At 35.3% G+C, this 72089-nt stretch overlaps 2 protein-coding genes and 1 long non-coding RNA gene across 3 annotated transcripts in view; 1 reads left to right on the forward strand and 2 right to left on the reverse strand.

Annotated features, from left to right (window-relative positions):
• Positions 1–2669, reverse strand: part of LOC136030994 (uncharacterized) — a 2745-nt gene extending 76 nt beyond the window's left edge. The window contains exons 1-2 of the long non-coding RNA XR_010618410.1: positions 1552–2669; positions 1–1459 (exon numbers count right to left, since the gene is read on the reverse strand). The exon at positions 1–1459 is cut by the window's left edge and continues 76 nt beyond it. This is a non-coding gene — a long non-coding RNA (uncharacterized LOC136030994). The remainder of the gene's footprint in view (positions 1460–1551) is intronic.
• A 17508-nt stretch (positions 2670–20177) lies between these two features.
• Positions 20178–54741, reverse strand: LOC136030995 (riboflavin kinase-like). The gene is made up of 4 exons (XM_065710154.1): positions 54576–54741; positions 47286–47437; positions 28438–28540; positions 20178–24395 (listed from the first exon to the last, which is right to left on the reverse strand). The coding sequence occupies exons 1-4, from the start codon at positions 54682–54684 to the stop codon at positions 24241–24243; spliced, it is 519 nt and encodes a 172-aa protein (XP_065566226.1). The 5' UTR covers positions 54685–54741; the 3' UTR covers positions 20178–24240.
• Positions 54742–63724: 8983 nt separating this feature from the next.
• Positions 63725–64156, forward strand: LOC136031566 (integumentary mucin C.1-like). The gene has a single exon (XM_065711236.1). The coding sequence runs from the start codon at positions 63725–63727 to the stop codon at positions 64154–64156; it is 432 nt and encodes a 143-aa protein (XP_065567308.1).
• Positions 64157–72089: the final 7933 nt, after the last annotated feature.

The raw sequence follows: 72089 nt of genomic DNA on the forward strand, positions 1-72089 counted from the left end.
TTTAGTTTTTTTTAGTTTTTTAGCTTTTTTACTTTTTTTTATTAGTTTTTAGTTTTTTTGTAGTTTTTGCCTTTTTTTAGTTTTTTCAGTTTTTTTTTAGTTTTTTATTGGTTTTTACCTTTATTTTAGCTTATTTTTCAGTTTTTTCCTTTTTTTTAGTTTTTTTTAGTTTTTAGTTTTTTTAGTTTTTTACCTTTTTTTAGTTTTTTTAGTTTTTTTAGTTTTTTAGCTTTTTTATTTTTTTTATTAGTTTTTAGTTTTTTTTGTAGTTTTTGCCTTTTTTTAGTTTTTTTAGTTTTTTAGCTTTTTTATTAGTTTTTAGTTTTTTTTTGTAGTTTTTGCCTTTTTTTAGTTTTTTTAGTTTTTTAGCTTTTTTATTTTTTTTATTAGTTTTTAGTTTTTTTTGTAGTTTTTGCCTTTTTTTAGTTTTTTCAGTTTTGACGTCACCTGATCTAGTTTTTTCAGGTGACGTCACCTGATCCACGATCCACAGATCCACGGACAACTTATTTTTATATATATACTAGCTGTTGGGGTGGCGCTTCGCGCCACCCCAACACCTAGTTGGTGGGGGCGCTTCGCGCCCCCCCCCCCCCAAGCCCCCCCGCGCGCGTAAGTCGTTACGCGCCATAATAGTTACGCGCCATTGTAGTTGTGTCCCTATGTCCCACCTGTGAATATAGATATATATATATATATATGGTTTTAACTACGTAAAACTTGCGAATATACAACATTCTTTGCTGTCCCATTGTCTTTGCATATAAATAGATTGTCAGGTTTACCGACTCTTGAACATGCAACATATAATGGTCCATGGGAAAACAATCTGTATTCAGATCTATACCTCATGATTCTAATGATTGCCCTTGAGCTTTGTTGATGGTGATTGCTAATCGACCATTCCCTGTCCCGGTGTCCCGGTCGTCATTTACATCCCCCTGTTTCCCCCGGTGTCCCCGTTGTAGTTGTGTCCCTGTGTCCCGGTCGTCATTTATATTCCCTGTGTCCCGGGTCCCGGTCATCATTTGTATCCCGGTGTCCCGGTCTGTGTATACATTCGTTTTTTAGTTTTGTTTTTCTCCTTTATTTTTTTCCTTTTTTTTTCTTTTTTAGCTTATTTAGATTTTTAGATTTTTTAGTTTTTTTTATTAGTTTTTAGTTTTTATTTCTTTTTAGTTTTTTTGTCCCGGTCGTCATTTATATCCCCCTGTTTCCCCCGGTGTCCCCGTTGTAGTTGTGTCCCTGTGTCCCGGTCGTTATTTATATTCCCTGTGTCCCGGTCGTCATTTGTATCCCGGTGTACCGGTCTGTATATACATTCGTTTTTTAGTTTTGTTTTTCTCCTTTATTTTTTTCCTTTTTTTTTTCTTTTTTAGTTTATTTAGATTTTTAGATTTTTTAGTTTTTTTATTAGTTTTTAGTTTTTTTTTCTTTTTAGTTTTTTTGTAGTTTTTACCTTCTTTTTAGTTTTGTTAATTTTTTTTTTTATTTTAGTTTTTTTATTAGTTTTTAGTTTTTTTTTCTTTTTAGTTTTTTTGTAGTTTTTACCTTCTTTTTAGTTTTGTTAATTTTTTTTTTTACTTGTGTCCTGGTCGTCATTTATACTCCCTGTGTCCCGGTGCTTTGTTGATTGCTAATCGAACATTCCTTTTGTCCTGGTCGCTTTCTCTTTGAGTGTCGTCATTTATTTTTTTCTTTTTTAGTTCTTTTAGTTTTTACCTTTTTTAGTTTTTTTTTTAGTTTTTAGTTTTTTTAGTTTTTTACCTTTTTTTAGTTTTTTTAGTTTTTTTAGTTTTTTAGCTTTTTTATTTTTTTTATTAGTTTTTAGTTTTTTTGTAGTTTTTGCCTTTTTTTTAGTTTTTTTAGTTTTTTAGCTTTTTTATTAGTTTTTAGTTTTTTTTGTAGTTTTTGCCTTTTTTTAGTTTTTTTAGTTTTTTAGCTTTTTTATTTTTTTTATTAGTTTTTAGTTTTTTTTGTAGTTTTTGCCTTTTTTTAGTTTTTTCAGTTTTGACGTCACCTGATCCAGTTTTTTCAGGTGACGTCACCTGATCCACGATCCACAGATCCACAGACAACTTATTTTTATATATATAGATAGTTTTTTTTTTTTACTTATGTCCTGGTCGTCATTTATACTCCCTGTGTCCCGGTGCTTTGTTGATTGCTAATCGAACATTCCTTTTGTCCTGGTCGCTTTCTCTTTGAGTGTCGTCATTTATTAGTTTTTTCCTTTTTTTCTTTTTAGTTTTTTATTGGTTTTTACCTTTATTTTAGCTTATTTTTCAGTTTTTTCCTTTTTTTAGTTTTTTTTATTTTTTATTTTTTTTAGTTTTTTACCTTTTTTTAGTTTTTTTAGTTTTTTTAGTTTTTTAGCTTTTTTACTTTTTTTATTAGTTTTTAGTTTTTTTTGTAGTTTTTGCCTTTTTTTAGTTTTTTCAGTTTTTTTTTTAGTTTTTTATTGGTTTTTACCTTTATAGTTTTTTTAGTTTTTTAGCTTTTTTATTTTTTTTATTAGTTTTTAGTTTTTTTTGTAGTTTTTGCCTTTTTTTAGTTTTTTCAGTTTTGACGTCACCTGATCCAGTTTTTTCAGGTGACGTCACCTGACACATCCATCCATCCATCCACAGACAACTTATTTTTATATATATATATATATATATATATATATATATATATATATATATATATATATATATATATATATATATATATATATATATATTGCCAAAACGTATATTCAGTTGGGAAATATTTTTTTCTGTACTATATTATGCCATTTTGTCCCAGCCAGTGATGCCAACAGTGGTACAATTGTACCGTTTTGGTATATTTCACTTCTACTGGTACACAAAATAAATTTGTACCCCCTAAAGTACGAACTAATCGTTACGCTAACTCATTTGTGGCTTTCTTCACATCATTTTTTAATGCTGAGTCGTAGTGTGTGATTTTGTTTAGATGTATAATTTAGATGTATGATTTATATATATATCTTCGTGAAAGGAAAGTGGGATCTGTATGCAAACTCTTAAATGTAAAAACAGGACCCAGTAACAGCTTTTGGGCAATATTCTGTAAGAATACAAGGTTAAAATTTGATTTTAAGCCCTGATTAATCGTCATTTGGGATAAATTTCAGGGCGGTGCTAAAAACGGTCATGAACAACAGAAAAACGATGACAATGTTTCGGCCTGTTTAAGATGTTATTGCAGTAATATGTTAGTCCGAACAATTTCTTCAAGTAGTGTCAGGAGTGTATGTACTTTATTGGAAGACAAAGAAAAACAAAGGAATGGAGAAAGAAAGTGTCTTATGCAAAACTTTTATAGATTGTAATGTACGTCGCCGAGATTATAGTGTTACACAAAGCGGAACATTCGGGAAAAGAATTTGGATATGCTACAGTTTTTTAGTGTGATTAGTGGTACCTTTTTGTTCGATAACTATTGGTCACAAAGTGACCAGCGTGTCTAGATAGAAACTTTGCTAATGATGTACAGAAGTAGAGGAAGAAAGACGAAGTCCTAAACCCAATTTCATACATTAAAAAGAGGAACGAGCTGATGCCTAGGCTAGGAACAGCTTTTCAAAAATTGTTTGAGTACCATCAATATCCTAAGGTTTCTTCAAAAACTCATGTTTGCTGAGCTAAGTTTATAAGAAATTGTTCAGTAAAGCTATGCTAAATAATATTTAATTAGTAAGAATTTGTTTACTCGATTTTATCCATTAACATTATTAATTCATATTTAATGAAAGATATAAAAAGATTTTTATAAGGTCTTTTGAGGGTTTAACCTATTAAAAGTCTTGATAAATGGCTTGTAACTAAACCCAAGTCCATAAATAAAAGAAAAGCCAGCTGATACCTAGGCTAGGAACAGATTTTCAAAAATTGTTTTAGTGCGATTGAGGTCTTAAGATTCTTCAAATTGCTATCTTCTTGTTTGTTTTTTTTTTTGGGGGGGGGGGGGAACTCCAATCCGGTAGGCTATCCTTTGATGTGGCCTTTCTTTCAATGGCCGTTTTGGGTTACTTAAGTTTGTTTATGACTTGGGGAACGTCTAAGAAAACAAGAAATCTTAATATTCTATAATTCTGGTACAAAAATAATGTTTGTTGTAATTTTAATGACATACGAATAAAAATTGTTTTTGTTTGTCAATAAGCAGCATTTTCAAAAAAAATTTCAAAATTAAAATTCTTAAGAATACATTTACAGCCAAAATAACTCACAAGGATGTTTGTGCACAAATTTGATTTGATTGACTCTCAAATCGGGCTGGCCACATTCCAATGGGGATAATAAAAATGGCACATTTTGGACTAAAACCTAATTTGACTATTTAAAAAGCACGTCCTTCCTGGAAAAATCAAATAAATTCCTTGTGGTCACTTAATTAAAGTAAAAAGTACCAGAATATGGGGGCTAGACGCCGTATTCGCCATCTTTGTATACTTACAATGCTCTCCTTAATAAAATTCAATTTTTTTGGTGCAATTTAAGTCAACCTTAGAAATCTATGTTGTTGTTTTTTTTTATCTTAGAAGCTTGGTCCAACACACCCACTGGTTCAATATTTCATTCTCGACGTAATTTTAGCACAGGATAATAAGCCACACCCAATTTAAGTGGCAACTATACTTTGCTATGGACGTCATAAAACTTGTTGGTAATTGAAATTCACGGTAATATAACATGTAACATGTTACATGTTGTTACATAACATGTTACATTTACAGCCAAAATGACTCACAAGGATGTTTGTGCACAAATTTGATTTATGATGTTTTATTAATATAACATTTTATAAATTTAGAAAAAATATGATTGGCAGAGATTCCTATTGTCTTAAACTAAGAGAATAGAAATTATTTTTTAATGATATTGAGTCTTGTTTTTATAAGACATTCACAAAAAAAACTAAGTGTGAAAGAACGGAGCCCATATAAATATTTAGAACCCTTACTTTGGAAAAAATTCTTTTACTTAAGATAAAGCCTAAATGCTCGAAAAATCCCCGAACAGCACTATATTGTAAAAAGTCATATTTTGTTTTACCAAAATATATATTCAACTGTTTTGTTGTTGGTCTTAAATCTACAAAATATATCTCTTTTTTGCCCTTTTAAGTCCTAAGTTTCTAAAATGTGTTATTTTTTCCCCTTTTATATTATTGGATCTTGGTACAAGGGAATTTGTCCTTTTGACAAAAAGCGTGTCCACTTGGCATTCCTTATAGCTCATTCATGTATGCTAAGGTATCTATGTATTTACGTGAACCGAATTTAATGTATGAATTATTGAGAAGTAGAAGTATATTAAAACCCAAAAATAATGTTTTAAGATTTATTAAGTCTTTGGCAAATCGCCATACAATCTTTGGTTCAGTAATATGCCATTTGCTTGTAAAACCTCAATTTTAATCTGCGCTAATTAGTCTTTTTTAATGCCATCCAACGATCGTTCATTAAAGGCAGGCCTGATACGCGTTTCACTACTTTTAGTTTTACTTTTGAGCACCAAGTTTTAAAATAAAGCAAAGTAAAAAATTACATGATTTCGAACTTTGTGACAGCGGAGTGGTTAAAGTCTCGCCTGGGAACCACCGGTGTCGAGGTTCAAATTTCAACGCCCGGTTAGCTCAGTCGGTAGAGCGTGGGACCTTTTATCCTAAGGTCAAGGGTTCAAGTCCCTTATCAGGCGAATCTTTTTGTCCTGTGGTGGCGCAGTGGATTTGACCTTAGCTAATACGGGACCCAGAGATCGAATCACGCTGCAGGAATGCACTGCAGGGCCGACGCAGGGACCTGAGTAGTCAATTAGCGTCGTTAATTCTTAAATAATAATAAATACATGATTTCGAAATGATCAATATTTGACATCTTTTTTAATTGTGCTATTCCAACGTTCTTTGACTTCATCTGGTGACTTAAATTTGATAATTGGCTAAATGCGCTCATTATTAAGCAAGTAATTGGAATAACGACGCTTCCTAACTACTAGCGTCCCTGCGTCGGCCCTGCAGTGTGTTGCTGCACCTGGGTTCCATCTCTTGGTCCTATATTACCTGGCTATGGTCAAATCACTGCGGCATCACAGGACACGAGCTTATTATTAATCCACTCGCATAAATAGACTTCAAATATTAAAAAAAATTAATGGTAAATGGTAATTTATAAAGAATTCAGATAAATTATTTAAAATTTTGCAAATTTCTTCTGTATCCTCCACCTTGGACAAAAAAACCGGACTCTTGTTATAAAATTTTCAGTTCCTGATATAACTTTAAAGTTGGAGATTCTTCACAGAAAACTCTACAGTACAGCTTCTGCCCGCCTAACCCCTCAACACCGTCATATCTGCTTTTCGTTGATTTTGTGTGTGTATTTGTTTTTCTCTTTGTGTTTTTTTCATATTTATTCTAACTCTACCATATTTACTTTATGTATCGTGTTGTGAAAAATAAAATAAATAAAAATATACACTTATCTCTGCTATTCTCTTGAACTTTAAGATGCAACTAGAATATAATGAAACAAACAGGTTCCTCTACCTTATTGAAATCTAATAAAAAGTTTATTGTGTCGTATTGAGTTCAGAGTAGCCCAAATTGCAAGTTTCGTTACTTTCACAAATTGATATTGTCATATATCTTTTTGCTATTTAGCCCTCATATTAAAAATTTTCTGGGGGCGCCCCATGGATGCCTTAAGAGAAAGGCCGAGGGTAGTTCTCACTTCCCCTTACTTGGAAAAAGGATAAAAAAAGTTCCCATATATAGACAAAGACAAAACACCCCCCTTGTCTAACCGTCTATTATAAACCAAGTCATTTTCATTTTTATGAAGTTGTTATAATCTAAAACGCATTAATTTATCAGTACAAAAATACTAAATTTTACCACATTATGCCATACTTTTGTAAAGTGAACCAAGTTTTGTGTTATTATACTCAATTTTACCAGTAGAAGTGAAATGCACCAAAATGGTACAATTGTACCACTGTTGACATCGCTGGAAATGTTTTTCCAAAAAAAATTTTCCACAGAAATTTGTTATTACATGGTCAATTCTCTTTAAATTTCTTGGGAGGGTCATTTTCATTTTAATGAAATTGTTATAATTTAAAATGCATTAATTTATAATTATAATTATAATATTTATAATTAATTTAATTTATATAATTTAAAATTTTACCACATTATACCATACTTTTGTAAAGTGAACCAAGTTTTGTGTGATTGTACTAAATTTTACCAGTAGAAGTGAAATGTACCAAAATGGTACAATTGTACCACTGTTGACATCGTTGGCCAGGATACAATCGCATACTTTGACAAAAAAGCAATGCATTTTATAAATCTAGAACAGAAAAAAAAAATTTCCCAACTGAATATACATTTTGGCAAAAAAAAACGTTTTCACCCCAGTCTTACTTTTTACGGTATATTTTTTTGAGGAGCCAGATTTTGCCAGAGTTGTCTTGAGTAAATGGTTTTCTCCAAAGCAAGAATAATATGTTTTAATGAGTATTGGGGTTTCATACCAAGTCATTTTGAATGGGTCTATTTAGTTTTTATTATATTTGATGTAAATTGGTGAGTTTGAAGAGGTTTACAAAACGTCTTTCTGTGAATAGTGATTTTAGTTACTAGTGATTATCGCAGGAATAAATAAGCTGCTAGTACTTCTGCAGATCATGACCGAGAATTAACCTTAAATAAGATTGAGTCATTAGCTATTCTGTAGAAAATGTTCTTGTAGAAAATTCTGAGCAGAACCTTCAACACTGAGTGAAAGAATAACTCTTTCAGCTCATAGTTCTTAATTAAAGAGATCTACAAATGCCCTAAGTGAGGCTTTCAAGGTGGTGACAGAACTCTCTGAGCCATCTACCAATTCTCCCAAAAACATTGCCGAGGTTTTACTTTATGTTTGAGAAGAAAACTAAAGCACTATTTGTGGACTTTCCTATAACTGTCTTTTTAACGAGCATTTTCAAATCTTCATCCATCTTATCATGGATGAAGAGATGACAAGTTTTAATCTTACCACGAGAAAAGACTCCAACAACGTAACTTTAAGAGATTTTGGCATTTTTTGAAGTTTGTAAAACATGGACACAAATAATAGTCTGTAAAAATGTACTTATGCAAAAAAAAGAAGTAAGTACATAACTAATGTTTACAGGAGACACCAATAAAACTTTGACTCCCCCACCAGCATTTTTCTCCCCTCCAAACCTGTAATTAGTAAAAATATCGACCTCTGGGTTGTTTGAAAAAGTTGATTCTTTTTTACCCAACTCATTCAGAACGACTCCTAAAAAACAATAACCGTTTAGTTAGAATTTGAAGCTTTTTAAAAACACTAAAAAACTAGCTTTATGTGTTTGGGAGGGACTATAAGTTTCCCATGTGTTTGGGAGGGACTATAAGTTTCAATGCAGCTCCTTACTTTCAGTTGAAAAACTTGCGTTTTTTAATACTATTAAGATTAACCAAATGAACTGCTACCATTCCTAATGTAACTTTTCTTTCTCCCTAGGGCTAAAGAGTTTTATTTAGAAAGCGTCTCTGAAGTATCCATTGCTACGGGCCGTGGTTTGCTCTTTACTAGGTTAGAAACATCTCTGCAACAATGATCTTCTTTTCTTATTTTTGTGTTTATAGAAAACAAAGAACACTCTCCAAGGATTTTGCCAAAATTACGAAGATTAATAATAGCATGCACAAGTTTGATATATTGTGAAAAAGCATACTTCCCAGCCGAAACGTTTCCCAGCCGAAAATATATATTTGGGTAAAAAAAAGATATGACTTCTTACAAAATAGTATTTTTTGGGGGATTTTTTGAGCATCCAGATTCTATCTTAAATGAAAGAATTTTTTCCAAAGTAAATGATCTAAATGTTTATATGGGCTTCGATCTTTCACAAATAGTTTTTTTTTCGTCTTATTAAAACAAGACTCAATTTCACTAAAAAATAATTTTTATTATCTTAGTTTAAGATGATAGCCAATCATTTTTTTTTAATTTAAAAATGTTAGATTAATAAAACATCTTAAATCAAATTTAACTGAAATCACTTCATTAGCCTACTTGAGTATTTGGTGGAAGACGAATTGATATAATTTCTACCATTTGGGCAATTTGTGACTCAGAGACCAATTTTTTTTTTAATTTAATAAATATTTAAGGCTGCAAGCAAAAAATGTTCTTCTTTGTGTGAAGAAAATATATAGATTTAATAATTGAGAAAAAAGAATAATCAAACACCATAGATTCAATTCGAATAACTGGTACATGACTGACACTATCTTGATGCAATGTTTCCTTGGGAAACGCTTCCTAAAAACTGGCTGGGAAAAGGTTGCAGTCATTGCCTGACCTAACATTTTCTTGTCTGTTGTGTACAGACAGACAAGAAAACCCAGGCTATTCCTCAAAACATGGCATTTAGATGCAGTTAATTTTCAGTTATATAGTGATAGTTAATAAAATTTATTCGGCGTCACTCAGTTTTCAAATTTTTCAGCCCTAAATAAAAGAATGCGCCATTTATCAAGGCTGTTAATAGGTTGAACCCTCAAAAGACCTTATAAAAATCTTTTATTTAATATGAATTAATAATGTTAATACATAAAATCGAGTAAACAAATTCTTACTAATTAAATATTATTTAGCATAGCTTTACTGAACAATTTCTTATTAAGTTAGTTCAGCAAACATTGGAATTTGAAGAAACTCTTGAATGTATTGATTGTCTTAAACAATTTTTGAAAAGCTGTTCCTAGCCTAGGTATCAGCTCGCTCCTCCTTTTTATTAAATAAAAAAGAACTATTGTTTTTTTAACTGAAAGTAAGGAGGGACATTAAAACTTAAACAAACAGAAATTACTCCATATATGAAATGGGTTGTCCCCTCCGCAATCCCTCGCTCTTTACGCTAAATTTGTAATTGTTTTAAAAAGTAGAATTGTGGTAAAGAGTCAAACTTTAGCGCGAAAAGCGAGGGATTGCGGAGGGAACAACCCATTTCGTATATGGAGTAATTTTTGTTCCTTTTAAGTTTTAATGTCGGTCCTTACTTTCAGTTAAAAAAACTAGTTTTTTTTATTTTATTTCTGAAGGTTTTTGAATTAATGCATGTTCATTTTGGCTCTCCGTACATAAATTATTAGAATGAAATTTGCATATTAATTCTTTTTTTTGGCTAAATGGCTTTCTCTTAGTTTTGATCAGACGATTTTGAGAAATAAGGGATCGGGAAGGAGGCCTAGTTGCCCTCCAATTTTTCGGTTACTTAAAAAGGCAACTAGAACTTTTAATTATTAATGAACGTTTTTTATTAGTAAAAAATATACGTAACTTAAGAATTAACTTACGTAACAAACTTTTATATTCTTATATTTTTGATTATATATATGAGAAGGTTTGTACCCTCGTTAATACCCCGCTCTTCACACTAAATCTTAAGTTTTGTCCCAATTCTTTAAGAAAGACTCCCGAATCAGAAAGGCCGTAGAATAAATAGTTGAAATTACTAAAAATACTTTAGCATAAAGAGCGAAGTATTTATCTCCTCCTAAATACCTCGCTCTTTATGCTAAAGTATTTTTAGAACCCCTCATATGCGTAATAATCTCTTTTCGTTTTAAGTTTTAATGCTACTCCTTACTTTCAATTGTAAAAACTTTTTCATGTTCCCCAATGAAATATTCCTCCAAGGAAAGATCCTCCCAAATAGCCCCCTCCCCTCAACCCCACACCCAAACCAAAAAAAAAATCCCCCTGAAAACGTTGGTACACTTCCCAATAACCATTACTGTATGTAAACATTGGTCAAAGTTTGTAACTTGCAGCTCCTCCCCCAGGGACTGTGGGGGAGTAAGTCATCTCCAAAGACATAGTTATTATGGTTTTTGACTATGTGGAACAAAATGGTGATCCGTTGACTTTGGGAAAAAATGAACGTGGGAGGGGGCCTAGGTACCCGCCAATTTTTTTGGTCACTAAAAAAGGAAACTAGAACTTTTCATTTCCGTTAGAATGAGCCCTCTTACAACACTCTAGGACCACTTGGTCGATACAATGACCCCTAGGAAAAACAAAAAACAAACAAACAAACAAATAAACATGCACCCGTGATCTGTCTTCTGGCAAAAAATACGAAATTCCACATTTTTGTAGATTGGACCTTGAAATTTTTTCTATAGGGTTCTCTAATACGCTGAATGCGATGGTGTGGTTTTTTTTAAGATCCTGTGACTTTTAGGGGGCGTTTCGCCCTATTTTCCAAAATAAGGCAAATTTTCTCAGGCTCGTAACTTTTGATGACAAAGATTAAATTTGATGAAACTTATATATTTAAAATCGCATAAAAATTCGATTCTTTTGATATATCTTTTAGCATCGAAGTTCCTTTTTTTAGAGTTTCGTTTACTATTGAGCGAGGTCGCTCCTTACTACAGTTCGTTACCACGAACTGTTTGATTATGGACTTGGGTTTAGGGATTCGTCTTTCGTACTCTACAATAGTACATTATTAGCAAAGTTTCTACCTAGACACGCTGGTCACTTTGGGACCAATAGTTATCCAACAAAAAGGCAGCACTAATCACACTAAAAAAACTGTACCATGTCCAAATTCTTTTCCCGCATGTTCGCTTTGTGTAACACTATGATCGTCGACGACGTACATTACAATCTATAAAAGTTTTGCATAAGACACTTTCTTTCTCCATTCCTTTGTTTTTCTTTGTCTTCCAAGAAAGTACAAACACTACTTGAAGAAATATTTCGACTAACATATTACTGCAATAACATCTTAAACAGGCCGAAACATTGTTATTGTTTTTCCGCTGTTTATGACCGTTTTCAGCACCGTCCTGAAATTTATCCCAAATGACGATTTTAATGCAAATCAGGGTTTAAAATCAAATTTTAACATTGCATTCTTACAGAATATTGCCCAAAAGCTGTAGCTGGGACCTGTTTTTACATTTAAGAGTTTGTATACAGATCCCTCTTTATATCCTATTTTTTCTGTTTATCTCCTATTTTCAGCAAAGGAACAAAGTTTTGTTAAACTAGCATTCGATTACCTCCGTAATCACATGCTCAATACTACAGAGAATAGAAATCAAACCAATATCAATAAACATATGTGGAAAAAAGAAGTGAATAAATATAATTTAGCTGAGAGTCTGCATTCATACTGACCACAAAATTTACATTTTGAGACAAAATTGATAAAACTATGGAACTGAAATATCATTACGAAGCGCCTAATTTCGTCATCAAATGTAATCATGTTATTGGCATTGTTTAAGTAAAACTTATTTTTACCTTTATTAGCCTTATAAATTACTTATTTGTTTTCCTTTCCATTCGGAAGAGTTACATCGGATGCTCTTTGGAGGAGCTACAGCGCGTTCTGCAGAAGCCTTTGTTTTTATATGGGAACTCATTTTTTTTTTTATCAGTGATCCAAGTAAGGTTAAGGGACATTGTTCTAATGAGAGACGCAACCTAAGACACCCACTTAAACGCAGACCTGTGCATACAGATTGAAGAGGGACAGTGAACCCCCTCCCCCTTGAAAATCCCTCTCTAAATCTCTGTGAATTGCTGCCACTACTTTGTGAGCATAACTGAGACAGTAATCAAGCTACTTCAGACCACAAAGGCTTGATTACATATTTTTTCAATTTTGTTAAGTATGGTTTTTCGTAGTATATTACGCTTGTACATGCTATTACTAACCATCGTAATTTTGGAGGAATTCTTGGAGTGGGTTCCCTGTTTTCTGTAGGAACAAAAATTAGAAAAAAAGATCATGGTTGCAGATATGTTTCTAACCTAGTAAAGAGCAAACTACGGCCCGTAGCAATGGACACTTCAGAGACGCTTTCTAAAAAAACTCTTTAGCCCTTTTTTTTAAACTCTTTAGCATGCCGTACAAAGTACGACTGTGGTGAAAACTTTATTTTATTTTGCAAAAATGTATATTCAGTTGAGAACTATTGTTTTTTCTGTGCTATATTTATAAAATGTATCGCTTTTTTGTAATGTTATGCCATTTTGTCCAAGCCAGTGATACAAACAGTGGTACAATTGTACCATTTTGGTACATTTCACTTCTACTGGTACAATTTAGTACAATCACACAAAACTTTGTTCAGTTTATTAAAGTATGATACCATGTGGTAAAATTTAGTATTTTTCTACTGATCTTTGTTCGCCACAGTCAATCTAAGAGACAGAAACGCAGTCACGCTTTTTTCGGCTTTACATTAACACTCATTCCTGGCTTCCAAAGTCATACAAAAACATCTAACTATGCGACAAGTCTTACCACTCTAAATGAAAAGGACAAAGAAGCCCGAAGAGACAAATTCAACTAAGCAGAAACTTAATACAAGGTAATCTAGAGAATCTAGAGAATCAAGGTAATCTTAATACAAGGTAATCAAGGAATCTAGCTAACCCAAATTTATACACGAGATTATAAATATATATATATATATATATATATATATATATATATATATATATATATATATATATATATATATATATATATATATATATATATATATATATATATATATATATATATATATAAGGGAAAGAGGGATCTATATACAAACTCTTAAATGTAAAAGCAGGTCCCAGCTACAGCCTTCGGGCAATTTTTAGTACGAATGCAAGGTTAAAATTTGATTTTAAACCCTACATTTTCCGAAATTGTGCTTTTTGTGTCATCTCAGATTCCATAATGTGTCACAAAATGTGTCATATTTTTTTGCCACAAGTGGTATCATATTTAATTGTCAAATCTTAATTTAAAGTTTTGAATATATAATATTTTCCAAATCAGTTCAAAAAGGAGTAAACTTAACCTTATCCTATTATCTTGGGATCATGACCTTTTTATGACGTCATTGAAGAAATAGAAACATTCGATTAAATTAATGTTACACACAATGTACGAGGAAAATGACAATTCACTAATAAGGAGTTATTCAAATATAACGTATTGCAAAACACTTTTAAAGCAATTTTTAGAACAGAACGCCATTTGTTAAACAGTGAAGTGAAATGCAATATAATAAAAAAAAAGGATATTCTAGTTGAAGAAAGAATGATGCAAGGCAAAAACGAAAGCAGCTAACATCGATGAATTTGGTTACTTTGAAAATAACTATGCTACGAAGAGAAATTTTTCTTCCAAAAACCTTTAAGTTCTTTATTTTTGAGCAGCTGAATACTTTTAAATAAAGTTGGCATTGAATAGCATCTTCTTATGGTAAAACCCCAAATACCTTTTGTTAGCCTTTATGGTTTATGTTCCCAAGCAAGTTTGGAATGTTTATTTTCTGTCCATGATTTAGTCTATCAGTTTTGTTTTGATGTCATTTGATACCAGAAATTCAGCTTCATCCATAAAATGAGCTGTATTTTGAAATTTACGTTGCCTGTTTTAGAATCAAAAACATTTGGAACAAGCATCAGAAAAATTCCGAAATAGCTGGCTTTGATATAGGATTTTAAGCTTATATTTTCTAGACAACGCAAAATTTCATGAATCAGAAGCAACATAAGCGGATATATTTAAGGTCGAATACTCCCTCAATTTAAATTCAGGGAAATCTTTAATATTTTTAACATATTTAACCAGTTACGTGTATGTGAGGGGAAATTTTTCCGAAATCCAGTCATCCCGAATTCCCAAGTTTTCCCAAATTTTTGGTTACTTCTTATTCAAAGTAGCAAGTAATTTTTATTATAACCCCCCCCCCCCCCCCAGTAAAATTCTTGTGAATGCTCCTGACTTTGACCACGCTTTCGAAAATTAATTAATTCTTTTTAGATATTCTTTTGGATACAGCAACAAATATGTTGTAGTTTGATCTTCCTATGCTCGTAAGCTTTTTTTTAATAAACTAGTTTAATGTTCCTTCTAGTTCAAATTTAAGTCCTTGCCTAAAATAGTAGACTCAGTGAAGTAAAAATGACCAAGCCAAATTGCTGCTATATTGCCACACTAGAGCTGCTATTAGCAATTGAAACCGAAACCAAAATTTATACTACTTCTAAGGAAGATGTTCTAGTTGCTTTTGCTGATGAGACCAATCTTGGGATCCTTGGGAAGACGGAATGTGGCATCAAGTCTAACCTAGTGGCAATATTCGAGAGAGTTATTTCTGTTTGATGCGAATTACTTGGCCTTGAATGTTGGTAAGTCACATTTTCTTATCTTTCTCGAATTGGTATAGCTTTCCCTCAGCTTACACACCTTCAGGTGTCACAGGGCTCTTTGTTTAGACCAGAAAATCGGTTGGTACGGTGTATTGGTATCCTGCTTGATGCGAACCTTTCATTTAGAAACCATATAGCCATGATTAGGGTTAAGGTCTCACGGAGTTTGGGTATCATTCGAAAACTTAGACACACATTTCCTGGATCTAATCTGAAGCTTCTTATTTCTTTCTTGTCCAGTCATATGTTTCTTGTTGCCCCATTGTATGGATGTCTACTTTTCCATCTACACTGCGGTCACTTTCTGTCATGCATGATAAAGCACGACGTCTCGTTATGGATACCAACCGTTCCTCACCAACACCACTCTCAAGTCTACAGTCTATTTGCATTATTTCTTGTGCTTCTTTTGTCTTTCATCAGCTTCACGGCAATCTTCCAAAATCTCTTTAAAAAAATCCTGTGTAAATTTCTGATTCAGCTTCATATAGCTTTCGTTCTTCACATAATATCTGTATTCCGCCTACCCATACTATTCGATCAGACTTCAATCCCCTCATTGTTTGTCAACAGGTCTGGAATTCACTACCTTCTTCAGGACAGAGATTCCACTCGTTTGGGACTTTTAAAAGGATTCTTAAGGATCATTTAGTAAAGAATCGAACAGAATACAATTTTGTTTTTGTTTATTTTTTGTTTGTTCTATTTTATTTTTTTCCTTTTCATCTGAGGAGTTGGTGTCCCCTGGTTGTCTGTTCATGGTGTATGGTTGTCTTATCTGCTCTGCACTTTGACTCTTAAGCCTCAGATACGTTCTCTTTTTCATCTTATATGTTATTTGGCTATTATTCTCTTTTTTGGTTGTTGCTTATATTGTATTTTTTTTTGTATCCCCCTTGTATCCCTGGCCACGAAGCCTTTCGAGGGGGAATAAGAGTATTGTGTTTCCATTTCGTATTTATTGGTTAATAAAACTCTGAACTCTTAACACTGAAATCGGAGGTTTTCTAGAAATTTCTAGAAAAAATTACCCTTTGATTGCCAATTTTGGAAATGATACGAAAAATCTTGTAAATTTCGTTGCCTATTCTTAAATAGGAAGTTGTACTTATTTTTAAAAACAATAATTTTCTCAGAGTTGAAAATATGTTTTAAAACTGGTTTCATAATAAATCAACTTTGCCAAAATGATGAAAAGTTTTGAGCGATAGTCTATCATCCATCTTGGGGTAGAACTAAGGTAGATAGACATAGAATACTCAGCCCACCACACCCCAAAAACAATTGTTCACAGAGTTATAACTGGCCATTTCCAAAGGACTTGCAGGCAATTGGGCAACTGAGACCGTCTATATTGCATGAGCTTTACCTACTGGAAAAACCCACTGGAATTGCAATGGGGAAGACCAACATTTTTGGGTTGAGTCATAACGGACGATATCTTCTAAACTTAAAAGCCAAACAAGACACTCAATTTGCCTGATATTACAGTCAAAATACGGTTAGACCTTGAACAAATTGCAACAAAAATGATTTTAATACAATCTAAAAGAGACAATCTAAAGGAAATGGGTTATGTTTGCCCTTCAAGTACGGAGGAGGAGGCAAAAACTAAAAAGCTTATTGATAATACATATATAGCGATGTCTTCTAAGGGGATATTGAGGTGATAGAAAACGAAAATAAAGGTAAAATAGGTCCATTAGCAGTATTACAGGAATATTTTTGCAGATTCACCTTAGAATTTGAAGTAAAGTAAGTAAGTAAGACGGCACTAGACCCTTAAGGTCCGAACCGGCTGTGCTGATCTCCGTTTCATGGCCCTTCAGCCAGGAAGTGCAATGGGGGGCTGGGGGCCAACCATTCTGTGCTTTCACACACCCTTCCTGCTTACCTTCCCCACATTTCTCCAGGTACCCATTTTGAGCTGTGTTGACTATGGCTGATCTTTCAGAGTCACGCCACTGATCCCCGTCCCAAACTAAATAACTGGTCACAACTAGGGTTGAACCCATGCCCCTTGAACACAGAATCCCCACGCCAGCGTGCCCACCACTCAGCCTGAGTGGTTAGAATTTGAAGTGAGATGAGTTAATTTCGAAAACTAACAAAATGCTCTATTTTAGAGAAGAGAAAATCTTTTCTTGGGTAGTCTTGGTCGTAGATACCGAAAAAGGGAAAGAAAAAGCATTTAGCTTTCAAAACACTTGCACTTGCAATATCACGGAATATAAATTAAAAATGTCTAGTGTAGAATCGGCTACCACAGGCTGAAACCTCGAGTAGAGAAAAGCCTTTACTAAAATTGAATAGACGGATGTAATGCGTAGAAAAAACTCAATCGTTTACCACGCTCATACCCTGCTCAAAATCGATCCATATAAAGATTAAGAAATGAAGTAGATAGCTTTAGTTTCAGTTATTTTCATTTTGTCAAATATAAAAAGAGAAAACTTACATAAATCATTGTTATTAAAAGCGTGATTTGCAATCTATAGAGTAATATAGGTCAAGACCTAACTTACCGCATAGCATTCTTGGTGTGTGCATTATCTCGCAGTAATAAGAAGAAACTACTCAGGAGTAGGCAAGGGCATTACGATGAAAGCTTTAGGGAATGTCAGAGATATTTTAGCTTACCGGAGTACGTCACAACCTCAAGAAGCGGCAATGGAGGCCGCAAAGAGGGTCGAGAATGTTATTTTTACTCTCAATCTGAACCCGAGGAAAAACATACAGCGAGCAAAACTTCACTGGTGCTTGTGTGGGAGGCAAGTCTTGAGGATGCACTAATTTTGAGGGTTTGGAGACGTTCTTTTGGAAGATACGGAAGCAAGCAGAGTTTAGGTCTTCTTTACTCTTGTGTTCAAAGATGGACAGTAAAGCACATTTGCAGCATTAATTTTCTCCTCCTTTCTCTTCGTCCTCAGAAAAACTTGAGAACTTCTTCGAGACGCCTTATTTTCCTTAAATATACCCATAGCTTTTTCTTTTCCAGCACCATGTAGATGGAATTTGGTGTCGTAGCCAAGTAGTGCATTGCCTTTCTTTTCCAGCACCATGTAGATGGAATTTGGTGTCGTAGCCAAGTAGTGCATTGCCAAAAAGTGTGGCAATGCTGCATTCCAAAACTAGTTTTACTCCCCACACAACACTTACACCGCACCGCCTTCTTTCGCTTCTAGAGAATAATATGTCTTACTAGAATTGCAATTGACACGAAACAATTAAAGAACGAATAAGTCAGTATCATCACCAGCCAGCAAGGTAAGAAAATTCAAGACTTTTCAACAACAGTTTTAACGATCTTCAAATCCGTGTCGCCATCCCCGTGAACAACTTTGATCCCCTTTTACATAATCTTTCACTGAGCAGGCGGATGATCCTCATCTTACTTTTTTTGTTTGATAGAAATTTGTCCTTGAGCAATTGAAGACATGCGTCTGCAGTAAACGGCCCCCTCTCTTCTATTAAATTTTCCTACGTCTACTTTGGATCTGGTCTTTTATTGCATGACCGAATCCGATATCTTTGGGGGAGTCGGGTAATTAATGAGTTGGGCAAAATAAGTAATTATTTTATTTTTTAGAGTTTAAATATTTGTTTATCTCCTATTTTCAGCAAAGGAGAAAAATTTTGTTAAACTAGTATTCGACTATCTCCGTAATCACATGCTCAATACTACAGACAATAAAAGTCAAAACAATATCAAAAAATATATGTGTAAAAAGGAAGTGAATAAATATAATTTAGCTGCGAGTCTGCATTCTCGCCAACCAATTAATTTACTTTTTAGAAAAAATTGATATAACTATGGAACTGAAATATCAATGCGAAGCGCCTAACTTCGTTATCAAATGTAATCATGTTATGGCTTTGTTTAGATAAAACTTATTTTTACCTTGATTTGCCTTGTAAATTCATTCTTTGTTTTCCTTTCATTTGGAGCAGTTACATCAGATTTTCTCCGGAGGAGGTACATCGCGTTCCGGCTTCGTCTAACGATTGACTCGATTCGTCTAACTATCATCGTAGTGTCAAGATATCTGTACTGTGGTGTAAGCTAAGTGAAAGAATGTTGAACATGCCCCCATGAGTAGAGTGTATTGAGCAAAATTTCTCCTAATGTGGGCTGGACTGCCTCCCCCCTCGATTCATATCAAATATAAATTAAAAATATAGGCTTAAAAAGTTCTTTTCATGTTTTTGTTCCAATGAAAGAGACATTTTACGACACCCACTTAAACGTAGACCTGTGCATCAGGCTTGAAGAGGGAGAGTGAACCCTCCCCCACTGAAAGCCCCCCTCTACATCACTGTGAATTGCTGCCACTACTTTGTGTGCATAGATGAGACATTAATCAAGCTAGGTCAGACCACAAAGGCTTAAATGCATATTTTGTCAATTTTGTTAAGTATGCTTTTTCGTAATATATCACACTTGTGCATGCTATTATTAGCCTCTGTAATTTTGGGAAGATTCTTTGAGTATTTTCTCTGTTTTCTGTAGACACACAAATAAGAAAAAAAGATCATGGTTGCAGAGATGTTTCTAACCTAGTAAAGCACGAACCACGGCCCATAGTAACGGAAACTTCAGAGACGCTTTCTAAAAAAACTCTTTCGCCCTAGGAAGAAAGAAAATATACATTAGGAATGGTAGCTGTTAATTTGGTTAATCTTAATATTAAAACAAAAACACAAGTTTTATAACTGAAAATAAGGAGCTACATTCAAACTTGTAAGAAACAGTAATTATTCCTTTTTCAGTTTTCACTGTTATTTTCCCTTGCTTTGGGTAAAGTGGCTCCACCTCGCCCCCTCCCTCCCCAGGATTTTGAGAAAATTACGCCACTGAATCAATCCTTATGTAAGTATTCTAAATACAAAATATGGCATACAATCATCCGATACACCTTTATTTGTCATAGATATAAAAATACCAACAGAAAAAGGTAATCGCAACAGACGCACTCCTCGGAATATTCAGCATATATAAAGTAAACTATAATATAGTTGCTGGACTTTCCTGGCAAGCCTTTAATACCTGAGAGGTACCCTAGTTAACAAAGCTAGATTTAAAACATTTAAAAAGATTGTATTTGTTACAGTTAGATCTAAAACAGTAAATGAAATTAGCAGAAACAGTAATGAAATAACTTGTTCCACAAGTACTAAATGCGTTCATGAAAAGATTTATTCAATACGACAATTTTTGGCAGATCTACCGATGTGGGGGGCATTATGTCCTCTAAACTCCAATTAGCATCACTCATTTAACAAATAGAAAAAGAATAATATGAAGTCTTTTTCACCTGAATGACCGTTCTAGGTGAAAACACGCATAAATCGACAGTGGGATAACTAAAAAGGTAAAGGATACGGCATTAGACTTTACAGTCCCTACCGGCGGTGCTGATCTCCGTTTCATGGCCCTTCAGTCAGGAAGTGCAATGGGGGGTTGGGGGCCAGCCATCCTGTGCTTTCGCACACCCTTCCTGTTTACCTTCCCCAGATTTCTCCAGGTACCCATTTAGAGCTGGGTCGACTCTGGCTAAGCTTACAGAGTCACGCCACTGACCCCCGTCCCAACTGAAGAATTGGGTACACTGGGATTCGAACCCTCGTCCTCTCAGACAAAGGATCCCGAATCCAGCGCACCAACCAACTAAATATAACTAAAGTCTTTTCGAAAATAGGTTATTGCACTTCTTACGTTTATTTCATTATTTGTCGGGTAATAACAAGTCGATTGCACCAAAATGATCACTCCTAGTCAAAATCTAAATAGATTAGCTGCATACCAACTAAAGATCGTATGTAGCTTTTTTTCAAAAGTTACTGCCCTTCTAAGATTTTTCCTCAACGCTTTATGCACTACTCAATGTTACTTGAGATGTTTACATCAAAGTAGACGAAGACAACCAACCACCATAAGGACACCGGTGTTTGAGTAGTTTTATTCTACAACATGAAAAATCATTGTATTATTACCATTTTTAATAACCAAGGCCTTAGAAAAAGTCATAAGATCATACATATGTGGAATACCTGTACCAAAGTTTATCAACCATTAGCGTCAACTCATTAAATTTAGGGGTGGGGGTGGTGGAAGGCAAAACATATTTTTTCAAAATTTAAGGGGGGAGGCAACTTCCGCTAAAAAAGGACACAGGTCAATAAAATTTCTCATAAACGGTAATTTCCGAAATTGGGGAGGGGGAATAAAATCAAGGGGGAGAGAAAATCCCCTTCGATTGAACGTCACTGGTATCAAACAGGCATGAATAGATACTGAAGCTTGTCTTTGATAACAAAAACAAGACAAGCAACGTTATCTACTACTCAGAAAAAAATTAGTTAAGGACAAAATTAAACAAACTACAACTGTTTGTTGTCTCCCTTTAACTACTTTTACTTGCACGTTTTAGTTGCACTAAAGCAAAAATAAATAATCCCCTTTGACTGAAAGGGCACATTTGTGTACAAACGTTATTTTTTATTTTATTTTTACAAATTTCTACCCTGAGCACATTCTCATTTTTTAAAGATGGCATTAGCGAGATCTGTCCAAAGAATTTCAAACGGTGACACATGTGCAAGCAAGTACTGTATTCAGTTCTTTATATCAGTGGATGTGTGTTCTCTGTCGTGTAAACATGTTTATTTTATTGGTTCTAGAAATGTCTACTTTTGATGCTATTTCATTAAATAAAAAAACCTGCAGCCAGAAGAAACAGAATGCTTGTTTACAATCACAGCAACAATGCTCTGTCAGGCTGGGTAGCAGCATGGGTATGTATTAATATAAAGAATGCAAGCTAATTTATTTTGCAGCTATTTTTATCAGTAACTCTATAGTTTTTGCAGTGACAACATTCCAAAGCTATTTTGAAAATACGGTAAAGGCATTTTTACAAAATATAAGTAGGGGGTAGTTGCCTCTTCCATTTTTAGTATAAAAAGTATTAAAAAATATTATTATTTTAATTTATTACTTATTTAAAGTGCTTCCAGTATAAATGAAATAGGATATTACAACTTGGACAATATGTTCCAGAGAAGAGATTTTAATTCATTTAATTTAAAATATATTTATCAATGCACACACGGTAGCTCAAAGCTCTATAATAGCATGATATTTTAAGAAAAAAATTTTAAAACCGTAACAAGTATAGGTACCAATTCCAAAAATCCCCTTTGTGTATCTCATTTGTAAAACTAAATTTAACTATGTTGAGTTTAGGGGCATTTTTATTTGCCCCGGAGCAAGGAACAAGGGGCCTGACGACTAAATAAGAATGCTATAAGGGTAAGCAATGACTTTCTAGTCAAGCTTTCTTTTTTAATATTATAAGAGTATTCCAAAAATCCCCTTTGTGTATCTCATTTGTAAAACTAAATTTAACTATGTTGAGTTTAGGGGCATTTTTATTTGCCCCGGAGCAAGGAACAAGGGGCCTGACGACTAAATAAGAATGCTATAAGGGTAAGCAATGACTTTCTAGTCAAGCTTTCTTTTTTAATATTATAAGAGTATTCCAAAAATCCCCTTTGTGTATCTCATTTGTAAAACTAAATTTAACTATGTTGAGTTTAGGGGCATTTTTATTTGCCCCGGAGCAAGGAACAAGGGGCCTGACGACTAAATAAGAATGCTATAAGGGTAAGCAATGACTTTCTAGTCAAGCTTTCTTTTTTAATATTATAAGAGTATTCCAAAAATCCCCTTTGTGTATCTCATTTGTAAAACTAAATTTAACTATGTTGAGTTTAGGGGCATTTTTATTTGCCCCGGAGCAAGGAACAAGAGGCCTGACGACTAAATAAGAATGCTATAAGGGTAAGCAATGACTTTCTAGTCAAGCTTTCTTTTTTAATATTATAAGAGTATAACAATCGCTATGATCACTATTATACAGTACGATTTAATCTATTTACGATTTTAATTTATTTTATGGTCATAGTTTTTACGATTTAAGAATTTATTTTACTGTATAGTTTATTTTTATTTTATAAAAACATGATAAGGGTAAATAGTCACCTTCCGTACAAGCTTTATTTAACACTTTGAAGCAAATCACACAGTCAATTGAATGAAACTATCAGCTCAAATTTTAAATTAAAAAAAAACTCTGAGTTTCATTTACTTAGTTGAGCTACGTTTTTAAAGATATGAAACAAAGTTTTTCAGGAATATGTTTATTTATCATATTCCTATGCATCTGCATGTAAAACTACACTTTCAAAAATGTAGATCAAATCACTCCTTCCCCTCCCCCGGAAGGGAGGGGGAGATTTGGTCCTGACTGAGAAAGAGTACGACCAAAAAATGACCATAACTATACACACATAATTGAAACTCCCTGAGATTATAAATTTTTCAAAGGGGAGGGAGGAGGCAAACATTGGAAAGAGCTAGTCAAGACTTGGCAAATAACAGGAATTTATGAACATGCAAATAAGGTAACCAACTGAGTTGATGCAACTCAAAGGTGGGTATTTAAAATAACGAAGGGGGGAGGTAGCAGGAAGCTTAAAAAATTATTTTTTGCTTCGAAAATTCTGGTAATTGATTCCATTTTTTTCCTTAAAAATATTTAAAGGGGCATTTTTGGGGCGGATTTTCCTTATCAGCACTCCCCTGTCTGTAGTTATAATGCAGTTGGTATAGAAATAAAGCTAAAAGTCTGGTGAAATCTTATTGGTTGTCTTCATTTTTCTTATAATAAAGTTGAATATTAGGAGGGCTGCCAAAACCTACATCAATAAACTAACTGATCAGTCTTTCAAACCAAAAAATCTTAAATTCAGTTAAAAAAAATAAAACATATGACAAAATAATAATAATAATCCTACAAGCCAGAACACTGGTTTGAAATGTTCAAAAATGAAACAGAAATCCATCTAAAACAAAAACAAAATTTTCACTAAAAGCTCTGAAAAAAGAGCGGGAAAGCGAATTTTCACAGCTTGTGGTTGTTGATACTGTCTATAGATGGTGCTGTTTTATCAGGAGCTGCATTGAAAAATGGATCTGATTTGTACTTCAACATCTCTGGTTGTTCAAGTTCTTCTCCAGCTACTTTTATGTCATTGTGGATTGCGGCTATTAGCTCTTCTAAAATTGGAAAAGATGACTTATAGACTATGTTGAGCAACTGACTTATTGACATTAAATGATACATTTAAAACGATGACATATTGAACAATGGTATTTTATACCATTGTAACTGCAACTAGTTGGAATCATTTGAAATTGGAACAACGAATTGACGACGTTGAACAATTGACATACAGACAATGAATGAGACTGATGACTCGTCTACAATGTTTTCATATTCAACAATGACATATTATGTCATTTGGCTGCACTCAGTTTACCAAAAATTTGAGAAATTGACATATTGACAACGTTGAATAATTGGCAATGAACGTCGTAAATATTACAAAGATAATTTATACTTCTGTAAAGGCTATCAATTCATCCAAAATTGGAACAAAATTCAGACATGTTTTGAAAAGGTACCCCAAGCCTGAGCACCAAATTATCCCTTAGCCTCTAAAATTCACGTTAACTCAAAGAAAAATAACATATTTTTCTTAATCATAACAGATTTTTGACTTCATCCATAAGTCTGGAACATACACTATTTTCAAAATCCAAGTGTGAAAAGATTCCGAGTATAATTTTCACCATGATGTAGGCACATATATTTTCGACCCTAGGATTTTTTTTTCAAGGCCCGGTGGGAGGCAGGGATATGCCCAGGGAGGGCCTCCTGGCCCGCCCTCTGAAAACCCTAAATATATTGTGGGTATATATTGTTCTGCTTATTTAAAATTGTTATTTTTCCTCCGATAAAATACTTATGTATGTATGTCGGAGAGGGGGGGGGGGCCAAAAAATTAATTCAAGGTCTTTTTTAAGAGTTCTTTTGGCAATCTCTCCATCCACGGTCTGTCTGAGAAGGTTTGTCACGTCTGAAAACTATATACGTACATAAAAAATTATTTATTCAAACTGCTATGAAGTTATGAGCTGAACAGGGAGTCTTGTGTCCGTAAATACAGGTGTTCTAGACCTGGTGTTACTGGTTCTTTAGTTTGGGCCAATGGTGTGACTCTGCAAGCTCAGTCAGAGTCGAATCAGCTCCAAATGGGTACCTAGAGAAACCTATGATGGAATACCAGACGCGTCAGATGATTTACCCTCAATCACCATAGCTCTCCAAGTCCAAGGCAGGGATCCAGGAGATCGACGACTCCTGTACCCAATACCGATTTTCTTTTAAGCTATAAAGCTACAGCCTAATGTTTGCTTTTCCAGGTCCGCGTTTACTAATATACTAATGTGAACTCACCATTATTTTCAGAAGGTTTATGCGGTCAACACAAAACAACAACTCGATAAAATTTACACTAAGTAAAGTAATCCAGAAATGAGAATATCCATACTTTACTGTCTTAGGTTAAAAATCGGCTATTCAGATCTTATGGACGGCAGAAATTATTGGATGGCTTTCTACCGAATAGTATGACTTTTATAAATAATCTGAAAGACTACACTGTCTTTCCATTTCAAACATAGATACAATTCGAAAATCTCGGGATGTTTTATTTAAACACCAAACCAAACAAGCTTACACAAAAAGCCGCTTGTTTCCGTAACTGCTTCCAGGACCTTTTCTCAATGATAGCCCACAATCAATAAATACATAAAAGTAAAGGAAAGAAGCAAAAAGCTTTTTACTATTTATATATATATATATATATATATATATATATATATATATATATATATATATATATATATCTTAACCATTGATATGTACACAGGGCATAAACATATATGCATTGAAATATATCGAAAGTTTTGCACGTCCGACACCTTCAACATCTGGACGACATTTACACGAAACTCAACACATGCTGTCTGTAGTTTATTATAATCTGGCACGTACGCAGTAGGGGGGCCTTCGGGCCCCCCGAAATTTTGTGAAATATTTAATTTCCCCATGGTTTCTTGGGATTTCTGGCAAAAGTAGAATATTTATTAAGAATCTAGATACATGTGTGAACCTTTTTTTGGGATTTTATAGCATGCAATTATCCGGGTCAAGTCACTGCCCAATTACTAACCCACTTTCTGTTAACTTTTTACCCTCTTTGAAGTAATTAGTGAATGTATTGTTATTTTTTTTCTCTTTACACTAAAGCTTAAATTTTGTCCCAATTTCTTAAGAATGACCCCTGAATCACAAAAGCCGTAGAATAAATAGTTGAAATTACTAAAAAATACTTTAGCGTAAAGAGCGGGGTATTAGGAGGAGGTGAGCCCATCATATGCGTAATAATTCCTGTTCGTTTAAGTTTTAATGCTTCTCCTTACTTTCAGTTGAAAAAACCTTTTCATATTTATTTTTTCATTGTTTTATTTTTAAATAATGCTAGAAAATCCTGCACTTCCTTCATGAAAATTTTCTTCCCCCTTGACAAATTCCTCCAAGGAAAGTTCCCCCAACATATCCCCCTCTTTTCAACCCCCCCAACCTAAAAATCCCCCTGAAAACGTCTGTACACTTCCCAATAAGTATTACTAATGTAAGCACTGGTCAAAGTTTGTAACTTGTAGCCCCTCCCACGGGGACTGTGGGGGATTAAGTCGTCCCAAAAGACATAGTTATAAGGTTTTTCGACTACGCTGAATAAAATCCCTATCTCAGAATTTTGATCCGGTGACTTTGGGAAAATAATTAGCGTGGGAGGGGGCCTAGGTGCCCTCCAATTTTTTGGTCACTTAAAAAGGGCACTAGAACTTTTCATTTCAGTTAGAATGATCCCTCTCGCAAGATTCTAAGACCACTGGGTCGATACGATCACCCCTGGGAAAAACAAAAAAAAAACAAAAAAAAACGAACAAACAAAAAACAAACAAACAAATAAACAGGCATCCGTGATCTGCCTTCTGGCAAAAAATACAAAATTCCACATTTTTGTAGATAGGAGCTTGAAACTTATACAATAGGGTTCTCTGATACGCTGAACCTTATGGTGTGATTTTCGTTAGGACTCTATAGCTTTTAGGGGTTGTTTCCCCCTATTTTATAAAATAAGGCAAATTTCCTCAGGATCGTAACTTTTGATAGGTAAGACTAAACTTGATGAAACTTATAAATTTAAGCATTAAAAGCGATTCTTTTGATGTAGCTATTGGTGTAAAAATTCCATTTTTTTTTAGTTTTGGTTACTATTGAGCCGGGTCGCTCCTTACTACAGTTCGTTACCACGAACTGTTTGATATTTGCAGCAAATAACTGAAAGCCAGCAGAGCCATCAGTACATAAGCCCGCCGGTGGTCGCTAACAATATCCCATGAATGATTCAAAGAGAGAGCTAACCATATCAGCACGTCCAATAGCCTTTTCAACACCTATTGAGGAGGGTTTCTCACCTTGCACCACTATTTGGCAAGGTAACAAGACGAACACGTAGGCAAAGAATCCATTCTGACTCACTGAAACAGAACGGAACTTGAAAAGAGCACGTGAAGAACTATTTTCCCCAGTACTGCAAGTCTATCCTGAACCAACTCTTAGAGGGTGCTACCCTAGCAAAGCTATCTGTTAATTCATTTTAAGCGTCAGTTGACATATGGAAAGCTTCATGTGCTTAGCACTGTGAGGTTTGAAAAAAAAAACAGAGATCTTACAGCCCATTGTTGCAGCCATTTACCTTCATTAGCCAAAGAGGCTCAATGTAGCTGAATAAAACTGTGAAGTCTAATTTAATTTGCTCGTTTTAAACTGATGGGACAAGAACCTAAAGCTAGCAACAGTGGATACTTTTTTGTTATAACAGACTTTAAATATGACTTTTTTTGTTAAATGAAACTGCTTTATCAATATTCTGCAGCTGCTCGTTTGTCCTTAATAACAATAAAAAAAATTTTTTTTTTACTTAGCTACTGCAAGAATAGTTTTATTTTTGTTTATTTCGTCTAAAATACGCCCCAATAATTTCCTACACATTCCATTCATAAAGTTTAAAAACAATTGAATAACATTTTGTACGATATTATGTATGCAGTACAGTCAAAATAAACTAGATGTCAGGAGTTTTTTCAAGTAAACATCAGGTAAAAATTTGAAAGCATTGCTTACCTAGTGAATTATAGGTTTGTTCTGGTCGGATATAGCCTGTTATAGCAACCTTCAGCCAGGAGCCGTAAAAGTCTTCATCAAATACATGCAAGATGTGAGTTTCCTGAAAGGATAAATCCAAAGTTAAGGATTGACAAATTCACAAACCATCTTGGGGAATGCAAGTGAGGGGGTAGTATGTGGGAACAAGGAAAGAAAGTTTAAATCTAGGGTAAATAATGGCTTTCGAGACAAACTCTCCTTAGGATTTAGATATTTATACTAGAACTATGTCAATAAAACTTCCACAAATTTCAGGATTTAATATTTAAGATGATTTATCTTACTATCATGCCGCTGACTGCATAGTCCAGATCCTCAGCAATTTCATTCATAACTACCATTTCACATCTAATTCAGTAGTGATTTTAGGCTTCATAATATGGGGGGGGGGTACCATAGGAGCGTGAAAATGTAAAATAAAAAGAATTTAATGAAATATGACTGAAACAACTGGGCCTAGAACTACCTTCTCAACTCCTCTCATAACGTTCTTATACAAAAGCCTTCTGCCCAACTTCAAGCTTGTTTCTGCTTTAAATAGCTGCTTCTGTAAATTTCCTTTTCAGGTGACAATCTAAAATATTGTCTGTGACTATTTTGTCAGATTGTTTCATCCATCCCCAAATCATCAGATTCTAAGCACTCCAATGTCAAATCCATCTGTTCCTCAAACATTCTACATGTATCATTTGGTGCAGACACTTACCGTTTCAAAAGTTCAGCGTTTTATTAATCCTTGATACAACTAGATGATGATCCTTATTTTAACAATAAACTCTTATAGACCTGAGTGCCCTGCATCGATCCAGCCAGTCTTCAAGTTTACGATAGCGTAATAAATAAGGTTAATGTTAATTATTACAGCATATGACCATTTAAAGTCTACCCCTGGCTCTTTATTGCTAAACTTCTTTTTCTTAGTTTGGTTCTTTTAGCATCTTAAGTCCCAGCTTCTTTTAAACCTGGTCTAGTACCCACGGTTCTGAAGCATTGAAAAGATAAGTATGAAACTTGTGACTGTTTCCGGCCTATTGCTTAAGGTTCTCAATTAAATTAGTTGCTGGAGCTCAGTGGAAAATCTGGATGTATTTCACTTGAGTTTGACCAGCTGGGTTTCCCTGGAGATACAAGTTTTGATCATGCGCATACAGGCTTTCCTCAGATTATAACTTCCTAGATAAAGGAAGAGATGTTGTATTATTTTTTATGAACATAAAAGGGTGTTCGATAATAACATGCTTATGCCTTGCTTAGTTTGTTAAAATACAGTTTACCATACAGCCAAATTAAAAATGTTTATTCTTGGCATCCTGACCTTAAAATTAGTATTGCTTCAGGATCTCGGATTTCTTCAGATGAAGTATCAGTTAAGAAAGAGGTTAGACAAGGAGGCATATTATCACCTCGAATTTTTAAGTTATGTCAAAAGATTGTTTTGCTACTTTAAAACCTCACTTCTCTATTTAGCAGTTAAAAATAGGTGTTATTATTATTATTGAAAACCCGTCTTCATACAAAAAGAAGATGAATAGAGCACAACAAAGAGAAAAAAACAAAACAAAAGTAAAATATCACTATACAACTATGACGACGCAACTAGAGTTGAAGAAGTCGGCTCCAAGCATGTCTTGAAATCTTTTGATTGCGTTTTTGATTTCAAAAGCTTAGCAACGGCTATAGTAGGATCTGCTCTTTTACAGACTATTGATGAGCTTTGAATTGCGTGTCGAAATCGGATATCTCAGTAGGTATTTTGCGAAACTCAGGAAAGTGGAGCAGATTTTCAATTTATCAGTATTATTAAGAATGTTCCAGAAGGGTACAATATAGAGGATGTGGGGGACAGGAACAGTATCGTATAGCGCTGCAAGATAACGGCGGAAATGAGGCTTAGCAGAGACAATGGAAGTATTTGAAGCTGATATAGTGCGTTTGATGCCTTCTGTTAGGAGATGACAAGTGTGAGATGGCATATATTGATGACTTTAATTTATTTAACCGGTCTAATGCGCTGTTAATTGATGACTTAACAGTGATTTCAATGAATGAATTAAAACCTGAAAATTAACGGTATAAAATGCCAATATTTTGCAATAAACGATACCCTTGGGGGATCGACTTAATGGGGGGGGGGTCTTGATTTCGGAAATGATTAAATTTTCAATTCTTCAGATTCGACGTTGTACCTTTGTGTTCCATATTCTTCTAGAAGAGTTTCACCACATTGAATAATAAGTCATTTAGAGGCTAATATACGAAAGACTTTTGGTTCTCTCATTCGTCTGTATGGCTGTATGGGAAGAGACATATTATGTAGACTTTACCAGTCGATGCTTCTCCCTTTGGTGAGCTTCCCAACAGCAATTTTAACAAGTTTTTAGCCCTCTTCTCTTTTTCAAATTAAAGTGGCATATTTTATATATCTTAAATTTTGACTTGGTTTCCCTCTAGACACCCGTAATACATCCTTGAAAAGTAGTATAATGGTTTCAGCATCCACCACAACGCAGCAAAGAACGAATTCTAGCCCATAGTAACCGAAAATCTAAAAACTAGCGTTGAAAAAACAACAACTGTCGAGTGAGGGAGAATTGCCATTTGAAGCGGATTCAAGAATGTAACTATTATTTTCACTTAATAAAGTTTACTACAAAAATAGATTTAAATACCAGCTTGAGGTAGTAAAGAATTAGTGTGATCTCCTAGCACGGCCATATCCAGGGGAGGGGGTTTCAGAGTTTGAAACTCCCCCTGCAATTTTCGTCTGACTCGTAAATATCTAATAACAATGCCTTAAACAAATTTTTGGTCCGTTTTTTGAGGTTTTTTTTTTAACCCCTCTCTGGGAAATAAAATCCTAGACACGCCCTTCTCTCCTAGCAAGAAAAAAAGGTGAAAATTATGCGACAGTTATTTATTCCCTCTATTTGAAATAAAAAGCTACAGAAACGTACAATGCATCATTTTTCTTATTTATATGTGACGTGATGTCTCGCATCTACAATTTTGAATCGGTTATTTTAAGTTGATATGATTAGAATTTATGTATTAATTTTTTCTCAATTTTTGTACTTATAAAGGAAATAAAAGTATAATAATAATCATAATGCATGCCGACCAAAGGCCAGAGCTTCCGCCTGAGTGAAGCGGGGGTCGAAAGCCCAAGTAAATTAAAATTAATGAAACAATTAAAAGATTTGCCTTACTCTCTCCGTCTATAGCAAGTACATAAATATGCAGTATGCACAATATATGTTAGGCGTGAAGCCCAGGTGATCGATAGAGGTGTAGCACAGACTATCATATAAACTGGTAATGTAATGTCTTAAAGAAAAACATATTTGCATAGCATGGATATTTTCAGGTATTGAAGCTAATCTAAAAACTAACCCTGCATAAATATTTGTATGTATTTTAGTTTGAGGAATACAATTGAGACCTCAGCGTTACGAAGGCCATACACGAGGCAAGAAGGCAAGAGCGACGAGAACATGCCAGAATCCTCGCAAAAAGCGATATGGACCAATCACTAATTCAATATTTCAGTCTTATATACATCACAGGTATTCCACAGTATAGCATAGCCATTTCATATGGAAGAACAATTACATCAAGCTTTGTACGGAAATACAAATACCTGACAGCAATTACGTTTCGTGCCAATATTTTGAACAAATTGCTGGCTAATGACCTTTGAAATTTTAACCATATTAACATTCAGATTAGATCGTACACACTCGGCCTAAATAGCATGTCTAGCATTTTTTTAAAGATCTTGCTCGGAAAGAGAGAGGGTATGTCTTTACTAAAACCATTATTTCCCACATTTCTCTTCTGTTCAAGGATGATAGTTTCAAGTTCGAAACATTGTGTTACAAAATTAGAGATAAGGCATTGCTATCAAATACAAACTACTATTTCCACCACTAACAACTCACTGCGAAACCAAACCACTTGAGGCCAACAAAGCTACGCATCTACTCAAAGCCTCCCTCTTTACACTCTCCAAGAAGTTATAATTTCCCTTAAATCCTTCTTTACGACCTCCTCCCGTCCAGCTCAGGGACAACCTGCTTTTCGTTTGGCCAATAAGTACGATTATTGGCAATCTGTCGTCCTTTATCCACAGAACGTTTTCTCGCCATCTCAACCCTTCTCTCACTATAGCCCTAGAAAGCGGGATTGAACCACATTTTCCAAAGAGCTTACTATTTTAAATACGGTCAGTCCGATGGTACCCAAAAGGATCTGCGCAACAATTCTAATCTTGGTTCGCAGACTTATCTTCCTATTCTTCCAGACTTTTTTCGACTGGGAAAAGAAAACACCCTGGGCTTTGGTGATTCTAATTTTAATATATTCACAGCATTCACCGTCTATACTAATAATACTACCCAGGTAAGTGAAACCATCTACTTGATCGATCTTCTCGCTACCCAAAATCCCCTTTTCACCTTCACTTATTCCCAGCGTTAGCAACTTAGTCTTCTTAAAATTAATTTTCAAATCTATTATGGCACCCTGAACTCAAGAATTATAAAAATACATTAAGTTTGCTAATATTAGATTCCATGCTCTCACATAGCCTTATCCGTGTTCCTCAGAATATAGTTCATCAAAATGATCCATATAAATGGAAAAAGAACGCAACGCAATTCTGCTTGACTCTTGGCTCAATACGAAACCACTTACTAACTTCATTTCCTACCTTAGCGACAGCAATATTATTCTTCTACATAACACTAATAACTTAAATATATTTGTCTAGTATACCGTACAAAGATAAAACTTTCAGTAAGGCTCTTTCTAACAACACAGTCGAACCGCTGCACATAATCCATAAAACCAAGGACTAAAGGGGTCTGATAACTCAGTCCTTCTATATTATTAGCCTAAGAGTGAATTTGGTCGACACATCCTCTACCCTTCCTAAAACCCCGCTTATCTTCTCTTAAAACTTTACCTACAGCATCTCAAAGTCTCAAAAGTAGCATCCCACTAAGTAATTTAATTCCTACCGAAAGTAAGCTAATGCCTAGATAATACCACACACACTTTTATCATCTTTCTTATGGAGCGGTTTTAATTTTTTCTAAAAACCCTAGGTTCTTTCCCTTTTCCAAAAGATCCTATTCATAATTTTAAGTGATTTATCTAAGCTTTTCATAAGTTATCTCTAACTTCATAACCACCATATTTAAACAACTCATTTATCACACTATAAGCACAAGGGACCTTATTCGATTTTAATTCTTTTTGTACTATTTCTAATTTTTACTCGCATAAAATAAAAATTCTTCACTTCACAAGCGACATTAATGTTATCATTCTTTTCTATCTATAATTTCTTGTAACTTTATCATGGTTTATATTCTCAAAATGTTTAGCCCACCCAACCCTAACTCTTTCCTCGTCACTAACTGTGGCCCCGTACTAGTCAAAGAGTTCGTGGTAAACGAACTAACAGAGCAACCCGGCTCAATAGTAACCAAAACTCTAGAAAACGGAATTTTGATACCAATAGACATATCAAAAGAATTAACTTTTTATGCTGACTTCAAATATATAGGTTTCATTAAGTTTAGTTTTACCCATCAAAGGTTACGAGCCTGAGAATTTTTTTCTGATTTTCGAAAAAAGGATAAAACACCGCCCGAAAGTCAAGTGATCTTAATGAAAATCACTCCGTCAGATTCAGCGCATCAGAGAACCCTACTATATAGGTTTCAAGCTCCTATCAGCAAAAATGTGGAATTTTGTATTTTTTTTTTGCCAGAAGAAAGATCACGGATGCGTGTTTCTTTGTTTTATTTTTTATTTGTTTTCCCCAGGGGTGATCGTATTGACCCAGTGGTTCTAGAATATCGGGAGAGAGCTCATTCGAACAAAAATTAAAAGTTCTAGTACTCTTTTTTAGTGATCACAAAAATTGGAGGGCAACTAGGCCTCCTCCCCCGCTCCTTTTTGCCAACATCGTCCGATCAAAATTTTGAAATAGCCATTTTATTCACCAGCGTTGAAAGAACCAATAACTCTGCCTTTGGGCATAACAAGACCCCTCCCTCCTCCACAGTCTCGGGGGGAAGGTCTTTAAGTTAAAAAATGTGCCCATTGTTTGAACATAGTATTTGTTATTTGGATGTATGCATACATTTTCGGGTAGGGGGAGGGGAAATTTTCTGCTAGGTGTTTTCCATGGGGAGGACAGTTTCCAGGGAGTAAACTTGTCAGGAGAAATTATACACCGGGGGAATTTGCCAGAATTCATTTACAAAACTCTTTTTCTCTTTTCCGTCTCAATTTTACCCGCGGAGTGGTTAAGAGTAAGTGTCCGGGGTAAATTTTCACCGAAATTGAATTGTCCAGAGGATATTTCCGTGGAGAGTGGGTTTCTACATCGAGGTGGGGCCAGATTTCCTGGCATTATTAAAAAAAGATCAAAAATCAAATAAAAAAACACACTTTACGCTAAAGTGTGAGTTTTGCCCCAATTCTTTAAGAATGACTCCTGAAACACAAGGTCCGTTTAATTAGAACAATAAGACGCTTTTTTAAAAGTACTAAAAAACTTTAGCGTAAAGAGCGAGGTGATGAGGGAATAATTTCTGTTCGTTTTAAGTTTTAATGTTGCTCCTTACTTTCAGTTGAAAAAACTTGTTTTTTTATCTAATCTCTAACAGGAACAAATCCAAACTGACTGTTCTCTCTCAATGTTTCAACAGGTCAGCACAATATTTTACTATAATACCATCTGGCTGCATGTTCCAGATCATCAACAACTTTACCCTAATTCAACCTCCACTTCAAACCTCCCTAATTCATACTTTGATGCTTTCTCTACTTTCCTTACATCCTTCGTCCTCCCGTATAATCTATTACTCAAATACTTCTTGTACAAGCCCGTTCTCTTCTCAAATAAACTTTGAGCATTTTCACAAATATTGCTAGTTGCGTTTCTAACTTTCCTCCCTAAGTTGAAACCTCCCTAACGGTTTCATGATTGAAACCTCCCTAACGGTTTCAATCATGGTAACAGCAGTAGCTGCAATCTAGTAAAGAACTAACAATGGCCAATAGTAACAAAAGAAGTTTAAAAAAACTGGCTGTTGGGAAAAAATCGTTATTTGTCACTGATTCAGGAATGGTAACTATTATCTCGATTAGTCGTAACAGTAAAACGATTATTTTGAAAATGAATTTCAGGAAATATCGAAAATAGTCTGAAACCCCTCAAAAATGGCATCGGGTCGAAACGAAAAGTACACCATTAGAATCGTTATTGTCAAAAACCCCAGATTACATAGAGACCGGAAAACCAAAATTTTATTTGCACTCTTCAGTGAAATTATGAACATACCACCCTTTGGCAAGGCCGTATCCAGGGGGAGGGGATTAGGGAGCTTGACCCCCCCCCCTAAAAAACCTTTTCCGGGTCGTAAAACCTAAAAAAAATGCATATAAACAAAAGGGTCTTTTAAAATTTTTGGGACCCCCCCCCGAACAAAATCCTGGATACGACCCTGCCCTTTAGTCTTTGTGACAATAATATGTTCTTTGTGATGATGCATTTAAAGCTGATACCCCTTCTTTTGAATCAAAGATTTTGTATATTAAAATGAAATATATTTTAGTATATAAAATCTTTATTACATTGGCCGTGTGAAAGCCAATAATACGACTGAACACAATTATCGTGTTTAGGCGTATTATTCAACTAAACACCAAAATTTTCATAAATCTTTTGTATCAAATGAAAAGGATAGCGAAAATAAACTCTCACTGCTTCAATTGGTTAAATACGACCGAGTATATCAAAATAATTAGGAAGCATCGGGGATTATATTTCTAATAAAAAATGCATCAGTTTTTCGTAATGATAGAATCCACATTTAAAAACAACATATGTTTGTGAAAAAAAAAAAAAAAAAAAAAAAAAAAAAAAAAAAAAAAAAAAAAAAAAAAAAAAAAAAAAAAACATACAGCACCAAACAGCTGTCAATTGTATTCTATTACAATGTAGTAGTATTCAATTACAATGTAAGGTTTCCTTTCAGCCCTACACAAAGAAAACTCATAAAAAATGGAAAAGAAATATAACACACAGATGAAACCTAACGAATGCGCAAGTAGTATCATATTACACTAATATATTTAAGGCAAAATTAAATTAAGGAAGGGGCTAATTTTGTATATTACACATAGGATAACCAAATTCGAACACTATAACATAGATTGTGCCAAGGTATTTCTAATAAATACGCCAGCAATTCTTTCTAGAGGAGGGGAGTGAATATTTCGAAAAGAAGGGAAAAGCACATAAAAATTGGTCAAAAATCTATGGTCTAAATCTAAACTCAGAACTCGAATATTTTGGAAAGGGACTGAAAACACACTGTGTACGGCCCTTCTACTACATGTAAGAAACTAGTTATACTGTGGATATATATAAATATATATATATATATATATATATATATATATATATATATATATATATATATACATATATATATATATATATACGTATATAAATATATATATATATAAATATATATATATATATATATATATATATATATATATATATATATATATATATATATATATATATATATATATATATATATATATATATATATATATATATATATATATATATATAAATCCTTTTTAGTGCAGGTTTCGGGATTTAATCCTCAACCTTGGATTAGTTTACTGAGTGCACACACCCAGGAAATTTAACATTAAGCGTAAAAATAACAAAAAGAAAAAACAGTTAAGCGACTTGGGCGATTGAATCATAAAGACAACCCGTTTACACAGCAGAAAAACCGGAGTCAATTCATAATTACATAGCTTAAGTTGCACAATCCTTAATAAAAATCAATTTGGGACATATCCACAAATCATCTCATTCTGTTCGGGCTGTCCCAAGCCTGAAAAGGGAAAAGGATTGGGCAATGGCGTGGCAAATCACTCATAAAAACAAGAGTTAAGACCTCATATGCGACTTGCGACGATGTCGGAAGAGCCAAGAGCTCATATGGTATGAGCTCTAGCAAAATTCTAAGAATCAATAGATTGATTTAAAAGGAAAATCAGAAGCTTAATGCAAGTCAGGATTTAAAGTAAGAGCTCTGAGACACAAGATCCATCTAAATATCAAAATTCATTAAAATCCGATCACCCATTCGTAAGTTAAAAATACCTCATTTTTTTAATTTTTCGTCTCCCTTCAGCCCCCCAAATGGTCGAATCGGGGAAAAACGACTTTATCAAGCCAATTAGTGCAAGTCCCTGACACGCCTACCAATTTTCGTCGTCCTAGCACGTACAGAAGCACCGTGCTCGCCAAAGCACTGGACCCCCCTAACTCCCCCAAAGAGAGCGGATCCAGTCTGATTACGTCAATCAAGTATCTAAGACATTTGCTTATTCTACCCACCAAGTTTCATCCAGATCCCTCCCCTCTAAGCGTTTTCCAAGATTTCCGGTTTCCCCCTCGAACTCCCCCCAATGTCACCAGATCTGGCCAGGATTTAAAATAGGAGCTCTGAGACAAGAGTTCCTTCTAAATATCAAATTTAAATATCAAATTAAGTTCCGGTCACCAATTCTTAAGTTAAAGATACCTCAATTTTTCTAATTTTTCCGAATTAACACACACACCCCAACTCCCCCAAAGAGAGCGGATTCAGTCCGGTTATGTCAATCACATATCTAGGACTTGTGCTTATTTTTCCCACCAAGTTTCATCCTGATCTGATACGGTCGGGATTTGAAATAAGAGCTCTGAGACACGATGTCCTTCAAAATATCAAATTTCATTAAGATCCGATCACCCATTCGTAAGTTAAAAATACCTCATTTTTTTCAATTCTTCCTCTCCCTCCAGCCCCCCAGATGGTCGAACTTGGGAAACGACTGTTATCAAGGCAACTTGTGCAGGTCCCTGTTTTCATCGTCCTTGCATGTCCAGAAGCACCGAGCTCGCCAAAGCACTGGAAATCCCCCCAACTTCCCCAAAGAAAGCGGATCCATTCCAAGTATGTCAATCAAGTATCTAGAACTTGTGCTAGATACTAGCTTCCCATCAAGTTTCATCCCGATCTCTCCACTCCAAGCGTTTTCCAAGATTTCTGTTTACCCCTCCAACTCCCCCAATATCACCGGATACGGTCAAGATTTGAAATGAGAGCTCTGAGACACGAGGTCCTTCCAAATATCAAATTTCATTAAGATACGATCACCCATTCGTCAGTTAAAAATACCTCATTTTTTCAATTTTTCCTCTCCCTACAGCCCCCCAGATGGTCGAACCGAGCAAACGACTGTAATCAAGGCAATCTGTGTAGGTCCCTGACACGCCTACCGTTTTTCATTCGTCCTAGCACGTCCAGAAGCACCAAACTCACCAAAACACTGGACCCCCCTCCAACTCCCCCAAAGAGAGCGGATCCGTTCCGGTTATGTCAATCAAATATCTAGGACTTGTGCTTATTTTTCCACCAAGTTTCATCCCGATTCCTCCACTCCAAGTGTTTTCCAAGATTTCCCCCTCCAACTCCACCCAGTGTCAAAAGATCTGGTCGGGATTTGAAATAAGAGCTCTGAGACATGAATTCCTTCTAAATATCAAATTTCTAAATATCAGGTTGATATTTGATCAAAACTACAACGGGGACGCCGGGGGGCACAGGGGGATATATAAATGACGACGGGGACACAGGGAATGTTCGATTAGCAATCACCATCAACAAAGCTCAAGGGCAATCATTAGAATCATGAGGTATAACTAAAAAAAACTAAAAAAAAAGGTAAAAAACTAAAAACTAAAAAAAAGACCAATTCAAAAACGAATGTATATACAGACCGGGACACCGGGACACAAATGACGACCGGGACACCGGGACACAAGGAATATAAATGACGACCGGCACACTCAAAGAGAAATTACAGACTGGGACACCGGGACACAAATGACGACCGGGACACAGGGAATATAAATGACGAACGGGACACAGGGACACAACTACAACGGGGACGCCGGGGGGCACAGGGGGATATATAAATGACGACGGCGACACAGGGAATTACTCATGGCAATGAATAGCGAGTAAAGAGCAACGCTAGTAAATAGAAACTGGAACTCTAAAAACTAAATTTTGAAAACAATATATTGCCAAAATAATCTACTTTTCACGCTGATTATGAATATGGCCATACCTTTAAGTTTATGGCTACCCATCAAAAGTAATTAGACGTAGAAAAATCACTTTATTTTAGGAAAAGAAGGAAACGCCCTCTAAAAGAGGCAAGTCTTGAAGAAATTTACAATTCGACCTATCTGAGAGCTGTAAAAAAAAAACACATATAAAATATACTGATCAAAAATAGACCTATAAATGTACTTGAAGACCTTTAAAAATACTATAATACATAAATATACCTATAAAATATAAGGTATAATATATACTATCGACCTATAAAAAGAGGTTTCAAGCCCTCGTCTACTGGAATACTAACTGTTTGCATTTTCCTCAAGAAGGATGGTCACACATTAAGTTTATTAATTTTATTGACTAATTTTTCTGGCTATGGACAACTTCATCAAATCAGAGGCCTAGAATAAAGACCAGACCAGGAGTCTAGAAATCCTAGTGCCCTTCCTAAGCAACAAAAGATTTGACATGAAAACAGTACATTTTTTTTTATTCCTAAATTCGCAGCGCCAGGTATAATTACCGCTGATTTACCACTATCTTTTATCGAGGCTATTGAATCTTCTCTTGAAAACCTCAACAGAAAAACTTTTAGGAATAGCTTCCTCAGGAAGATCATTCCAGATTGAAGTGCAACGTCAGATGAACATGTTCTGCAAGTGCTTTGTTCTCAGCTTACCAGCCTCAAGTAACTGGACCAAGCTGTGTGCCTTCGTATCTGTCTTGTTATATCAACATTTGGAGGCAAAATACGAAAAAGCTCTACAGAAGAAAGTACTCTAGAAAAACCAAAGAGGAGCCAAGACTCTAGAGGAACCAAGAGAAGGAGTATTTATAAAAAACCAAGCATTGATGCCATATCCAGGGTTCGGACAGGTTGGTTCGTTTCAAATTATAGGCTCTGTCCTATTTTTTTAGGATTTCCCGGGCCCAAATATAGGCCAGATATAGGATTCCGAAGTCCTCGGGATCAGATCTGTGGTAGATGGCGTGGGATGCATGGTCACATAAATTACCAAGTTTCAACCCGATCCCTCCAATCTAAGCGTTTTCCATGATTTTTGGTCTCCCCTAATTCCCCCCAATGTCACCAGATCCGGTCGGTATTTAAAATAAGAGCTTTGAGACACGATATCCTTCTGAATATCAAATTTCATTGAGATCCGATCACCCGTTCGCAAGTTAAAAATACCTCATTTTTTCTAATTTTTCAGAATCAACCCCCCCCCCCCAAACTACCCCAAAGAGAGCGGATCCGTTCTAGTTATGTCAATCATGTATCTAGGACTTGTGCTTATTTTTCCCACCAAGTTTCAGCCCAATCCCTCCAATCTAAGCGTTTTCCATGATTTTAGGTCACCCCAAACGCCCCCCCCCCATGTCACCAGATCCGGTCGGGATTTGAAATAAGAGCTTTAAGACACGATGTCCTTCTAAATATCAAATTTCATTGAGATCCGATCACCCGTTCGTAAGTTAAAAATACCTCATTTTTTCTAATTTTTCAGAATCAACCCCCCCTCCCAACTACCCCAAAGAGAGCTGATCCGTTCTGGTTATGTCAATCATGTATCTAGGACTTGTGCTTATTTTTACCACCAAGTTTCAGGCCAATCCCTCCACTCTAAGTGTTTTTCAAGATTTCAGGTTTCCCCTCCAAACTCCCCCCAATGTCACCAGATCCGGTCGAGATTAAAATAACAGCTCTGAGACACGATATCCTTCCAAACATCAAATTTCATTAAGATCTGATCAACAATTCTTAAGTTAAAAATACTTCATTTTTCTATTCTTTCTGAATTAACGGGCCCCCACTCCCCCCCCCCAGATGGTCAAATCGGGAAAATGACTATTTCTAATTTGATCTGGTCCAGTTCCTGATACGCCTGCCAAGTTTCATCGTCCTAGCTTACCTGGAAGTGCCTAAAGTAGCAAAACCAGGACCGACAGACAAACACACCGACAGAATTTGCGATTGCTATATGTCACTTGGTTAATACCAAGTGCCATAAAAACACTATGCTACAATGAGATTAACCGAACAGACGGACCAAAGGATGGTGAGGCGATAAACGATAAAAAGCTGATTCTGACAATCTTCCATGCAGGAAGGCAAACTTTGCACTTATATCAGGGACATCAAACTTACGAATTATCTTACCATTGCTATACCAAGGGGGGAGATAAAGTAAAAATTTACAATATCTGAAATAAAAAGTCCGAATCTGACATCATTTTTCTTTAGAAGGGGATAAAGACCAGATAGATAAAGGACAGATTGATCACAGAATGTAGCCTACCCAGTGCACGTCTTTTATACTTCCCTCAATTAGCAACTATCTTAGAATAGCCCATTTGAATAACTGGGCCGTATTCACATCAGCCAGCCAGCGTTCAGCCAGGAAACACATAAGTCGCAAGAACTCCAGTCTCATTAAGCAGAGACTGCTAGCCTACATACTGATCTTCGCTCATTTCGGACAGGCCCAACATGACAAAAAACAAAACATAGGCTACTAAGTCAACACAACAGCATAGCCCAGGCAGAAGCAGCTTACTAAGCCCAACACAAAGCATTAGTTAAGTTCAAAAAGCTCAACAGTTGTAATTAATTATCAATGTACACCAAAAAACAGAAAATTGCAAATCATGAGCGATGTTCTTAGTGCTCTTCAGCCGAAAATATAGGAATAATAGGATTGTAGCCAAAATATAGGCATTTTATAGGAGTGCATTAAAATATAGGAATTTATTGGAATTTATAGGCGAGTCCGAACACTGCATATCAAACTTCTCACTACCAGACTGGAGAGTCGTGGGGAAAGACTAAACCTGCCATGTTGACCCTATTTTGGAATATTTGGAGGAGTGCCAGCGACATTTTTGGAGCACCAAACCACAGCGGATATTTATGCTCGACAATGGGTCTAATGAAAGACTTGTAATGTGGGATGATTGAGCTGAGCGGTGGAGTGTGCCAAAACAGATCTCCTAAGAAGTGGTTCCAAGGAGACGAAGCTCGTAGACTCTCTTTATAACTCCGTTAAAGAAGATTAAGCTGAGATGTATACGCGGTACTTTTAACTGGAAGATCATCAGCTATTTTGTTGATGCACTGAGTCTGACCACCCAGGCATTAGACCTCTTCTTAATTTCCAAAAGATCTATCAGTAGTTGCAGGGAGGCTCTGTTTGGGTCTTCTTTAGAACGACTAAATGTCTTGTGGTGTCATGGGCAAAGTGATGCAGAGGGCTTGCAAGGTTATCCCCATGTCATTTATGTAAGAAAAAGAAAGGCATAACCCACAATGTAGAAAGAAAGCTCTCAATCACCTTTAACAGACGTGCTCTGACACAATAAACAAAAAAATTCCTCAGTTGGCTGCAATACCTTACTCTGTAAAAAGCTTTAGCAATGTTGAAGGACATTAACGTGAGGTCGTATCTTTTACCCAGAACATTTGATCCACTCCTGGTGCCAAAATCAATCAGTCAAGTGCTGAGCGTTTCCAACAGAATCCATATTGGCAGTTTAGCCTAAAAGTTCATTTGACTCCATGTACTGATAAATTGAATAATTTGAAACCTTTTTGTAAACTTTCCCAATGCAGGAGAGGAGGCTGATAGGCCTATAAGAGCCTACACTCATTGGATCGTCTTCTGGTTGAGGTACAGGAATGACATAGGCAGATTTCCATATGCGTAGAATGATTCTAAACAGCTGGAAAAGCAATTACAAAGGTCCAGGATTTTGAAATTTGGCAATGTAAAAGATGGATGGAATAATTTTAAAAGAATAGTTTATGAAGTTGCTGATGATGTTTTAGGGAGAAAGTTAGGAACACAAATAGGAATATTATTAAAAAGGCTTTATGTTTAATAGAAAGGAGAAGGGGCTTGTACAAAAATTAACTGAGGGATAGACCATATGAAAATAAGAGGAATGTAAACAAAATAAAGACAGCATATGAACTAAGGAGGTGTGAAGTGAAGACTATGGATAAACTTGCCAAGGATCTGGAAGATTCAGCTAGACAGCATAATAGTGAAATATTGTATTGACAAGTTAAAAACTGAAAGGGAGTAGTCAATTAACTTGTCCCAATTAAACATAGAAATGGGGACACAATTAATGATAGGGAAAGAGTTAAAGAGAGATAGGCAGAACACTTTGAGAATATGCTAAACCAGGGTAGAGCCCAGGATAAGATGCAGAAGAAAGTAAAAAATCTTTGTGACACCTTGGATGAGAAGGAAGATTTATTTTATGAGAAATAATTAGTGACAGTGATAAAAGGAATAAAAAATAATAAAACATCAGGTAATGATAGTGTGGAAAATGAGTTTCTTAAATATGGAAGCCATGAGGGTAGAAATCAGTTACTGAAGATTAAGAATTTGATTTTTGAAAAATGGGGAGTACCTAGCAATTTGATAAAAAACCCTAATTAAACCCTGTACAAGAGAGGTCATAAAAGCGAGTGTGGTAATTATAGAGGCATTAGCCTGGTCTCTGAAGGTAGCATACTACTTAGTATGATGATACATTTAAGACTTGGACATACTGCAGACAAAGTTTTATGAGAAGAAAAGTGAGGTTTAAGGAAGAGTAGAGGATATGTCAACAGAAATTTTCATCCTTAGATTAGTAAATGAGAAGTTCCTGAGTCATCAAACACCTTTAGTCCTCAATTTTATGTATTATGAGCAGACGTTCAATTCAGCTGAGGGAAGAGCTTTGGCGAAGGTTATCAATGTATGCTATACCAGAGAATACATTAAAGCGATTAGTGATATGGACAAGAATAACACTGTTGCCGTTAAGGTATGGAATAAGGTCAGTAGATGGTTTAGCATTAAATCAGAAGTTAAGCAGGGTTATGTTCTATCCCCGTTTATATGGATCATTTTTGGACACTGAATCAAATGGAAAAGAAAAACCTTGCTGGGCTTTGATTATGCTGATGATTTAAGCATCCTAGATGAAAGTGTGAGCAAAATGAATTTACTTTTATAGGTTTTGTGAGTTCAGCATGCTAGAATAAGTTTGAAAACTAATGTTAAGAAGACTAAGTTGCTAAGGCTAGGAATAAGTAAAGATGAAAAGCTGACATTAGGTAACAAAAAATTTGATCAAGTGGACAGCTTCACTAACCTTGGTAGTATTATCAATAAAGATGGTGGGAGCAGTGAAGATGTTAAAAGTAGAATAGCCAAGGTTCAATGTGTTTTATTACAGTTGAAAATACTTTGTAAGAGAAGTGACATAAGTTTGCAAACCAAGATTAGAATAGTAAAGGCTATAGCCATGACAGTGGTCAAATATGATTTTCAAGCGTGGGCGCTGTAAAAAAAAGAGGAAGATTTGCTATATGTTTTCTAGAGAAATTTCTTACCGATTGTTTGGAGGGCCTGGTTGACTGACCTCATTTAGAGCTAAACTGAGAGAAAGGTTGATATGTCTTTGGCACGTTCTGCAGATGAAGGTTAACAGAGTGCCAAAGATTGTCCTGTTTGGCCAACCATCTAGGGCTAAACAGAAAGCAGGTCATCCGCGACTGAGGTGAGAAAATATCATAAAGAAAATTTTAAGCGAAATGAAACTTCCAGGGAGGGTGTTAAGAGGGGGGCTTTGAATAGATTAGGATAGAGGAGGAACGTGTGTAGTTGTGTTGGCCTCAAGTGGCTTGGTGCTGTGGTGAACTGTCAGTAGTAGTAGTAGCCAATTTGGTATTACAGGTCTCTGAGTCTAAAGAATGCAAAGGGCTTTAGGAATGGAATAGTCCACATGATCAAGGACAGCATCAATTCGATCAGACATATTGGGAACTTCTTTAGATTCTCTTCCAGATTTGAGAATTCGGCAAGCCCTGGTCTTTGCCTGCAGGTCATGAACATTGGTCCTGTTGCAAATAATTAGGGAAGAAACTTAAGTTCCTTTAGATGAAGGAAAGGCTCCCTTGAAAACTCTCCAGAGACATTTTTGAGTTAAAAGCAAATTTCTCTTTATATTGAACACATAGTTGCTGGATCAAGCAAACTGTTTCCCTATGGGCTATTATGAAATCAATTCTCTCCTTTTTGCTCTTTGAGAGTAGCTATGACTTGTGTGCCTTTTTTTTCCTTAGATAACTTTTTTGCAGTGGACATTAAACCGAGATTTGTTCTTGCTGGATACCTGGAACTGCATCAATGGGATGTAACTTGTAATACAGTCGACTATGGTCTGATGGTACCTTTCTGCATCTTTCTTGGGCCCTTCCAGGAGGAAGCTTCTCTATTGCTGAGAAGCAAGTGCGTCTCTTAAGCCATCCTTACCTTCTCTTTTGTATTGCCAGATTCATTACTTGTGCTTTATAGAGGGAGAAATATGAAGATTTCCACATATAGTGATGACAATGTGGTCACTTGTGAAGACATGAGCATCAACTTAAAAAGAATCTGGGTGATCCATAAGAAACAGATAGCAACAAAATGATCTGTTTGGCCCATGGTAGGTTTCAAACTCAACCAGTTGTTTAAGCCCATATGAAAGAAAAAGATCATATAAGTCTGACACCTCCTTAGCAGTGCTTTTGCTAATAGCCATATAATATACTATGATAGACATTGAAATCTCAATGAAGAATGATGGAAAACTTGGCATATTTATCCCAAAAATAACCAAGGGAATCTAAATGTAGCTACTGATAAGGCATATTAGGAGGGAGGGGGTACACATAGTTCCAATGGTCATGATTCATTTGGGAGGGTCACTTTAACCCACAGAGCTTCATTGCCTGCTGAGTTTGGGAGATTCAGAAACGAGCAAGATATATGGCTCTGTATATGCAACGATTTTGTTTTATTTAACATCAAAATATACTATAAAACATTCGATAACCGATTGGTTTAAATCTACCAACAAGTTATATAGAGATCATCCCATTTCTGGGGGATCATCTTTTGAATTATTAAGTTAGTGTTTTGATAGACAAACACTTAATGGTCAAATTTGTGGCCAATTTGTTAATGGTCCATTTGAACGCTCTTGAGAGGCTACAAAGACATTGTTTCTGTTCGAAAATAGGGACCGAGAAAGGGGTTAACAAAGAGTGTATACTGAGAACCATCCCACAAAATCAGAACAGACATAACCTTTAAAGTATATAGGAAACGGTAAAAGAGTAGAGCTAATGCAGAAGAGAAGTGGGCAGAGCTGCATTGGCTTCAGGCCACTCTGTGCTTCTATGAGTCCCCTATAGCAGTAGTAATAACTTAAAGTGTAAAAAAAATGGAGATGGCTAAAATATTCTTAAAATACTTCAAGCAGTTGACCCACAAGAATGAAAAAATGAAAAAAAAGAAAGAGAAAGAAAAAAAGAAGGAAATAAAAGGATACCCAAGTACAGGCTTGATTGAGACTGCGAGAACTAAGATAAAATATATTGACTCCAATTGAGATAGTTGGACCAGAAGCTTCAAAGAGGATAGAATAGAAAATTCCTAGTCTGCTGGCCTGAGGTCAAGTGGTCCCATGGCATATCATGGATCATTTATAAAACACAATATTTCAGGTAGAGATACTACTGTCAGTCTTACCTACCATTGACTTTTTGGTATTTTTGTAGAATGGATTCCAACCAACACTCATAACCATCTTGAAAACTTCACCAGCATCAACATTTGCCCATCCATAATAGATACCAGTGTCTAAACTATGAGGCAGATCATCAATTACTTGCTCAGAAAAATTTGCTAGAAAAAAATTTAATAGGTTAGAAACAAAAATTTTTATATGGGACAACTATATTTCAATAGTGGATTTGGATGTGCAATCAAAATACTCAGAAATTCTTATAGACTGACTCTGGATGGGACCAAGGGTCTCTCCTTGGGTCCTTTACTCACACAGATAAAATAGATACCTAGAATTTGATCTGATGCCGAGCAGAGCTGCAGGGGTAGCCAGGGGTATAAATGGCCTTAAGAGGATTTCAGTTCACCCTCCAATTGGTTTGGACCTTTTAAAACCGCACTAAAACTCAGTCTATTATATCATATAAAATGACAATTCTATGTCTTACATAATGCGTTTTTTTTAACACATCAGTTTATACGCACCAATTAGTTTCAGTACTTTTACGTCACTTGGTATTTACCAAGTGACATATAGCAATTTCAAATTCTGTCAGTCTGTTGGTCTGTCTGTCCTGGTTTTGCTAGTTTGGGCACTTCCAGATTAGCTAGGATGACAAAATTTGGCAGGCGTATCAGGGGCCAAACCAGATTAAAATAAAAATAGTTATTTCCCCGATTTGACCATCTGGGGAGGAGTGGGGGACAGTTAATTCAGAAAAATTAGAAAAAATGAGGTATTGTTAACTTACAAATGGGTGATTGGATCTCAATGAAATTAGAAGGAAATCATGTCTCAGAGCTCTTAGTTAAAATCCCAACAAGATCCGGTGACACTGGGGGGAGTTGGAGGGGGAAAACTGAAATCTTGGAAAATGCTTAGAGTGGAGGGATCAGGATGAAACTGGTGGCAAAAATAAGCTCAAGTCGTAGATTCATAATTGACATAACCAGAACGGATCTGCTCTCTTTGGTGGAGTTGGGGGGGGGGGGGTAATTGGGAAAAATTTAGCAAAAATGAGATATTTTTAACTTACAAACAAATGATTGGATCTTAATGAAATTTGATATTTAGAAGGACCTCGTAACTCAGACCTCTTATTTTCAATCTTGACTGAATCCAGTGTCATTGGGAGGAGTTTAGGGGGGACAAGAAATCTTGAAAAACGCTTGTAGTGGAGAGATTGCAATGATACTTGGTGGGAAGAATAAGCACAATTCCTAGATACATGATTGACATAACCAGACTGGATTGGCTCTCTTTGGGGGAGTTGAGGGGAGGGGGTTAATTTGGAAAAATTAGAAAAAATGATGTATTTTTAACTTACAAACAGGTGATCAAATATTAATCAAATTCGATATTTAGAAGTACCTTGTGTCTCTGAGCTCTTATTTTACTGGATCTGGCGACATTGGGGGGAGTTGGAGGAAGAAACCGTAATCTTGGAAAACGTTTAGACTTAGAGTATAGAGGCTGGGATGAAACTTGGTGGAAAGAATAAGCACATGTCCTAGATACATTATTGACATAACTGGACTAGATCCACTCTCTTTGGGGGAGTTGGGGGATTTACTAGTTTGGGCACTTCCAGATAAGCTGGGATGATGAAAGTTGGCAGGCATATCAGGGACCAGACTAGATTAAATTAGAAATAGTATCTTCTTTGATTCAAACATAGGGGGGGGGAGCAAGCAAACAATGTAGTTGAGAAGAATTTTATTTGTTGATAAACAAATGATTGTTCTTTTAAAGTATGGATTGTGGTCTAGGGGTATGATTCTTGCTTAGGGTTCAAGAGGTCTCAGGTTTGAATCTTGGAGCACACCAATTTTTACATGAAGAAGATCCAAAACTAGATAGATGATCAATATAGCAATTGCTGAAAGTTGGCAGGCATATCAGGGAATCGACCATATTAAATTAGAAATAGTTGCTTCCCCAATTTAACCATTTGGGGGGAGTGGAAGGACAGTTAATTTGAAAAAATTTAAAAAATGGGGTATTTTTAACTTATGAACAGGTTATTGGGTTTTAATGAAATTTGATATTTAGAAGGGTCTAGTGTGTCAGAGCTCTTTGGGATTTCTTTTAAATCCCAACCAGATCTGGTGACATTGGGGGAGTTGGAGGGAGAAACTGAAAATCTTAGAAAACACTTAGAGTGGAGAGATTGTAATGAAACTTAATGGGAAGAAGCTCTTGGCTCTTCTAACCTTGTGACAAGTGCCATATGAGCTCTTGGCTCTTGTTTCTCTATGTAAGCCTATCTTCCAATTGGTCTTGGCCTATTAGAACTCGATCTGTTGCACTGACTGTGGTAATGACCCTGTTTTTTTTTTATTTAATCATCTGATTTTTAACATGTCAGAGGTAGCAGGCTCAAACCAATTGCAAAAGTAAGTGAAGATGCCCCTGATTACTTCTGCTTAACTAACTGGAAAACAATTGGTGTCGCATAAAACCAATAATTAGGTAATACAGACAAACATTCTCTCTAAAGTATAATAGCCCAAAACCTGCATTTACACCTTGCAAATGAGCAATCTAGCCAACAAATGTTGGATCACTAAGAAAAATTGAAGCTGATTATGAAACCAACTGTTGACATATTTAACCTGAGCACTGCAATTTGCAGCATATATGGCCCATGAAAGAACTTAAAATTGGTTCTAATTTTGACAACAAAATTATAGCAAACAAAATTATTATCTAAGCTAAATTCAACTGATCATAATTATTATGCAGAGAAAACATAATTAAAATGAATTGTAAAACTGATTATAGGAGGTAAAGACAAAACCCCACAAAAAAGAAAGCCAGTGCATTCGTGACTAATTCTAGTATTTATTTCAAACTGAGGTATATAGAGGGACTTTACCTTCTTTTATGCTTTAAATAGCCCCAGTTTGATACTGAAACCATGTAAACAGCAACAGTACTAAAATTGCCCTCAAAATAACATACATCACAGTTTTTTAGACATCACCCTCACCCTGCTGCCTGCAGGGCTCATGGACTAATTCACTTCACTCTATATGTAATGTTACTATAAGCAAAATTGGATGTTTGCATTGTTCAAACAGCTGACTAGATTAAACTTGAAAGTGAACAATTTTGGATATTCACATTAATGGATGCATAAGTTTTTGAATTATATTTTAACTTCCTAATATACAGAAATTAGAAAATTTATGACAGTTCATATAACTGGCTTACCAATAAAGTGAACATACTACTTGATGCCTTTTTTATGTTCTTTACAAATATAACAATCACTTCTACCACAAATTCAAATTTAAGCACTTTTTAACCTAACATTATTATAAATAATTTTAGCACTGAAAAATATAGCATTATTTTTCAAAAACAACCAAGAAAAGATGGTGCTGAGAAAATGTAGTAGGCTATTATTTTGTAAAAACAAGTGATAACTCATACTTCAATTGAAAATTCATTATTTTTAAGAGGTCAAAAAGTGCTTGAATTTCAATTAGCAGTAGAAGCAATTATTATATTTGTGAAGAACATAAAAAAAGACATCAAGCGGTATATTCACTTAATTGGTAAGTCAATTATATGAAATGTCATAATTTTTTGACAATCTGTCATTTTTAAGAGCTCAAAAAGGGCTTAAATTTGAATTTTCAGTAGAAGCAATTGTTATATTCATAAAGATTGTAAAAAAAGGCATCAAGTAGTATATTCACTTTATTATTAAGTCAGTTATATGAACTGTCAAATTTTACCCAGAAATTACCAGTGATAACTGGAATTAATATTTAAAATGTGTTAAATTCTAGTTAATTGACTTCTTGCTATCTTGGAAAGGGTTTAGGTTAGGAAAATGAAACTTTCAGGGATGATTCTACAGGCTAAAGTATGTCCTGGGGAGGTATTTTGAAGTACCTACCTCTACTCCTTCCTCTAGAGGGCCCTGACCTTTGATGACCTTCAAAAATATGTGTGTTATAAAAGTGAAACCTTGCAAAATAGATCTTCTGCTTAGTTGAAGTACAACAAAATTGTTTTCAGTTTCATAACTTAGCTCAATCCCATTTCATGAGGTTTTAAAGATATGCAGATACACTTCCTAAAATTTGAAAAAAAAACATTGATGTGGCTCAAAATTCTACTCAAATAACAGGAATAGCATTTTTCAGAACTAAAGGCAGCAAAAAAGCAACTAGTAACTGAAAATTAAGGTAAAATGATGTTTTAGTGGGAAAAACAGAAATTTAGTGGGAAAAATAAGCACAAGTTCTAAATACATGATTCACATAACTGTAATGGATATGCTCTCTTTGGGGGAGTTTGAGGGGGGGGGGGTTAATTTGAAAAAATTAGAAAGATGTATTTGTAACTTACAAATGGGTGATTAGATCTTAATGAAGCTTGATATTTAGAAGGATCTTGTGCTTCAGAGCTCTTATTTTAAGTCCTGACCAGATCCAGTGACATTGAGGGGAGTTGGATGGGGGAACTGGAAATCTTGGAAGACATGAACATTGAGGTATCTTTATCTTGCAAATGGGTGGTTGGATCTTAATGAAACTTGATATATAGAAAGATCTTATGTCTGAGATGCTTAATATAGATACTTTTACAGAAATTACTCTGTATATGAAAGGGGTTTTTCTCCTCAACGTCCCACTTTTTACAATAAAGTTTGACACTTTCTGTTAACTTTACTTTTTAAAACAGTAAAAAACTTTAGCGTAAAGAGTGGGGTGTTGAGGAGGAAAAGGCCCTTTCATATACAGAGTAATTTCTGTTCATTTTAAGTTTTAATGTTGCGCCTTACTTTCAGTTAAAAACACTTGTTTTTCTTTTATTTAATTTATACCATAGTTTTATAAATATATATTTAAAATTATAAAAAAAAAAATAAGCCCTTAATAAACATTAATTACAACACAACTATCCAGAAAAGAAGTTTTACAAAGGAAAGTAAAGAACCATATTAAACTTAAGACGAGCTTCAACACATTCCTATAATATTTAAAGCTCAATGTTTTGTGAGAAACCAGGAAAGGAAAATATATAATTAATGAAAAAAATCAAATAGTTGAGAAAATGAGAATTTTGTCAGCCAGTAGCAGAATATGAAGACGAAAATCAAGCAAATATTTTGACAAGGACCTCTGAATAATGGAAGTGTTTTCAAACAAAATGAAGTGGTGAGTATTATTGTGCAAGTGTTGGGCCAAGGCAGAATCAAAATTCTTGGGCCTTTGGTACTATGACTTTGTTAATTGAATATTCATGTTTAACAATCCCTTCTCCCAATTGTTGGCGTTTTACCAATATAGAAGATTTAGAAATGTTACACACCCCTTAAAATTTGAAAACTGGTATTTTCTACATTTCTAAATCTTTTAAAGATTTCAAAAAAAAGATTTTTTTGAGGAATCTTCAGAAAAAATAACTATGAAACACATGACTTGTTTATATTAATTTCATTATGTTTTTATGAGTTGGAGAAAGGTTTTGGATGTTGGGTACAAACCCTTTAGCCCTCCTGGATATGGCTTGTTTTTTCCTAGCCTATTTGAATTTAATGAGAAAAGATTGTATTAATTTTCTCACAACCTCCCACATATTTACATTCTCATTAAAACAAACAGTCTTCTCAATATTTGAACTCCACATTAATTACTCTTTTGAATACTGGATGACACATGGAAAGGTAATTATGAGTGACATAACAATTCCCCCGGAAGCTGGAACAGCTTTCTGGGATCTGAAAGGAGCTTTTGATGAAGTTATAAGGTAATTTAGCATTCTTATTTTTAATATATATGTGACAAATTTATAATGACAGAAATATCATTAAAGACTATGTCAAACTTTAGCATAAAAAGCGGGGTGTTGAGGAGGAAAAACCCCTTTCATATACAGAGTAATTTCTGTATAAGCATCTATATTAAGCATCTCAGACATAAGATCTTTCTATATATCAAGTTTCATTAAGATCTGACCACCCATTTGCAAGATAAAGATACCTCAATTTTCACATCTTCCAAGATTTCCAGTTTCTCCATCCAACTCTCCTCAATGTCACTGGATCTGGTCAGGACTTAAAATAAGAGCTCTGAAGCACAAGATCCTTCTAAATATCAAACTTCATTAAGATCTGATCACCCATTTGTAAGTTACAAATACATCTTTCTAATTTTTTCAAATTAACCCCCCCCCCAAACTCCCCCAAAGAGAGTGTATCTGTTATGGTTATGTCAATCATGTATTTAGGACTTGTGCTTATTTTCCCACTAAATTTCTGTTTTGCCTCTCTTCAGGTTTCTAAGAATCATTATTGGGCCTTCTTGAAGAAGTTGATTTTCTCTATGCTGCTATGATTTACAAAATAGATGTTATTAACACACATATAACATAAACCTTACCCAATTGTAGCAATGAATCATAATTTTGAGTGAGAAGCCCCTTAAAAGTTCAATGTCTCATCTCTATTACCCCTGTTAAAAGCCATTTAAAGATAAGATGTTTCAAATAGGGGGTGCATTTAAATGCCTACATTCCATTTTGAACTATACCATAAAAGGTAATAATTGTTTTTCAATGCCCATGAACTAATTATGGAATATAGTAGCTTAAAAAACAGTGAAAAGTTGAATTTTCCTAAGCTAAGCAAGGATTTACACTTTTAATAATAATAATATAGGATCAAATTTGACCAAAATATAAGCTGCAATGCACAAAAAGCTGCATTATATAGAGGAAGGGGAAGGGGTATAGTTAGGAACCTCAAAATAACTTCCAAGGATATACTTTAGCCTGTAGACACATCCCTGAAAGTTACAATTCTCTAGCCCAACAACTTTCCAAGATAGCAAGAAGTCAATGTACTAGAGTTTTACTGACTATGCTGCTTTGCAGCATAGTTTACAGTTTAGACAGCTTGTGATGAAACTAAACAATTACCAATAGCCTATTTATAACAGTTAGCAAGAAAAAACTTGTTACTCTTAAAAATAATGAGAAGGTTTAAAGTGGGGTGGACAAAAAAACATTAAAGAAACCATATTTTTGTATCTTTTCCCCTTTAGTTAGACTAGCCTACTCCACAATCCTTTTTTTGCAATGTTTTTCTCTTTGTAAGGGGTTACTTTTAGGTTATAGGTAGACAAAATAAACTTTAATTAAACATTAGAGAAGGTAAAATCTCAAAAGAGGCAGTTAACTCCAATTTGAAAATTGATACAGGTTAGACCTGGCCTACCTATTACAAACATAGCCAACCTGTTGGTATGCCTAGTTGTTTTGATCCTCTTCCATAGCCTCTTACAACAAATCCTTCTACAAATAGTGGTAAACCCCTCAAAGACCTGATTTTTGTAGAGCTAGGCATTGTTTACTAGGCTATACGCTGTAAACGATTCGATAACTTTGGTCCGTTTTCTTTGTATTTATAGTCTTAAGTCAATGTTGCCATTGATGTAACATCTACCGAAAAAGTAAATTAGAACCTCACTTACCTTTTTCCGCCGTAATAGTGAAGAGGCATCAGCATCATTAGCACAATGGTGATTTCGCGTTATTATTTCGTTAAATTAGCAAATTAGCATAGCAATATATTCAGATTTTCTCTGATGGGTGAGCCAAAAAAAATAAAGAGAATTATATTTGCGTTTGAAACAACATTTGTAAACCAGTGGGATAAGCCTTCTTAGAAAATAAAAAAATTCTCACGGTAGCACTAAAAACTACGGAAAACAGGTAAGAAAAGCCATAAGCTTTGACCATATATTGTTATTCAGAAACAATAATTGAAGAAAAATTTTGGTGCGGGGGCAGAGACTTTTTTCTTATAGATCCAAAAGAAAAAAAAAACCTTGGAATATGGTTAAAACAAAAGGCAGTGACATCTTTTTCGCTTGGAAAAATACGCAACTAATTGCTTTAGATGTAATGTCTTTACCTCCCTTTTTCGACAGCCATTATTGAAAGATTAGGGAGTGTTTCATTTTCAATTGTCGATCGCGAATAACCTTTCAAAAAGAACACCAGATAACTCTTAAAACTGAAAAGAATCGTTCATTGCTGGCAGTGGTCAGAGGTTAGGCAGATACTAGCTTTATCAATTATAACACTGCAAAATGAGCAAAAATGAGGTTGGATAAAGTTTTGGTAGCTTTGAGAAGATGTTTTTTCGAAAAATCATTTTTTAAAAATAAGTAAGACTTTGCCGGAGAAAGCTGGGATTTCATAGCATAGTCATTGATAGAGAGAATCCATTGATAGTGAAACACAACCCATTCTACTTTTCAAACTCAAGAAAATTGGGACTTGAGGGATTGAAGGCAAATAAGATGTTGAGCAGAAACATGTTTTGCACGATATAGTGGTTAATCTTTCTCGCGAAACGGTTTATTACTTCAAATCACAGATCTGAAATTTAGCAGAGTCTGATTTAACAGGTTGACTTATATCAACTTCACAAACTATTGAGTTTAGAAGGGGGTCTTTGAGACGAAAGGAAATGGCTTGAATTCACCTGTTTAGAGCACTGGTTTTACATTGTGGAGGTTTTAATTCCTGGATATAGTCTCTAATTGAAATTGCTCTGATAATAACTTACAATGACTAATAGTTTTTCCCTTCTGGGTAAAGATATTACAAAAGAGGCCCAGTTGATTATGTGGAGTTGTCCTGTTGCTTCATACGCTACCTTGCCATTGGAACTATCGGAGACTGTGGCTAGCACAGCGACAGTAAAATCGAAAATGGCTTTTACTTGGAAAAAGAGCCGACTATGTACAACCAGCGGGCCAGGATGGTTCTCTCAAGGTTTAAAAGTTTGTGCCAACTAATACACTGGAATTAGAAAAATAGTTCATTGCTGCATAATATAGATACACATTTTGCACAAAAGAGAAAAATGTCAAAAGTTCGCTGATGGTTTGCGGCAATCAAGCAAAACAAAATTAATTGGTGGATGAAACAGTGCACATAAGTTTATGAGGCATCTTTTCCCTAAGACTTGGTTTAACTCCATTAAGCTATCCACTAACAGTAGAACCACCGTCATAATATTTGGTAATTAAAACCATTAAGTCTACGCTAAGATTTTCTAGAGTTTCAATAATCAAGGTGGATGAGATTTTGACATCTAATTTTGCAAGTCCTAGTGTCCGATTGCCACTACTTTTCCACTTGATCTATATTTCAGTAAGATTGCTAATTACTATTTTCTAGAAATATATTTTGTCTATTGTGGAGTAACTAGCTGATTTTATTTTTGAAATAATCTCTTAGCTCAAAACATTTCCATTCAGTATAATTACGTAATTTTTGTACTGACGACTTCAATAGTGAATATTTTCGCACTCTAGCACTGCATGTGATCTCCGAGTTGGATTAAGGCATATACTATAAATCTCGAGGTATCATTACTAATCATACTAACTTCTACCAATGCTGACATATACTAGCGTATAAACAAACTAACATCAAGACAAACGAGAATACAAACTTGTCACATTTCCGTTAACTAAAATTTAAAGCAAAAATTATGTTTTGCTGTCATTTCATAAATAGTTTCAAAGTATATGATTATGTTTACATTAAAGGCGTGACAAATAGTTGACTTTTGTCTTTGTTATGTCTGAGTTGATTAGAGATTGTATGTATAAGCTGAAATCTGGTGTCAAACTTAAATGTGGAAAGCGTTTAGATGATATCACAAGCAGCTCAAGTAAACTAACATCAAGACAAACGAGAATACAAACTTGTAACATTTCCGTTAACTAAAATTTAAAGCAAAAATTATGTTTTGCTGTCATTTCATAAATTGTTTCAAAGTATATGATTATGTTTACATTAAAGGCGTGACAAATAGTTGACTTTTGTCTTTGTTATGTCTGAGTTGATTAGAGCTTGTATGTATAAGCTGAAATCTGGCGTCAAACTTAAATGTGGAAAGCGTTTAGATGATATCACAAGCAGCTCAAGTAAACTAACATCAAGACAAACGAGAATACAAACTTGTCACATTTCCGTTAACTAAAATTTAAAGCAAAAATTATGTTTTGCTGTCATTTCATAAATTGTTTCAAAGTATATGATTATGTTTACATTAAAGGCGTGACAAATAGTTGACTTTTGTCTTTGTTATGTCTGAGTTGATTAGAGCTTGTATGTATAAGCTGAAATCTGGCGTCAAACTTAAATGTGGAAAGCGTTTAGATGATATCACAAGCAGTCTTGTGGTGGCGCAGTGGGTTTGACCTTAGCTTGGTAATACGGGACCCAGAGATCGAATCATGCTGCAGCAATGCACTGCAGGGCCGACGCAGAGACCTTAGTAGTCAAGAAGCGTCGTTAATCTGATACAATACAATATCACAAGCAGCTCAAGTAAACTAACATCAAGACAAACGAGAATACAAACTTGTCACATTTCCGTTAACTAAAATTTAAAGCAAAAATTATGTTTTGCTGTCATTTCATAAATTGTTTCAAAGTATATGATTATGTTTACATTAAAGGCGTGACAAATAGTTGACTTTTGTCTTTGTTATGTCTGAGTTGATTAGAGCTTGTATGTATAAGCTGAAATCTGGTGTCAAACTTAAATGTGGAAAGCGTTTAGATGATATCACAAGCAGCTCAAGTAAACTAACATCAAGACAAACGAGAATACAAACTTGTCACATTTCCGTTAACTAAAATTTAAAGCAAAAATTATGTTTTGCTGTCATTTCATAAATTGTTTCAAAGTATATGATTATGTTTACATTAAAGGCGTGACAAATAGTTGACTTTTGTCTTTGTTATGTCTGAGTTGATTAGAGCTTGTATGTATAAGCTGAAATCTGGCGTCAAACTTAAATGTGGAAAGCGTTTAGATGATATCACAAGCAGTCTTGTGGTGGCGCAGTGGGTTTGACCTTAGCTTGGTAATACGGGACCCAGAGATCGAATCATGCTGCAGCAATGCACTGCAGGGCCGACGCAGAGACCTTAGTAGTCAAGAAGCGTCGTTAATCTGATACAATACAATATCACAAGCAGCTCAAGTAAACTAACATCAAGACAAACGAGAATACAAACTTGTCACATTTCCGTTAACTAAAATTTAAAGCAAAAATTATGTTTTGCTGTCATTTCATAAATTGTTTCAAAGTATATGATTATGTTTACATTAAAGGCGTGACAAATAGTTGACTTTTGTCTTTGTTATGTCTGAGTTGATTAGAGCTTGTATGTATAAGCTGAAATCTGGTGTCAAACTTAAATGTGGAAAGCGTTTAGATGATATCACAAGCAGCTCAAGTAAACTAACATCAAGACAAACGAGAATACAAACTTGTCACATTTCCGTTAACTAAAATTTAAAGCAAAAATTATGTTTTGCTGTCATTTCATAAATTGTTTCAAAGTATATGATTATGTTTACATTAAAGGCGTGACAAATAGTTGACTTTTGTCTTTGTTATGTCTGAGTTGATTAGAGCTTGTATGTATAAGCTGAAATCTGGCGTCAATCTTAAATGTGGAAAGCGTTTAGATGATATCACAAGCAGCTCAAGTAAACTAACATCAAGACAAACGAGAATACAAACTTGTCACATTTCCGTTAACTAAAAGTTAAAGCAAAAATTATGTGTTGCTGTCATTTCATAAATTGTTTCAAAGTATATGATTATGTTTACATTAAAGGGGTGACAAATGGTTGACTTTTGTCTTTGTTATGTCTGAGTTGATTAGAGCTTGTATGTATAAGCTGAAATCTGGCGTCAAACTTAAATGTGGAAAGCGTTTAGATGATATCACAAGCAGCTCAAGTAAACTAACATCAAGACAAACGAGAATACAAACTTGTAACATTTCCGTTAACTAAAATTTAAATCAAAAATTATGTTTTGCTGTCATTTCATAAATTGTTTCAAAGTATATGATTATGTTTACATTAAAGGCGTGACAAATAGTTGACTTTTGTCTTTGTTATGTCTGAGTTGATTAGAGCTTGTATGTATAAGCTGAAATCTGGCGTCAAACTTAAATGTGGAAAGCGTTTAGATGATATCACAAGCAGCTCAAGTAAACTAACATCAAGACAAACGAGAATACAAACTTGTCACATTTCCGTTAACTAAAATTTAAAGCAAAAATTATGTTTTGCTGTCATTTCATAAATTGTTTCAAAGTATATGATTATGTTTACATTAAAGGCGTGACAAATAGTTGACTTTTGTCTTTGTTATGTCTGAGTTGATTAGAGCTTGTATGTATAAGCTGAAATCTGGCGTCAAACTTAAATGTGGAAAGCGTTTAGATGATATCACAAGCAGCTCAAGTAAACTAACATCAAGACAAACGAGAATACAAACTTGTCACATTTCCGTTAACTAAAATTTAAAGCAAAAATTATGTTTTGCTGTCATTTCATAAATTGTTTCAAAGTATATGATTATGTTTACATTAAAAGCGTGACAAATAGTTGACTTTTGTCTTTGTTATGTCTGAGTTGATTAGAGCTTGTATGTATAAGCTGAAATCTGGCGTCAAACTTAAATGTGGAAAGCGTTTAGATGATATCACAAGCAGCTCAAGTAAACTAACATCAAGACAAACGAGAATACAAACTTGTCACATTTCCGTTAACTAAAATTTAAAGCAAAAATTATGTTTTGCTGTCATTTCATAAATTGTTTCAAAGTATATGATTATGTTTACATTAAAGGCGTGACAAATAGTTGACTTTTGTCTTTGTTATGTCTGAGTTGATTAGAGCTTGTATGTATAAGCTGAAATCTGGCGTCAATCTTAAATGTGGAAAGCGTTTAGATGATATCACAAGCAGCTCAAGTAAACTAACATCAAGACAAACGAGAATACAAACTTGTCACATTTCCGTTAACTAAAAGTTAAAGCAAAAATTATGTGTTGCTGTCATTTCATAAATTGTTTCAAAGTATATGATTATGTTTACATTAAAGGGGTGACAAATGGTTGACTTTTGTCTTTGTTATGTCTGAGTTGATTAGAGCTTGTATGTATAAGCTGAAATCTGGCGTCAAACTTAAATGTGAAAAGCGTTTAGATGATATCACAACCAGCTCAAGTAAACTAACATCAAGACAAACGAGAATACAAACTTGTCACATTTCCGTTAACTAAAATTTAAAGCAAAAATTATGTTTTGCTGTCATTTCATAAATAGTTTCAAAGTATATGATTATGTTTACATTAAAGGCGTGACAAATAGTTGACTTTTGTCTTTGTTATGTCTGAGTTGATTAGAGCTTGTATGTATAAGCTGAAATCTGGCGTCAAACTTAAATGTGGAAAGCGTTTAGATGATATCACAAGCAGATCGAATCACGCTGCAGGAACGCACTGCAGGGCCGACGCAGGGACCATAGTAGTCAAGAAGCGTCGTTAATTCTTAAATAAAAAATAATATCACAAGCAGCTCAAGTAAACTAACATCAAGACAAACGAGAATACAAACTTGTAACATTTCCGTTAACTAAAATTTAAAGCAAAAATTATGTTTTGCTGTCATTTCATAAATTGTTTCAAAGTATATGATTATGTTTACATTAAAGGCGTGACAAATAGTTGACTTTTGTCTTTGTTATGTCTGAGTTGATTAGAGCTTGTATGTATAAGCTGAAATCTGGCGTCAAACTTAAATGTGGAAAGCGTTTAGATGATATCACAAGCAGCTCAAGTAAACTAACATCAAGACAAACGAGAATACAAACTTGTCACATTTCCGTTAACTAAAATTTAAAGCAAAAATTATGTTTTGCTGTCATTTCATAAATTGTTTCAAAGTATATGATTATGTTTACATTAAAGGCGTGACAAATAGTTGACTTTTGTCTTTGTTATGTCTGAGTTGATTAGAGCTTGTATGTATAAGCTGAAATCTGGCGTCAAACTTAAATGTGGAAAGTGTTTAGATGATATCACAAGCAGCTCAAGTAAACTAACATCAAGACAAACGAGAATACACACTTGTCACATTTCCGTTAACTAAAATTTAAAGCAAAAATTATGTTTTGCTGTCATTTCATAAATTGTTTCAAAGTATATGATTATGTTTACATTAAAAGCGTGACAAATAGTTGACTTTTGTCTTTATTATGTCTGAGTTGATTAGAGCTTGTATGTATAAGCTGAAATCTGGCGTCAAACTTAAATGTGGAAAGCGTTTAGATGATATCACAAGCAGCTCAAGTAAACTAACATCAAGACAAACGAGAATACAAACTTGTCACATTTCCGTTAACTAAAATTTAAAGCAAAAATTATGTTTTGCTGTCATTTCATAAATTGTTTCAAAGTATATGATTATGTTTACATTAAAGGCGTGACAAATAGTTGACTTTTGTCTTTGTTATGTCTGAGTTGATTAGAGCTTGTATGTATAAGCTGAAATCTGGTGTCAATCTTAAATGTGGAAAGCGTTTAGATGATATCACAAGCAGCTCAAGTAAACTAACATCAAGACAAACGAGAATACAAACTTGTCACATTTCCGTTAACTAAAATTTAAAGCAAAAATTATGTGTTGCTGTCATTTCATAAATTGTTTCAAAGTATATGATTATGTTTACATTAATGGGGTGACAAATGGTTGACTTTTGTCTTTGTTATGTCTGAGTTGATTAGAGCTTGTATGTATAAGCTGAAATCTGGCGTCAAACTTAAATGTGAAAAGCGTTTAGATGATATCACAACCAGCTCAAGTAAACTAACATCAAGACAAACGAGAATACAAACTTGTCACATTTCTGTTAACTAAAATTTAGAGCAAAAATTATGTTTTGCTGTCATTTCATAAATTGTTTCAAAGTATATGATTATGTTTACATTAAAGGCGTGACAAATGGTTGACTTTTGTCTCTGTTATGTCTGAGTTGATTAGAGATTGTATGTATAAGCTGAAATCTGGCGTCAAACTTAAATGTGAAAAGCGTTTAGATGAGCTCAAGTAAACTAACATCAAGACAAACGAGAATACAAACTTGTAACATTTCCGTTAACTAAAATTTAAAGCAAAAATTATGTTTTGCTGTCATTTCATAAATTGTTTCAAAGTATATGATTATGTTTACATTAAAGGCGTGACAAATGGTTGACTTTTGTCTCTGTTATGTCTGAGTTGATTAGAGATTGTATGTATAAGCTGAAATCTTGCGTCAAACTTAAATGTGAAAAGCGTTTAGGTGATATCATAAGTAGCTCAGTAGTGCTACCTAGTGTTGGGGGAGAGACTTTTCTTTGATAACTTGACATTCCTTAATTAAAAAGTTCTATATTAAATTTAATTGGACATTTTAGTTGTTACAACATAAAGAAGTGCACAAATGGCGCTACTTTTTTATACTTAGCTAATGCCCAAGTCCCTGATTCTCAGAAATTTGTTTACCTTGGAATACCTATTGGAAAAAATATGAAAGAAACTGTGAAATATGCCTTGAAAATTTGAAGGAAAAGCTGATAATTGCTTATTCTTTAATTGTATCTAATATTAAACACATAGATAAATTAAATCTCGCAAAAATTTATAATAGCCTAGTTGTATCACATCTCCTTTCTCTTTGTCCGGTTTGGCAATTTTTTAGCGAACCTCAGAAACTTTTTGTTTGTATAGTATTTTTTCCTTATGCTAAATTCCTTCTCAGTTACCCTCTTTGGACTAGAAATAGTTACTTAATGATTAAATTCCGCCTAATTTCGTCTTTAAATGTTATTGATAAAAGGCTACATAATTTTTGCTCTCCATGTACCTTGGTCTGCATTATTTGTTTGATTGTTTCTTACGGTTGATTTAATTTGTATTTATTTATTGCTTTGTTTTATTACTCCATCTTAAGGACCCTCTTTTCGTAAAAGATCTTTATAAATAAATTGAATTGATATCAACTAAAACGACCTATTTATTTCCAAGCTATTTGCTCAAAATTAAGAAGGAACGTAAATACTTTATCTTATCACAGACAGATTGTAAGTGCTACCTAATAAAAGAGGGATGGGTTATCAATTTATTCCCCCCCCCCCCTGCAACTTCACGTAGACGCCGTCATATAAATTTCAGAGGGAGCTCATTTGAGTGGAAATTGAAGGATTTGGTATCATTTTTACGAATCAAAGGTGATTGGAAGGCGACCTCAGTCTAAAAAATGATGCAGGCAAAACTTTAATGAAATGTTGAAGAAGATGCTAAACTAGATCAATACACTTTATGTATATGAAGTGAAGATTGCCCAAATGGTGTATCAGCAACATCTCAGGGACAGCTTTGGGTATTAAGTTGGAACTTCCAGGGCATATCGAAGAGGATGTTGAACTAACCAAAAGAACGCCATTTGTAGACTACTACTATTACTATTAAGACTCAGAATACTAAGACCACTACACTGACAATTACCATGGATACTAACTGCGACACTTCTTTCTGCAACTATTATTTTATGACTACTACAACTGCGACTGCTAATCCAACGACTGATCCAACAACGACAACTACAACCACGAATATTCAGACTAATACTACTTCGACCACTACTGCTAAGACTACTTATAGGGCTAATATGATTGCGACTAGTGCAACGAATACTGATAGTAATGCTACTGCTACTATTATGAAAATTACGATTGCTAAAGGTTCTACACCTAAAACTACCTCTATTACTTCTGTAAACACCACTACCACGACTACGACTTCTAATATGACTATTATTACAACTGTTATTATTACTAGAGCTACTACTTCTACGAATACTACTAGAACAACTGTTTTAAGTACTACGAATGCTACAACTAGAGCTATTAAAACTATAATTGCTACCAATAGGATCTAGTAAAACTACGACGTCTACTAATACGATAAGAATAACAATGCATTGTTTTTTTTTTTACCCAAGTTACTTTGCATGGGATGAGTTGTTGTAAAAACTTCAAAGGCGGTCATTTTATTAAGAATTTATATATCTAGTGTGCTGTAGAAGATAACAAGAGCTAAGAGCTCATATGGCACTTGTGACGAGGTCGGAAGAGCCAAGAGCTCATATGGCATGAGCTCAAGCAACATTCTAAGAATCAATAGATTGACTTAGAAGGAAAATCAGAGGCTTAATGCCGGACAGGATTTAAATTACCAGCTCGGAGACACGAGGTCCTTCTAAATATGAAAATTCATTAAGATCGTAAGTTACCCAATCGGAAGTTAAAAATACCTAATTTTTTCTAATTTTCCCTCTCATTTCAACCCCCCCTCAGACGGTCGAATTGGGGAAAACAACTTTCTTAAGTCAATTTGTGCAGGTCCCTGACACACCTACCAATTTTCATCGTCCAAGCGCATCCAGAAGCACAAAACTCGCCAAAGCACTGAACCCCCCAAACTCCCGCAAAGAGAGCGGATCCAGTTTGGTTACGTCAATCACGTATCTACGATATTTTCGTATTCAACCCACCAAGTTTCATCCCGATCTCTCCACTCTAAGATTTCTCCAAGATTTTTGGTCTCCCATCCAACTCCCCCCAATGTCTGAATTAACACCCCTCCCCCAACCCCCCAAAGAGAGCGGATCCGTGCCAATTTTGTCAATCACGTATCTAGAACTTATTCTTCCCATCAAGTTTCATTCCAATCTCTCCAACAAGTGTTTTCCAAGATTTCTGGTTTCCAGGATTTCTGTTTCCCCCCATCCAACCTCCTATATCCTCGGATCCAATTCGAATTGAAAATGGAGCATCTGAGACATAAGATCTTTCTACATTTCAAGTTTCATTAAGATCCGATCACCCATTAGTAAGATAAAGAAACCTCAATTTTCACGTTTTCCAAGATTTCCAGTTTCCCCTTCAACTCCCTCCAATGTCATCGGATCTAGCCGTGTTTTAAATAAGAGCTCTGAAGCACAAGATCCTTCTAAATATCAAATGTCATTAAGATCTGATCACCCGTTTGTAAGTTACAAATGCCTTATATTTTCTAATTTTTCTCAATTACCCCCCCCAATTCCCCTAATGAGAGTGTATCCGTTCCGGTTTTGTCGATCATGTATTTAGGATTCGCCTTTATTTGTCCCACCAAGTTTCATTCCGATCCCTCCGCTCTTAGCGATTCCCAAGATTTCTGGTCCCCCCAACTCCCCCCGATGATACTGGATCCCGTCGGAATTTAAAATAAAAGATGAGTTACGAGATATTTCTAAATATGAAATTTCATTAAGATCTGATCACTCCTTCGTAAGTTAAAAATACCTAATTTTTTCTATTTTTTTTTTAGAACTAGCCCTCCTCCCAACTCCCCCAAAGAGAGCGGATCCGTTGCGGTTATACCAACCACGTATCTAGGACTTGTACTTAGTTTTTCCAATAAGTTTCATCCCGATCCTTCCACTCTAAGCCATTTCCGATATTTCTGGTCCCCCCGCAACTCCTCCCAATGACACTGGATCCGGTCGGGATTTGAAATAAGTGATCTGACTTACAAGGTCCTTATAAATATGAAATTTTATTAAAATCTGATCACTCCTTCGTAAGTTAAAAATATCTGATTTTTTCTAATTTTTCAGAATTAATCCTCCCCCATCCCCGACTCCCCCAAAGAGAGCAAATCTGTTCCGGTTATGTCAATCACGTATCTAGGACTTGTGCTTATTTTTCCCACGAAGTATCATCCCGATCCCTCCACTCTAAGTGTTTTCCAAGATTTTAGGCTCACAACCCTCCCCCCAACTCCCCCCAATAAAACAAGAGCTCTGAGACACAATATCCTTCTAAATATGAAATTTCATTAAGATACGATCAACCGTTCGTAAGTTAAAAATACTTGATTTTTTCAAATTTTTCCGAATTAACGGCCGAATTATAATAATAATAATAATAATTTATTTATAACCCACAAAGTACATTAAACTGTGGAGTAACCACACAAAAAAAGAAAAAAACAAGACAAAAAAACATAACAACATAAATAACATAGCAGCATAACAACATACAACATAAGTAAATTATCTCAATTCAAAAAATGGCCAAAGAGGGTCAAAAACACCAATCATTTGCCGAATTTTAAGACATATATCTTTAGATAAATGTTTCAGTCGCGAGGGCGCATCAACGATGTCAAATTTAGAAACGACTGTATGATTCCGATACCACCGAGGCAGACGCAGCAAATACTTGCAATACGTAAAATATCCTGAGCGTATTTTCTTTGTATCCTTCTTGCGAAGGAGGAAAGCAAAACCAGAAATATAAAAACAGCAGGGGGGCAAAAACTAGAATAAAGACGGCATAGTCATTTTCGGTTATACCAACCACGATTTGGTGAAATTTTCGTGTATCCAACCCGCATACTTTTCAGCACGCTGGACGTAATAGCGGAGCAAATAGACGAAAGTGACGTGGAAAAAGAGAGACCCAACCATTTAATACTTGCTGAACATGGTATAGTTGAAGAACCCAAGCAAAGAGGTGATGCTGATGGAGGACTCCCAAAACACAAAAACTCACATTTGGAGGCATTAACTGAAAGGTCTACTGTGGATAGTGCGACTGAAAGCCGGTAAAAGTTGGTAATTAGACTATGTTTTGTCCGGCTAAGTAGCAGAACATCATCAGCATATGCAACGTGACTAATGCCTAAATTATCATTGTAAAAAATTGACGGTTGGAGACACGAAGCTAAAATACATTTAAATATGCTCGAGGATAACACGGCACCTTGCCTAACGCCTTTTTTAACAGGAATATAATCCCCTATAGTACCATTCCACTTCACCCTAACTGAAGAATTAGCATACCAATACTTAAGCACGGAAACAATAGAAAGGTTAACACCTGAGGCTACTAGAGAAAACAAAGTATTTGAATGAATTACATTGTCAAAAGCACTAGATATGTCAACAGTCAAACAATACAGGGGACTTTTTTGAGCAACAGCTTGTTTCATTAGCCGACCCACAATATGGTGACCTTTAACGCAGCCCATACCTTTCCTAAAACCAAGCTGGAAGAGTGTAAAATTGCACTTGGAGTTAATGGCCGGTAGCAGTACATATTCAAATAGATTACTAACAAAACAAGACACAGTGATAGGACGGTAATTAGAGCAAGCACAGGGGTCCTTACCCCTCTTAACTATGGGAGATATAAAATCGGACAAAAAACTATCTGGCACAACGGACTGTGCCAAACACATCTGAAACAAGAACTGCAAATGCTTCAGCAGTTCAGGACAATCATAAGCAAAAACCTTGAAGCAAAGACCATCACTATCGAGAGACTCAGGCTTAATCACTTGCTTAAGAGCTTGGAGTATAACACCAGATTCCAAAGACAACACTTGAGATTGGTTGGTACGAATTGGGAGGATTGAGTTCACAAGCTTTTTAGATTGAGTTGACAAGCTTTGATTTTGGAGATCAATATTAAATGAAAGCAAAATATTTTTTATAATGAGAAACGAAGTCACATAGTCGAAGAGACGAATTAATTGGAGGTGAACACTTTACACTGTTTATAACACGATCTCAGGATTTCTTGTCACAAGGACCATCCCAGGCATTTAGTCTCGCTCTACGCAGGGAATAAATGTACTCTCGTTTGGTTTTCTGTTTTATTTGATGTACTGAACCAAAAGAAGGACGATCACAGGCTATACACATACGGAGCCAGAACTTAGATTTTTCTTTAGCCATCTTCCCTTTAGGATCAACTTTACAAAAGGGATTGCGAGTACCCGTTCGCACGCACTCGGAGGGAACAGCTTTTTTAGCGGCAAACTTTAGACAGAACACTATTTGCTGATAATACGAGTTGATATATATCCGAGTTGAAGCTGTAGATACAGATGTTTGCAATAAGTGGAAAGGCACTTTAATAGAGGATAATAACTGGACAATGTCAATACATAAAGTAGAACATTGGTATTTTCCCAATTTAACTTTGAGAACCACTCTGGAGAGTTACGTTGCACAGAGCTTGCCATGGAGCAAGATAGTTGGCACGTGATTGGTAAATGATCGTTGTCGTTTTTAGAGTCGTCCACATGAACTATTGAGGAAAGTAGAGTTGACTCTGACACAATTACATGATCAAGGTTGGAAGTAAGACCACCACGATTGTGAATATTAGTAAATAGAAGATCTTTATCAGTAAGATGGAATCTTCCGGGTAGTGAATCGAGAAAGATTTCAGATCGGTCAGAATTAGATACTAATTCAGTGTTCATGTCGCTGGCGAGAACCCATTTGGTATTTTGTTTTGAAATTTCGCTAAGTAGTGTTCGTAGGCGATTACATGCTTGTGAAAAACTAGACAATGACTGCACAGTCTTTTTATTAAAGCGGGAATAAATGTTTATAAATGCAGTATCACCACATTTTATCGCTAAGATGTTAGCGTCACTTTGCAATAATATCGGCTGAGTCTTGTGTCTGATATAAATGGCCAGACCTCCTGATGGTCTACCACGGGTTTTCTGGGCGGCTCTCAAGAAGGTATAATGGGTCCGAAAACGTTTAGGCTATCAACATTCACTTTAGAGAGAAGGTGCTCCTGTAGAAACACAATATCATTTTCAATCAGCTCAATAATCAGTTGATCCTTGTCTTTTGTACCATTAATATTAAGGGACACAAAGCTAAACGGAGTTTGAGCATTCATTTATTAGCGTTGTTGAGAGCCGATCGGAGAACTTTGCATTTCAGACTAAAACTTACGTGTTCCATAGTGCAATTTGCACATTTTGGCGAGGCTTGGCAAGGGTTTTCCTTGGAATTCACATGAGGGCCAGAACATCTGGAACACTTGGGATGTGCTGGTGAGCGGGGACAAGCTCCAATCAGGTGATCAGTACTTTGACAGCGAAAGCATCGACGCGGAATGGATTGAAAGGGCTTAGCGCGAAAAATTTCGTACCCATTACGGATTCCAGACTCCAGTACCGCGTTCAGAGCGGTTTTGTCGATAAACTCGAGGCAAAAAGTGCGAGAATTTCGATTTGATTAGCACTAATAAGTCCTTCCACCGAGGCCCCTAAATCAGCTCTTGAATAGTTATGGGGTATTTCACGGACAACAGCTAGAGGCTTTTTATCAATTACTTTGGTTTCAATGGAACCTTTTTTCGTTTGGAATGGAACTAGTAACAGCTGCAGCCAGCGTGTCGGCTGAGCACTTATCATGTGTCACCACAACCTTGCTTTTGGTTTGTGGCTTGGATTTCAGAGATACGATCCCGTCGTGACTATCCAGTGTTTCGAGCTTCTTCATGCGAAGGATAGGGTCGCTGAGCTCCGGGGGTTCTTACAACGTTGTTCTTACAACGACAGCGTAGGACGGTTTTTTCGTGTTTTGAGTAGGGGCTACAAGCTTAGACTGTCCCTCAGTAACCTTGGACGCAATATCACGCAGCTGTTCAAGACAAGAGTTCACCTTGGCACTGAGGGTACTGAAGGCATCAACAGGGATCATTGGCACTTCGCTGGGACATTTGATGACAAAGTCCAGAAGCTTTATGTTCTGGGAATCGCACTTTACAAGCGAAGAAATAATGTCCGAAGCACAGTTTAATGCAGCATTGGCTCCTACGCGCTTCGATGGGACTTCATTCGGAAAAAGCTTTAAAAAAAGCAATTTATGGGTCTCACAAAGAGAAGAAGACTCAAAGAAATCAGCCATGTACTCTTTTATCGTATCGGGCGAAACTCCTTTAGCAGGATTTTTCTGTACAAAGCACAGGATAGGATTGTGAAAAGTTCATCTTCGCACCAATTACCAGTTCCCAGTTTCTCTAGATTGAAGGTTCACTTGCGAGAAAAGTAAGGGAAGCGTTGGAGGCTGCCTACATTGTCCCCGCAATTTAAGGGACAAGCCCGGCGGGTACCAGGGCTCTTGCAAACAGCTCTCCCCCACCCTTCTGCTTACTTTTCTCCTCTCCCCTTTATCGTGACGCAATCGTCGATAATATCGGAAACTATAATTATTTTCGCAACTGATTAATCCTAACCTATATCATATATAGGTCATGAAAATATCGAATAGAGAAATTACTGTTCCCAAGGGAATTTTCACTCAAGTCTGAAAATAATCCGCTTATTTATAATTCTTTGGACACTGAATTAATTATTATGAAAATATTGGCTATAGGTCAGGTAGAGACGATAATCCTTTACCAAATATTAGTGATAGGTTCAATCCAAAAAGAGGTCCTCACACCTTGAACTCTGAATCAAGTGCCAGTTATGGCACTTGGTTAATACCAAGTGCCATGAAAACCACTAAAGGGGAGCCATCCCCTCCCACGCCACCCCCAAACGCTCTTCTACCCTACTCATCCAATCACATTTTCAAAACAGCAATAACGTTCAAAATAGTTGAAAGGTCCAAAACTATGCGTTCGAGGATGACATGCATCCCCCTTAAAGTCCTTGTGGTAAGAGCTCTAAGCCATATTAGTTGCATACTATCTAAATATAGGTTGTATTTCCTGGGCAGCGCAATAGTGCTGCCTAAGTAAAGAGCGATATGGGCCCAATGTACTATTATTATTTTTTTGTTAGACCATTGCACTTCGTGAAGAAGTTGTCTTAGAAACTCCAAAAGGGGCTCATTCGATGTGAAATTACAAGTTCTAGTGCCCTTTCAATAGTCGGAAGGGATTGGAGGCTGACCAGCCCCCCTCCAAAGCCGATCATTTCCCCAAAGACATCCAATCGAAATTCCAAGACAGCCATTTTGTTCAGTGTAGTTGAAAAGCCCGGAAATTACGTCTTGGAGGATGACAAACCGCCGCAGCCCTCAGAGCAAGGGTTGTAAGTTACACCCTGGGGCATATAAGGCTTTTTTTTAGAAAGGGTGGTCGTCAGAGCTTCAGAGGGGGCTCAGTAAATTTTCTAGTCAAAAGTTCTAGTCCCCTTTTTAAGAGTCAAAGTGATCGGATGGCTGACACCCTCCCACACACACTCATCGTATTATCCCGAAATGAATCTGGCTGTAATTCTGAGAAAACCAATTGTTGTCCTAAAAACTCCGAAAAGGGCTCATTCGATTTGAAATTGAAAGGGCTAGTGCCCTCTTTGATAGTAACAATTTATTGGAGGGCAACCACGCTCCCACTTTTGTCATTTCCCCAAAATACATCAAATCAAAATTTTGAGATAGTATTTGAGGATGACAACCCTCGGCCCCCAAAACCCTCAGGGCATGGGTTGTAAGCTATGCCCCGATGACATAAGCGGTTCTTATGAAAAGGTTGGTCGTATACACTTTGGGTGGGGGGCTCATTGGATTACAAAATCAGAAGTTGTAGTGCCCTTTATAAGAGTCAAAAGCGAACGGGGGTAATCAGCCCCCTCTCCAAGCCTATCATTCCCAAAACACATCTGATCAAGACTTTAAGAAAACTATTTTATTTAACATTATTGAAAGGTCCAGTGATTGTATCTTTGGGGATGTCAAATTCCCCACAGCCTTCAGGGCAAGAGCTGTAAGTCAGGCAATACGTTCATTGTATACAAATAATATATGTTATTTAGGTAGGTATATATTTTTGAACTTTATTATCCAAGAAGACGAAGAGCATTTAGGTGTGCCGTTAAGATAACGTTGAGGGAGACGTTGAACTAAATAGAAAAACTTTTGTGTATATAGATTGTACAAAAGGTATAATTCAGGAATGACTGAGTATACTAATTTGGAACTTTCAGGAAATAGTAAGGGATATGATCAAAACTGAATATTTATTTGCTATCAATGCTACGACAACTACCACCACTACTAC

The sequence above is a fragment of the Artemia franciscana genome, chromosome 9, assembly GCF_032884065.1.
Source record: "Artemia franciscana chromosome 9, ASM3288406v1, whole genome shotgun sequence".
NCBI lineage: Eukaryota > Metazoa > Arthropoda > Branchiopoda > Anostraca > Artemiidae > Artemia > Artemia franciscana.

What these genes read in the sequence shown, in the direction of transcription:
- LOC136030995 (XM_065710154.1), bottom strand. Translation starts at nt 54,684, where the DNA reads ATGCCTAGCTCTACAAAAATCAGGTCTTTGAGGGGTTTACCACTATTT. An exon ending in ACAACTAGGCATACCAACAG is followed by an intron (nt 47,438 to 54,575) that starts GTTGGCTATGTT and finishes ATTTTTTTCTAG; the next exon opens with CAAATTTTTCTGAGCAAGTA. An exon ending in ACAAACCTATAATTCACTAG is followed by an intron (nt 24,396 to 28,437) that starts GTAAGCAATGCT and finishes TTCCAATTTTAG; the next exon opens with AAGAGCTAATAGCCGCAATC.
- LOC136031566 (XM_065711236.1), top strand. Translation starts at nt 63,725, where the DNA reads ATGGATACTAACTGCGACACTTCTTTCTGCAACTATTATTTTATGACT.